This window comes from Loxodonta africana, chromosome 8, assembly GCF_030014295.1.
Source record: "Loxodonta africana isolate mLoxAfr1 chromosome 8, mLoxAfr1.hap2, whole genome shotgun sequence".
NCBI classification, from domain to species: domain Eukaryota; kingdom Metazoa; phylum Chordata; class Mammalia; order Proboscidea; family Elephantidae; genus Loxodonta; species Loxodonta africana.
This window is the reverse complement of record NC_087349.1, coordinates 30,513,290-30,585,378: the sequence shown is the minus strand read 5'-3', so window position 1 is coordinate 30,585,378 and position 72,089 is coordinate 30,513,290.

Sequence of the window (72,089 nt, the reverse complement as noted above, 5' to 3'; positions counted from 1 at the left end):
TCTGTCACCAATATTATTTTTATTTTTGCATAGTTCCTATCAATTAGCTTCATTTTATAACCTAATTTTTCATTATTTCTAGTTTTGTTGGATTTCATGCTCAGGTAGATTTTTCTAGAAAGGACTTATTTGTCTGTTGTCCTTATATTTGAACAATAAATTGAATGATTGTAATATTCTTGGCTAACGATTTCTTCCCTTCAGACTGTTGTTGACTTGGCTCTATTGCAATCTGGCATTGAATTTTGCGGAGAAGTCTGAGGCCAAACTGATCAATTCCTTTATTCTAGATGGTTTGCTTTTTCTCTCAGGTTACTTGGAAGGCTCTTTTTTTTTTTTTTTTTTTATCCTTGAAATTCAATAACTTAACCAAGAAATATCCTGACAGTGATCTATATTTAAATTTCTGGACAAAATAAGTGCCCTTTCAATCTAGAGATTTAGTTCTTCCTTCAGTTGCATAAAATTGGCTTTCATTATAATATTGAATCTTATAAAATTTCATTTATTAGCTTTTCATTATCAAGGACACTAATTATCTCTATAGACATATGTTCAAGCTTACTGATTCTTTCCTTGGCCACATCTAGTCCCCTGATGATCTCATCAAAGGCATTCTTCATTTTTATTACTGTGTTTTTGATTTTTAGCATTTCCTTTTGATTCTTAGAATTTTTAATTTCTCTGTTTACATTACCCATCTGTTTTTGCATGATGTCCACATTTTCTATGAGAGTCCTAAGCATGGTAATCATAATTATTTTAAACTAGTATGATAATTTCAAAATTTCTGCAGCATCTGAATCTGGTTATAATGCTTGGTCTGTCTCTTCAGACTTTTAGCATACCTTGCAATTTTTGTTGTTGTTAAAAGCCAGATATGATGTATTGGGTAAAAGGAACTTGGGTAAATAGGTTTAATTGTGTGAAAGTTTAGCTGGCTAGAGTTGCCATGTGTTTAGGATTTGCTATAACTGTAGGTGCCAGAGGCTAAAATCTCCTCTAATGCTTTTGTTTTCTATTTCTCCTGTTGTCTTTGGATTTCCCTAAAGACTGCTTCTTAGAGTCTTAACCTTGCAGTTCTTTTCAGCTGTAATCCCCTATTATTATTCAGGAGCCCTCTTGGTGTGGAGGCAATCCCTGGGTGGCACACGTGGTTCTGTGCTTGGTTACTTGCCAAAAGGCTGGTGGTTTGAACTTACCCAGTGACATCTTGGGAGACACACCTACTGATCTGCTTCCAAAAGAACACACAGCCTTGAAAATCATATGAAGCAGTTCTACTCTGCACACACATGGGGTTCCTATGAGTCAGAATTGACTGGAAGGCAATTAACAACAACAATTGATGTGGTGGTAAGGTATGGAGGGAGGGTAAACGTCCCTTATTTCTGTGATTAGCTCTCAGTCTTTTACTAGGCCTGTCCCCCTGGGATGTGGCCTTCACACTTGCTTTTCATCTTTTTTATGTTCCCTTAGGTGAGTTAGGAAGTCTAAAAGGGGCTGGAGTTGGGTATTTCCCTTCCCCTAGATTGAATAGGCTCTGGCAGAACAGTTTCACTTGAGGGCAAGCCTTTGTTAATGAGAACAGAATGCTGTGGGTGCATTTCAAAATGGTTGCATGAGGGGATCTTCACCTCCAGAACTTGGTGGGGTTCCTGGAGGTAAAACTCAAGGAGGTGTGGGCTTCACCTCTTGAGGCTGTGCCCTCAGGAGTGTTTAATCTTTGAAGCCAGGCTATCCTCAAACTCCAACAATTAATTACTCAATTACCCTTTAGTGTTCCTACCAGGCTCCAGCTGTGGCTTTTGTGCCTGATAAGCTATGAATCTCTGTATTTGCCTATCTCTCTAGTTTTCTGGGTGTAGGTTTGACTTGTGACCTCAGTTCTCTGATGGATTTAGGAAAAATTGTTGTTTTTCAGATTATTTCACTTTTGTTACAAGGGTGAGAGTAATGACTTCCAAGCTCTCTACATGTCAGATTGAAAACCAAAGTTCTAAGAATCACACATATCTGACTTCCATATTTATCATCTTCTAAGTGGATTAACTAAACCCTGGTGGCATAGTGGTTAAGTGCTACAGCTGCTAGTGGTCAGCAGTTCAAATCCACCAGGCGGTTCTTGGAAACTATGGGGCAGTTCTACTCTGTCCTGTAGGGTCTCTGTGAATCAGAATTGATTCCTCGGCAGTGGGTTTGGGTTTTTTTGGTTAAGTGGAGTAGTGGTTGAGAGCTTGGCTGCTAACCAAAAGGTTGGCAGTTCATATCTACCAGCCACTCCTTGGAAACCCTATGGGACAGCTCTACTCTGTCCTTTAGGGTTGCTATGAGTCGAACCAACTCGTGGCACCTAACAACAAGTGCTTTATGTAGGAGCCCTGGTGGTGCAGCAATTAAGTGCTTGGCTGCTAACTGGAAGGTTGGAGGCTCAAACCTAACAGCTGTTCCATGGAAGAAAGATGGGACAGTCTGCTTCCGTAAAGATTTACAGACAGAATAGAACAAGGGCAGTTCTACTCTGTCTATAGGGTCACTATGAGTCAGAATCGACTGGACAGCAACGGGTTTGGTGTGTTTTTTTAAAGTGCTTTATTATTTTCACTTTTTCTTTGCATTCAGAGCGATTATTCCCAGTCTTTCCTCGATGATATTGGTTCAAATTTCAGCATCATCTCTTTTGTAATATTTCCAAATTTATTCTCAGTTCTGTGATGGTATTATTTGGGATCCCAACTGATTTCATTAGCTCAACTACCTCCATTTTGATCTTATTTTATGATTTATAATCCCTTCTTTGAAAACTTGTTTCATAGAATCCTTAGTCTTATTAGTTTACATGCAGTTGAGCAGAATCTAGTTCTGTTGCTTTGGTTATTTTTCTTCTAAATTGCGTTCTTAGTCTATCCCCAGCATACTAAATCCCTCATTCTTTGTTTTCTATTTCTCCCTTTTTTAAACTTTTTTTTTTTTTTTTTTGGTGGTGGGAGGGGCAGTGTAAGGAATGTAGTATGATTTTATTGGTGCCATTTATTTTCATTTTATTCATTAACTAGGATGACTTTAATTAGTTCTTTTCTTTGATCTTTGATAGAATGTGGATACATTTCCTTGCTCCCCTTCCCATCCCCAATTTACTTATACCTTTGCAATATACTGCCTAAGTATAAAGTCTACAGTGTGTTTATAATTTAATTACATATAAACAACAACAACAAAAAAAACTCCTTGCCACCGAGTCGATTTCAACTCATAGGGACCTTATAAGACAGAGTAGGACTGCCCCATAGGGCTTCCAAGGAGTGGCTGATGGATTCGAACCGCTGACCTTTTGGTTAGCAGCCTAAGGCTTAACCACTGTGCCATCAAGCCTCCTATATGTAAACTGCAACATAAAAATATTTTTGTTCTTGTTTTATATGGTATAATTGCTTACTATCTTCCAGCTTCATGTCAGATTTTATACACAAGTGCATTTGTAATATTAAAAAAAATTAATTTTTACTTAAATGATTGCTATTTACTTGATGTATTTTGATTACAGCTTTTTTGAAAAAAAGTGTTTAAATGCATTTGAAATTATCTGCATTTAGTTCTTAAATTTATCTGCAAGGAACATTTTAAATGCAGTTTTCTGCTAAAACTGTTCAAAAGTGACTGTCATATGTGTACAGAAATAACAAAAGTGTTAAAGTTATTAAGATTTTTCACTTAACTATGTTAGATGGTACAGGGTTAACATGAGTTTTCTTTGGCCCACTGTTCAGTTTAGTGTCCTGAACACTTCAAGGGGGATACTCTTGTATTTAAGGAACGAACTGTACAGGTAGGTGGGAATGCACAGAGCACGTAGTCATGTTAATCAGCTATGTTGGCTAATCATGCTACAATCTTGTTTATTATGCTCAGTTCTGATGAAATCAGCAAATTTTAGTGGAGTCTTACTATGTTTAAATGAATGAGTTATGGTAGATTTAAAGGACCACCCCATTTTTGTTTACTTGCCAAAACATTTCAACTTCTCATCTTGCATTTTGTGTTTTACTAGGTAATGAGTAAACAGTATTTTAGTGCTCAACTACTATAAAAGTAAGGAAACAGATTAAAATGAAACCACTGGAACCATATAATGATATATAAAGATGGGCTATAGTTCTTTTCATGATGAAATTATAAACATTACTAAGGAACAATTAAGAAGCTTTGTCCTTCATAAAACTCACTTCTGTTGAATCAGTTCTGACTTGTGGGAACTCTGTGTATTACAGACTAGAACTGACCTCGATATGGTTTTCTTGCTTATAATGTTTAGAAAAGCAGATCACCAGGACTTTCTTCCTCGTCACCACTGGATCAGTTTGAACCTTCAACCTTTTCGTCAGTGTTGTTGTTAGGTGCTGTCGAGGAGATTCTGACTCACAGGGACCCTGTGTACAACAGAAAGAAATACTGCCCGATCCTGTGCCATCCTCACAATCATTGTTATGCTTGAGCCCATTATTGCAGCCAGTGTGTCAATCCATCTCCTTGAGGGTCTTCTTTTTCGAAGACCCTGTACTTTACCAAATATGATGTCCTTCTCCAGGGACTGGTCCCTCTTGATAACATGTCCAAAGTATGTGAGATGAAGTCTCTCCATCCTTGCTTCTAATGAGCACTCTGGCTGTATTTCTTCCAAGACAGATTTGTTCCTTCTTCTGGCAGTCCATGGTATGTTCAATATTCTTTGCCAATGCCATAATTCAAAGGTGCCAATTCTTCTTCAGTATTTGCTTAGTAGCTGAATGCAGTTAAATAATATATGTGAAAACTGTAATATAAAAGGTACTTTATTAATGTATTTTCATTCATTTGAAAAGTGAATTTTTTTTTTTTTAAAGAAGAAATTTATAAATCTAAGCTGTTGTTAAAAGAGTATTTGGTAAATTTCTAGTAATACCTACCAGCTTGTAGTTGTCAGGTATAGGAAATAAAAATTTGAAAAGAAAAGAAAGAAAGGAATTGGCTTTTGTTTTCTTGGTTGAAAGAGAATTTCTTTTTCCATTTTATAAAATGTTGGTCGTGGAAGTCTGTGCTCAGCATGGACATATTCTACATAGTCACAGTTTCATTGTGTTTGACTGGAAAATTGATATAAGATCTGCGAGCTGGGAGTTTGGACAGGCAGAGTATTCAGATGGGTTAGCAGCCATCATGGAGAAGGGAGTAGATTCACTAGACAAGGTGGTGACACCCTTCAGGAGAGGTGAGAGGAGCTGGACAGTCTTTGACACCTGGGGGAGTGTGGCCGGGGATGTCAGTGCTAAAAGAAGGATGTGAATGCAAGTTTGTAAAAGACAATGTCACTTCATAGCCACACACTGTCATATCACAGTCACACATTGTCAGATATCAATAATTTTATGGGATTTTATGGCATTTCTTGTAATGTTAACTTGAGCAATAATGGCATGTATATATTTATCCATTATACATAAACATACATGCTATATAGGTCCCTGGATGGCACAAATGGTTTGCACTCGGCTGATAACTGAGTGGTTGGTGGTTTGTATCCACCCAGTGCACCACAAAAGAAAGTCCTGATGACCTACTTCTGTACAGATTACGTCTGAGGAGACCCTGTGGTGCAGTTCTACACTGTCGTGGATTGAGTTGTGTCCCCCTCAAAATATATGCTAACTTGGTTAGGCCCTAATTCCCAGCACTGTGTGGTTGTCCTTCGTTTTGTGATCTGATGTAATTTCCTGTGTTGTAAATCCTAACCTCTATGATGTTAATGAGGCAGAATTAGAGGCAGTTACGTTAATGAGGTGGGATACAATCTACATGATTAGGTTGTATTTGAGTCAATCTCTTTTGAAATATAAAAGAGAGAAGCCAGCAGAGTGGAGAGGGACTGCATTACCACCAAGGAAGAAAAGCCGAGAACAGAGCGCATCCTTTGGACCCAGCGTCCCTGAACTGAGAAACTCCTAGGCCAGGGGAAGATTGATGACAAGGACCTTCTCCCAGAGCTGACAGAGAAAGCTTTCCCTGGAGCTGGATCCCTGAATTCAGACTTCTAGCCCCCTAAACTGTGAGAGAATGAATTTCTGTTTGTTAAAGCCACCCACTTGTGGTATTTCCGTTATAGTAGCACTAGTTAGATAACTAGGTAACTAAGACATAAGCTCTAACGCATGGAGTCTTTATGAGTCAGAATTGACATGAGGGCATGAGACAACAACAACAACATATGCAAATGCACACACACTCACACACAATATATATATATGTATATATAAAAAAAGACAAAACAAAAAAGCTTTGTTTTTTTATATATAAAATATATTACATTGAATCGGCATATTTGCTGCAAAAGACCACTTTAAAGTGTTAAAAAGCAAAGATGTCACCTTGAAGATTAAGGTGTGCCTGACCCAAGCCATGGTGTTTTCAATTGCCTCATATGCATGAGAAAGCTGGACAATGAATAAGGAAAACCGAAGAAGAATTGATGACTTTGAATTATGGTGCTGGCGAAGAATATCGAATATACCATTGACTGCCAGAAGGAACAAATCTGCCTTGGAAGAAGTACAGCCAAAATACTCCTTAGAAGCAAGAACGGTGAGACTTCATCTCACATACTTTGGGCATGTTATCAGGAGGGACCAGTCCCTGGAGAAGGACTTCATGATTGGTAAAGCAGTGGGCCAGCAAAAAAGAGGATGTCAATCCATCTCACTGAGGATCTTCCTCTTTTTCACTGACCCTCCACTTTACCACACATGATATCCTTCTCCAGGGACTGATCCTCCCTGATAGCATGCCCAAAGTGCGTGAGGCGAAGTATTGCCATCCTTGATTCTAGGGACATATTTGTTCTTTTCTGACATTCCATGGTATATTCAGTATTCTTTGCCAATGCCATGATTCAAAGGCATCAATTCTTTGGTCATCTTTACTCATTATTCAGCTCTCACTTGCATATGAGGCAATTGAAAATATCATAGCCTGGGTCAGGCTCACCTTAGTCCTCAAGGTGATATTTTTCCTTTTTCACACTTTAAAAATGTCTTATCCAGTAGATTTGCCCAATGCAATATATCCTTTGATTCTTGATTGCTGCATTCATGGGCATTGATTGTAGATCCAGGTAAAATGTGAAATCCTAGACAACTTCAATCTTATCTCCGTTTATTATGATGTTGCTCATTGGTCCAGTTGTGAGGATTTTTGTTTTCTTTATGTTAAGGTGTAATCCGTACTGAAGGCTGTAGTCTTTAATTTCATCAGTAAGTGCTTCAAGTCCTCTTCATTTTCAGTGGTCAAGGCTGTGCCATCTGCACATCTCAAGTTATTAACGAGTCTTCTTCCTTTAATCGTGATGCCACATTCTTCTTCATAGAGTCCAGCATCTCTGGTTATTTGATAAGCGTATAGATCGATTTTAAATCACACGATATCCTCTTGTTCTGTTCAAACGACTGCCTCTTGTTCTATGTACAGGTTCAGCATGAGCACAATTAAGTGTTCTGGAATTCCCATTCTCCCCAATGTTATCCATAACTTGTTATGATCCACACAGTTGGACACCTTTGTATAATCAATAAAACACAGGTAAGCATCTTTTTGGTATTCTCTCCTCTCAACCAATTTCTATCTGACATTAGCAATGATATTCTCATTCTGTGTCCTCTTCTGAATATGGCTTGAATTTCTGACAGTTCCCTGGTAGTATACTGATGCAACTGTTTTTGAATTATCTTCAGCAAAATTTTACTTGCTGGTGATAGTAATGATATTGTTTGATAATCTGTATTGCATTGGATCACCTGTCTTTGGAATGGGTTCATATATGAATCTCTTCCAGTCAGTTGTCCGGGTAGCTGTCTTCCAAATTTCTTGGCATAGATGGTGAGCACTTCCAGTGTTGCATCTGTTTGTTGAAATGTCTCACATGGTATTCCATCAATTCCTTGAGCCTTGTTTTTTGTCAATGCCTTGAGTCCAGCTTGGACTTCTTCCTTTACTACCATCGGTTCTTGATCATATGCTCTTTCCTGAAATGGTTGAACATTGACTAATTCATTTTGGTACAGTGACTTTGTGTGTTCCTTTCTTCTCTTGATGCTTTCTGTTGTTCAATATTTTGCCCATAGCATCCTGGACCTGATTTTTTCTTTAGTTCTTTCATCTTGAGAAATGTTGAGCATGTTCTTCTCTCTTGGTTTTCTGTCTCCAGGTCTTTGCACATTTAATTATAATACTTTGCTTTGTCTTCTCGAGCTGTCCTTTGAAATCTTTTGCTCAGCTCTTTTACTTTGTCATTTCTTCCTGCTACCCTATATTCAGGAGCAAGTTTCAGAGTCTCTTCTGACCTCCATTTTGGTCTTTTCTTTCTTTCCTGTCTTTTCAAGGATCTTTTGCTTTCTTCATGTATGATGTCCTTGGTGTCATTCCATAGCTTGTCTGTTCTTTGGTTATTAGTGTTCAACGCATCAAATCTATTCTTGAGAGAGTATTTAAATTGGATGTAGTCAAGGTTGTACTTTGGCTCTTGTGGACTTCTTTTAATTTTCTTCAGCTTCAACTTGAACTTACATATAAGCAATTGATGATCTGTTCCGAAGTAGGCCCCTGGCCTTGTTACAAATGATGATATTGATGTAGCTGTTTGATTCTTGTGTATTCCATTCAGTGAGGTATACGTGTATAGTTGCCATTTATGTTGTTGAAAAAAGGCATTCACAATGAATAAGTCATCTTTCAAAATTCTGTCATGCGATCTCTGGTGTAGTTTCCATCACCAAAGCCATATTTTCCAACTACCCATCCTTTTCATTTGTTTCCACCTTTCACATCCCAATCACTAGTGATTATCAGTGCATCTTGATTGCATGTTTGTTCAATTTCAGCATGTAAATGTTGGTAAATATCTTCAATATCTTTGGCATTAGTGGTTAGTGTTTAAATTTGAGTAATAGTCATATTAACTGGTCTTCCTTGGAGTCGTATGGATGTTATCCTTTCACTGACAGTGTCATACTTCAGGATATGTCTTGGAATTTTTTTTTTTTTTTTTGACAATAAATGTGGTGCCACCCCTCTTCAGTTTATCATTTAGGCATAGTAGACCCTGTGATTGTCTGATTCAAAATGGCCAATGCCAGTCCATTTCAGTTCACTAATGCCTAGGATATTGATCTTTATGCATTTCATTTTTGACAACTTCCGATTTTCCTAGATTCATATACTTTATTCATTACATGTTCTGGTTATTAATGGATGTTTGCAGCCGTTTCTTCTCATTTTGAGTCATGTTACATCAGAAAAAGAAGATCCCAAAAGCTTTACTCTATCCCCATTATTAAGATTGCCTCTACTTTTAGAAGACAGCTCTTCCTCAGTGGTATTTTAAGTACATTCCAACCTGAGAGGCTCATCTTCTGGCGCTATATCAGACAACAGTCTGCTGCTATTCATAAGGCTTTCACTGGCCGATTATTTTAGAAGTAGATCTCAGGGACCTTCTTCCTAGTCCATTATAGTCTGGAAGCTCCTCTGAAGCCTGTCCACCAGGTAACCCTGCTCATATTTGAAATGCCAGTGGCATAGCTTCCAGCAGCACAGCAACATGAAAGCCACTACAGTATGAAAAACTGACAGATGAGTGGTTGAATTCATGAGACTTACAGAAGTATGCCTCAACCACTTTGATATTTCATTTTGCTTTTAATATTATCAATAAATTTTAATCAAATACATTTTAAATTATTTAAAACTGTGTAGATTTTAAAAATAAGTAAGCAATACTAAGTTACATACCAAAGGAGATACATAGCTCTCCCAGTTTGCTATGACTTCCAGCACTAACTGTTCTAAAAATGCTTAGAACATTTTACCTAAATGTAGATTTTTATTAGTGTGATTCTTCCTTAGTTGAAATCATAAGTATAGTTCCTGTGGTAATAATTAACTGGCCAAATCAAACTAAATCCTCTGAATTTAGATTGAGCATGATCTTTGTGTCTATTCTGAAATAGTTCACCCACAAACAGAACACTAGTTCATCACAAAGTTCATCAATATTCAATTCCATGCCCCAGATGAAGTGGGACTCGCTCTCTCTCTGTGTTTAAAAGCAGAGGAGGGTAATGTCATGGTCTCCTGCTTTTTTATTTATGAAAACATGGTTCTTATCTTTTCAGATTGGGATCATACTGTGGAAACATTTACTGTTTATTTATACGTGGAAAATAATTTCTACAAGCAAATTTACACAACAGGAAAATATGCTTAGATAGTTTGTATAGAAAAATCACGGTCCTCGTATTATATTTCTGTTTATCCGCACTGCTGAGCTCAGCATATCCTATCAGCAATGGGAGTTGTCTAATAAATCTTCAGCCCTGCTAAATATTGAGAAAAGCACAGTTATGTAGCAAACACATCAGCAGTGGGATTAGGTGTGCATATAAAATCATCTAGTATGAGGATAGTATAATTTTATTGGCATTAGTGGCAACGTACGTTTGAGAACATCCAAGAGATCAAAATAATTGTTGTTTACATTCCCTAATAATCTGGATGTCAATCTGCAGACCCAGCAATAGGGACAGAGTTTTTAGGGAAGTGTAAATTTTACATACAGTTGAGTGATTGATATTGGACTTATACTGAACCCGCAACACAGAGAAATGTGTACTAGTGAATTGAAAGGGCTATAATTCTTAGAGGCCCGGGAGATCATTGCTAAAACAGCACTACAGTAGTGGTTGTGGTGCTGGGGCCAGAGAAAGGAGGCTGCTGTAGTGAGAAGGGCCTCTCTACAGGACTGTCCTAGCCCAGGCTGTGAATTGCCAGCTTGTGCCAGTCAGTGCAAGAGCTAACTACCAAAATACCTTGTATCTCAAGCAACAGGGCCCCACTCCTTAAATCTATTTAATGTAACATTGAAAGTACATTCTCCTTAATGTTTTTATCATGGAAAAATATATATAACAATATATTTGCCATTTCAACCATTTTTACCTATTTAATTCAGTGGCATTAATTATGTTTACCATGTTGTACAACCATCACTAATATCTGTTTCCAAATTTTTTCATCACCCTTTAACAGAAACTCAATGCCGCTTAAGCAATAACACACCCTTTCCCCTCCCACTCACCCCTGGTAATTACTAATAAAATTTGGTCTCTGTGCATTTGTCTGTTCTAGATATTTTATATGTGGAAGCATACAATATTTGTCTTAGAGCATCTGACTTATTTTACTGAGCATGTTTTCAAGGTTCATCCATGTTGTAGCATGTATTAGAACTTCATTTCTCATTATGACTGGATGATATTCCATTGTATGTATATATGACATTATGTTCATCCATTTATCAGTTGGTGGATATTTGGGTTGCTTCCACTTTGGTCTGTTGGGAATAGTGCTGCAATGAATGTTGGTGTACAAGTATCTGCATCCAGCTTTCATGCCATTTGGGTGTCGTGATTGTTAAGGTTGTGTGTCAATTTGGCTGGGCTCTGATTCTCAGTAGTTTGGCAGTCCTATGATGATGTGATTACTTCTGCGATGAGATCTGATATAATGTGATCACCTCCATGATAGGATCAACCGTGAGTAGGCAATCAGTTGAAAGGGTGTTTCCTAGGGAGTGTGGCCTGCATCAGCTGTAAGTGGACTTTCTGGCAAGGCTTTTGCTCCCTTTGGATCCTGTAGCTGGCTCCTGTTCATCAGACATCTGGTTCTTGGGACTTCAGCTAGCAGGTTACCTGCTGTCTTGCCTGCCAGTCTTGGGATTCATTGGTCCTCACAGCCTGTGAGCAAGAGCCCTGCTGTCAGACCTGCAGTCTTAGGTTCACCAGCCCCTGTGACTATGTGAATTTAGGAGAAGCCTCCAGCCTGACCCACATATTTGGGACATTCCAACCTCTCCGATTACATGAGCCATTTCTTTTCTACAAATATCTCTATAGACATTTACACACTTTACTGGTTTTTCTTCTCTAGAAAACCAGCTGTGATGGTTAAGATTGTATGTCAACTTGGCTGGGCCATGATTCTCAGTGTTTTGGCAGTCGCATAATGTTGTGATCACTTTCCTATTGAAATTTGATAAGTGATCACCCCCATGATGGCATTTGCTGTGAGTAGCCAATCAGTTGAAAGGGAGTTTCCTTGGGCTTGTGGCCTGCATCTAAATGTAATAGGACACTCTGGCAAGGGACCAGGGCTTTTGTTTGTTCTGGATCTTGCAGCTGGCTCCTGTTCCTCTGATCTCCAGTTCTTGGGACTTGAGCTAGCAGCTTACCTGGGGTCTTGCCTGCCAGTCTTGGGGTTCTTCAATCTTCGCAGACTATGAATAATAGCCTTGCTCTCCCACCTGCCAGTCTTGGGTTTGCCAGCCTCTGCAGCTATGTGAATCAGGAGAAGTCTTGTGGTCTTGCCTGCCACTGTTGAGATTTGTCATTCTTCACAGCCTTTGAGCAAGAGCCCTGCTCTCTGACCTGCCGCTGTTGGGGTCGCCAGTCCCTGTGGCTATGTGAATCAGGAGAAGCCTCTATCCTGACCCATGGATGGAGGACATTCCAGCTTATACAACTGTGTGAGCTATTGATACAAATCTCTTTCTATATGTATATTTATATGCTTTACTGGTTTTACTTTTCTAGAGAACCTAGCCTAAGGCTCCAGCCTAAGGCGGTTATATACCTGAGTGGAGTTGCTGGGTCACATGGTAATTCTATGTTTAATTTTTTAGGAACTGCCAAACTTTTTCACAATGGCTGCACCATTTAATGATCTCACCAGCTATGGATGAGGGTTGCAATTTCTCCACATTCTCACAAACGCTTGTCATTTTCCATTTTTCTGCTAATAGCCATCCTGGTGGGTATGAAGTGGTATCTCATTATAAGTTTGATTTGCATTCTTTTTTTAATGACTAATGATGTTGAATATCTTTTTATGTGCTTATCGGTCATTTTTGCATCTTTGGTGAAATGTCTATTTTTAATTGGGTTGTCTTTTTGTTTTTGAGTTTTCTTCATTCTAAGAGCAATAATTTCCAGCTTTACTAGCCAAAGCCACAACACACTCACATGATTTTGAGTATAGTGTGTTCCCACCTTTACTGAAAACTGTTTCCATGGTTATGGCATCAAAGGGGATGGAATATCCCTTTGGGGTCTCATCATCACTATTTTGGAACAGTAAAATTAGTTCTGATTTGTTAACACAGACACACAATTTTTTTTTTTTAACAAAGGCTGACCTTCCAATAGCTAAAAGCGTCAGTAGTTGGAGCACCAAGAATTTTATATTGGTGTGATCATGTATGCATTTACCAATTGGTAAAGCTTACACACTGAAAATAAATCACAGACTATGTTAAAATAACCATTCATTAACATATTAATTTGAATATATATACTAGTTTGTGTCCTCCAAGAAGCAGACAGAAAAATGGGATTTAGAGTGCAATGATTTTATTAAGGGAAATGTCTGTGAGACAAACATGAGGAATAAAGCACTCAATGCTGGGAAGGAGTGCCATCAAACTGACATGCATATCTAACCCGGAATGAAAGAGAAAGGTAAGTACAGTTGGGTGGAGGTTTCCTAGACTGCCATGCAATCTAAGGAAGGTTCAGCAAAACCATCTGAAAGTCCTTAAGCCAAAGTTGACTGTCAGAGGAGTCCTAGGTCTCCTAGAGATGGGCCTGCCTTAGTATTCCCCCTGTGCTGACTGCCCGCTAAGAGCAGTCCATGGAAAGTGTGATCTCTGCGTAGTTCCATCAATGAATTTCAGAGTGCAGCAGCTAGGGCCCGTGGTCAACTACTTTCTATAGTTGGAGATACGCAAAGTATATTCTCAACGCTGCCTCTGTTCTCATGCTATAGTTTTCCTTTCTTCCCAATACAAGCAGGCAGTCAGAGTTGGCATTGCCTTGTCTCAGGGACTTGGGGAAGGTTAAAAGCATTCAACTGTAGCCACAAAGCACTGTGCCCTCCAACACAACGCAGGCCCCTATGGTGTCAATCCCCTCTCCCCATCCCACCCCTTGCTCTGTCTAGAAGAGGGATCATGAACCCTTGGAGTACCTTTTGAATTGCTTGTAATGTCTAGTGAATTCGAGTGCCTTGCAATGTCTCTGTTGTCTGCCTCGTTCAGCATTTTGTGTTTGTTGCAGTGAGTAGGCATCCTACCGTGCTGACCTCTTAGTTTCTACAGAGTTCTTAGGAAGGTGACACAGAAAGGTGCCCTCTTTGGGTAGATGCAAGTCTCAGGATGGTCCTTAGTCTTTCTGGACCGAGCTCTGCAGTAGGTTATACTGCTGGGAGGGTGGAACCCTGGCTGAGTTTCTTCTCCCGTTTACCCCTTTAGCAGAGAGTCTTTATCCAGTGCCCAAACCCCACAGTCCTATATAGCTGCCTGTGTGCTACTCCTTCAGTGAGAACAGTCAAATCCTGACTTGAGTATGAGCAGTAGCCCACAAGCATTCCTGTTTATCTTTCTTGTTGTAGTGTCAGCTCAGTTATGTTCTGTCTCCATCACACAAGGAAGGCGTACTTATATTTTTGGTAAACAACATGACTCAACATGACTGTTTTGTCAGGCTGGGAAGCCCACAAACTGAAGTGAGCCTGGCGAGGTTTATAATGGTCACTATCATCACAATTTCACTCTGAGATCATGAGGTATATTATCATCATCATCAGTTGCTTTATTTTCTATATTTAATGGATTCCTTTTTTTTTTCCTTTGGAATTTGACCTTCTTACTCCAGAAGAAGCTGACATATAACTAACAGTAAAATTTCTTTTTTAGATCTATTTTTAATATGCATGATGCATCTTGAGAGTTTTGTATTGTTTGTGTTGTTCTCTTATTTATTGCAGTTTCTCTTATTTTTATGAAAAGTCATTTAGCTTTGGAAAAATGCACTGGTGGTGCTCTGTATTACAGCAATTTCTTCTCTGCAGATATGAACCTCAGGGGATGATCTTTTAAAGGGGCAACTCGTTAGATTAAAGAGAAATGCATACAAATGTAGCTCATATATTTTCTATGTGAATATGCTCATGTATAAATTTACTGTTTTATTATATTCTGAAAACAGAATGTCAAATAAATCAAGGCAGCTTAGTTTAAGGAATAATACTAGAGAGATGACATCCCAATTTTTCAGTACCAGAGAATGGATACAATTGTAGGAAAATTTAATATGTCATTATTTTGGATTAGTTTCTCTTACATAAGTGAAATCAGATTTTCCCAAAAGGTAAAAATTTTAAAGATGTACTCAAACAGGATTTTTCTGGATTTTAAGACAATGAAATTTCTAATTAACAAAATTAATTTGCCAATAAAGATTATTCGTTCTTAAAAAAACCCTAAAAACAGACACTATAAAAGTGCTTAGTTATTTCTCAAAAGGCTTTATTTCAAAAGATAGGTAATTTTTTATGACTATGTCTACTAAGCTGCTTTTTGCTATGAAAACAGCATCTGATACGAAGCAGTGAAAATTAAATCTGTGCTTTGAATGCCAAATCTTCACAGGGTTTCTTATCATTTTGCTTCTCTCTAGTTTCTTGGCCCTTAAAATTCAGGCTATCTTCAGTGTTCCTTGAGGCCTCAATAATCTTGTTTTGGGTCAAGTCTGATCTTCACTTTGGCATTTATCCAGCTTTTATATTTATTCTTAGGCACATGTTTAGTCTGATACAAAGAATTCCATCATAGCTGGAAGTGGAAATCTGATTCTATTACTTTTTAGATATTATTAAATTTAAAGTCATTATAGGAAAGAAAAACTCTACTAATGACTTTAATATCATCATCTTCAACCTCTCTAGAGCTACTCTTCATAATACACTTCAGCATATCTAAAGCTTAGAATGCAGTTTAGCCACCTTCTTATTATAAGTGGTCAGGATTTGTATATACTTGGTATTTTTTTTTCTAGTTTTTTATACATAATAAAAAGTGATACCTGTCACAGGATCCTGTTTAGTAGAAATACACCCATTCTTTGGAATGTTATCCATAATTTGTTATGATCCACATAGTCAAATGCCTTTGCATAGTCAATAAAACACAGGTTGACATTTTTCTGGTATTCTCTGATTTCAGCCAAGATCCTTCTGATATCAGCAGTGATACCCCTCGTTCCATTCCTCGTTCTCTTCTGAACCCAGCTCGAATTTCTGGCAGTTCCCTGTCTATGTACTGCAGCAACAGCTTTTGAATGATCTTCAGCAAAATTTTACTTGCGTGTTATATTAATAATATTGTTTGATAATTTCTGCCTTCCCTTGGATCATCTTTCTTTGGAATAGTCATGCTTATGGATCTCTTTCAGTCAGTTGGTTAGGTTGCTCTCTTCCAGGTTTCTTGGCATAGATGAGTAAATGTTTCCAGTGTTGCATCTGTTTGTTGAAACATCTCAGTTGGTATTCCATCAATTCCGAGAGCCTTGATTTTGCCAATGTCTTCAGTGCATCTTGGACCTCTTCAGTACCATCTGTTCTTGCTCATATGCTACCTTCTGAAATGGTTGAATGTCGACCAATTCTTTTTGGTACAGTGACTCTGTGTATCCCTCCCATCTTTTCTTGATGTTCTTGCATCATTCAATATTTTGCCAATAGAATCCTTCAATATTACAATGAGAGGCTTGAATATTTTCTTCAGTTCTTTCAGTTTGAGAGATAACGAGCATGTTTGTTCAATGCATCAAATCAATTCTTAAGATAGTCTTTAAATTCAAGTGGAATATAGTCAAAGTTGAACTCTGGCTCTTGTGGACTTGTTTTAATTTTCTGTGGCTTCAACTGGAACTTGCATGTCAGCAACTGATGGTTTGTTCCACCGTCAGCCCTGGCCTTGTTCTGACTGATGATATTGAACTTCTGTATCTTCTCGTTGCACCAAAACCAAATCCATTGCCATCAAATTGATTCTGATTCATAGCAACCCTATGAATCAGAATAGAATCAGGACAGAGTAGAATTGCCCTATAGGGTTTCAGAGGAGCAGCTGGTGGATTTGAACTGTCGAGCTTTTGGTTAGCAGCTAAGCTCTTAACTACTGTGCCACCAAGGCTCCATCTCTTTGCACAGATGTAGTCAATTTGACTCCTGTGTATTTTATCTGGTGAGCTCCACATGTATAGTCTGATATAGTGTTTTGAGATGATCCCCTAAGTTTGGAAGGTGCTCAAAATGTGACTGAGGAAGTGCTGCCTCTTCAAAGTAGAGTCAACCTTAATGTTACAAATGGAATAAAGCTTTCAGGACCTACACTTGCTAATGTGGCATAACTCAAAATGAGAAGAAACAGCTGCAAACATCCATTAATAATCAGAATGTGGAATGTTCAAAATATGAATCAAGGAAAATTAGAAGTTGTCAAAAATGAAATAGAATGCTTGAAGATTGAAATGCTAGGCATTGGTGAGCTGAAATGGACTGGTATTGGCCATTTTGAATCAGACAATCATGGTCTGCTATGCTGGGAATGAAAAATTGAAGTGGAATGGTGTCACATTCGTCGTCAAAAAGAACTTTTCAAGACCTATCCTGAAATACAACGCTGTGAGTGATAGGATAGTATACATATGCCTACAAGGAAGATCTGTTAATATGATGATTATTCACCATATGTATATAGTGTCATATGGCAGTTCCAAATATCTTTTAGGACTCATTCTATTGTGTCTATTATTTCCAGCATGAATAGGATGAGAAAAACAATTACCTTAAATTAATATTCTTCTATATGTTTCTTTGTTGGCTTTGTAGTACAATTAACCTGGATTTCTTAAATCCATTAGTAGCAGACCTGCCATTATGTTAAAGACATCTGCAGTTGAGGATTTTTTTGAACAGTATTCATCGCATCACAATTCTAAAACATTCTAAAAGTGATTAAGCACAATTTAGCAAAGTAGTTGTTAAATAAATATTTGAATAATAGCTTCTCTTGAAAGTACTATTTTCTTTAAAAATTATTTCTTTAGGGCATATTGTTAGTGAGCACAGCAACTTCAATAGTAGTTTCAACATTATAGAAGTGGAAAATCTCTTGTTTCCACTAGTAAAATTCTTAAGTTTAAACTAATGTTAGTAAATTTTCAAACCTATTACCTCAAAAAAGTATAGATCGTGAATGCTGGTAACACAGCTGCTTTTAATAAACCCACAATCCTTGAGAAAACTGTAATACTTCTACTAACAATCAATCTAAAACCTAAAATAAAGCTGATTTTATTATAAACCAAATAACTAGTTAAAGAAGGATGTACACTAAAGTTTAAATTTAAGGTTTATTTTTAATTAAATTTGATAAATTCAAGTAAAGTCCATTTAAACCATGGAATATACGAAATGTGGAAGTGTCCAAGTCCCAGAGCTTGTTATGGCAAAATTGAGTCTGTGACTCGGGTTCCTTGACTGAATCTGTGTTCTTTCAAATTTATACGTTGCTTCTTCTCCTTCATATGTATAACCCTTGGGAATTTAATAACCCATTTGGGTGTTTAATTTGTATAAAAATTCTAGTTCTTCATAGGAACGCATTGAAAAAGAATTGGGTTATTCTGACAATCTCTAGAGACTTAAGGTATGGAAAAATGTAGACATGTTTCTAAAAAATAATATCAGAACTCTAGTACAATACTGAAAATGGGCTTGAAAACAGACTTAGTAATAGTGTTTCCTTCTCCTCAAGGCTTTCCTCAGATGGAATATCAGGAGAAAGAAGACATCCAGTTGATATTTTCTCTCATTCCTATGCTGCTTGTGGTTAGCATTGACTCTGCAGATCATTCCTAATGATCTTAGGAATGATCTTAGAAAAGAGTCCTTTGATTTAGCTTTTCTAAGATAGGACTGTGTATTTTTCTTAATTAGTTAGGCAACTGGCTAAATAGCCAGCTTGTCTTAAACAGCACTAGGATCTGAAATGCAAAAAGAAAAAAAAAAAAAAAAGGCACAGTAGTTTGAATCACTCCCATAGAGCATGGAAATCAACTTCATGGGAATTGTTGATGGCAGGAGGAAAGTCACTCTTCACACATTTCCAGCTTTGTTCTGGCTAGCACAACCAGGGCAGGGCAGAACAAAGAATCTGGTCAGAAGTTGTAAGAAATAAAGAAACCTAAAGGAGAGGCAGTGAGTAGGCTATGACAAGTATATCAAAGCCTGTTTTCTTCTACTTCTTTCCTTTGGCTTCTTGTAGTCACGGTGCTTGTCTGTTTCAAGTTCCTGCGTACTCATTTAAAGGAAATAACATTTCCAAAAAGTTACCTGGCTTATTCATGACACAAGCATATCTGATATAAAATTAACATGGATTTCTTAATTTAATACAATTGCCAAGCATTATTTTAAGCAAGTAGCAAACATTGTTGGTTGTTTAGTGGTAGAATTCTCACCTTCCGTATGGGAGAACTGGTTTGACCCCTGACCAATGTACCTCAAGTGCAGCCCCCACCAATCTGTCAGCGGTGGCTTGTTGCTATGATGATGAATAGGTTTCAGAGGAGCTTCCAGACTAAGATGGACTAGGAAGAAGGGTCTGTTCATCTACGTCCCAAAAGTCAGCTGATGAAAACTGTACAGATCACAACGGCTTGAACTGGAACCCGTCATGGGGATGGCTCAGGACAGGGCATTTGGTTGTGTTGTGCATGGAGTCACCATGAACTGAGGGCTGACTAGCTGATAGCCGATAACTTCAAGGTGCTTTTGTAATCACATATGAGCCTCTAGGATGACCAAAATGTTGTGGTTGAGATCTCAGTTTCACCACAAGATGTGGACCCTCTTGTGGTGAAACTCATGTGAAATTGTTCACTACAGATTAATAAGTAAGCATAAGTAAGCCTGTGCTTACCTTGCTTATTGGGTAATCCACCCCTGTTCAGGACTGTAAATTTGACAAGAGGCTTTGATTCTGTACGAAGGATCTGTGAGGTTGGGAGAAAGACAGATGCCATACCTAGAAGCAGAATCTTTGATATGGTGAAAAAATGTGAAATTGTTCACTACAGATAATCTGGTAAGCAAGGTAAACACGGCCCCTTTCCTCAAGGTGCTTATATTCTAGGAAATCTGACAGGTATACACATAGTCATGAGAAAAGGGGCAAGATACCCACACTAAAAGATTTCAGAAAAGATTGTAAATGGAGCCCAGAGAAGGGAGGAATGACTTCTGCCTGGCATTTGGAGAGGCTTTCTGAATCCTCACAGTAGTAACAAAAAACACACCAACAATAATGGTGTTACTAGTCATCACTCTATCCTTTAGAGGGCATCCCTTAAGTCCCTGGCACCCTGCTTAGTGTTTTACATATAGTATTTCATTTAATCTTCATCAACACATCAACAATGTGTTGATATAAATATTATTATCTATTTTTACAGATAAGGAAATAAGTCTTAGGAAAGTGATGTAGGAAAGGGAATGCTCAAAGCACAGACATGAAAAGCTTTAGGGGGCAGAAGAGTTTACTTTGACTAGAGTATAGGATGGAAATAGTGAAAAACACACAGTGGAGTATGTTGGGGCCAGATGGTGAAGCATCTTTAGTGTCTTACCTTTCCACGTTCTTTCTCTTAATGTTTACTATTTTAAAATATAAACTGAGGGACTATTAAAGGTTTCAGATGAGGGAAATCCCAAAATAATGAGTATAACCCTTTAGAAGAAGGAATAAATTTGAAACAAAACTTTAGAGAAAGTTGCATTCCTACTTTAGAATAAACCTCCATGATTGAATGGCAACAGCTATTTTCTTTGCATATAAGACTATTTAGCATTCTGAATGATATCAGCCTTAAAAATTAATTTCAGGCAGTTCCTGGGTTATGAAAATCTCACTTACAGACAACCCTACTTGCCCTTTAATGTTATGTAAATTTACCCTCACTTTTTTTAAAACAATTAAACCAACCCCTACTCGCAACAAATCAACAAATTCTTCATCACAATCACCTTCACTTTTAAATCCTTGAAAAGGCTTTGAGACTTTTCTAGTACTAAAAAAAAAACAAAAAAAAAACCCAAACCCATTGCTATGGAGTCCATTCCAACTCATAGTTACCCTATATAGAACAGAGTAGAACTGCCCTATAGGGTTTTCAAGAAGCAGGTGGTGGCTTTGAACTGCTGACCTTTTCCTTAGCAGCCGTATCTCTTAACCAGTAGAGTTAGATATTTGCAGGTGTTCCAATTCTAACAAGGTAAAAATAGAATAAAGCATTATAGCCTCTGTGAGGAAGAAATGTTCATTTGATGGTTTATGGAGCCTAGTACTACACAGGGTTTTACTTTTTCTAAGGAAATTTTACTGATGGTACATAATTATGAATTAAACTAAAATATTGTAAATAAAATAAGTACATTCAAAACATACATTCTGATTTTAGAGTCTACAAAATAATAACTAAAAAGTCTACAGGAAATAAAACAAATCAGATAGCCAACATAACTATGCATAACAATCATACCATTTTTACAAGAAATGTTATATTGTACATACCATAAATTGTTATAAAAATGACTCTTCAAAGTTGACAGAAATAATAGATATAAAACAAATTTCATAGCCAGGTAGCCTGCTTAAAATTATACTGTTTGAGAAATATTTCAATATAGAAAGGATAAACACAATTACATAACTCCACTATTAACACCCATCTTGTGCCTTCAAAATCATGGTTACTCTTTTTTCTGAAGTTTGTAATGTCAAAATCTGGCACTCATTTTTCAAAATCATATCCTAAAACTTTTTACCCTCTAGCTATAATCATCATTTTTGACAGGAAGAGTATAGCCATGTCAAGATCCAAATATAGAAAAAAAAATTAAAGCGGAGACTAATTTTCTGGAAAGTCCGCTGCTTGTCACACCTGAAAAAAGACTATATTTTCTCGTGTGGATAATATATTAATTAATATTTAATCTGTTCTTATATAATACTTAAGAAATTTAATTTTTGGAGGGATAAATTTTTTTATGAAGTAAAAAATATGATTTAAAGAATCTTTAAAAATAAACACGTTTTTGTTGCTTTTCAGCTCATAGGGCACCATCAATTGTTAAAATGAGTCTGGGTAGAAATTTCACTGGGTTCGATTTAACAAACAGATAAAATGCATTTGTAAATATTTTCAACTACTTTGGTTTAAATATTAAGACTTTCTAAGCCCAAAAAGTTTAATTTCCTTAAAAATTCTGAACTAGATTTAGAGTTTTAGAGCTAAACTTGTCTTTGAAGATCATGTGACAGTTGGGGAAGAAGACTCTTGATCGATTTGTTCAACATACTCATTCTTTATAGAAATGGGTACATTTCAGTCTAGCAAATGTATATTTCTGTATAACTCAAGTTGATTTACTAAACATCCAAAATTATGTGGTATTATTCAAGATTCAAATATGGCAAAGTATGATTTACTTAAGTGCTATGTTTTTTTTTTTCTAATATTTTAATTCTTGACAAGGAAAAATCACTATATAAAAGAAGAATAATTTAATAGTGGTTAAAGATAATTTAAGAGTAGCAAAAAATTATTTTTCAATTAAAGTAAAAATTTATTATTTACCCCTTGTTTTTATATATCTTTATTTTGTCATGAAAAAAAGACATTTTTTTTTTACTATTAAAATCTTGTTAAGAGCTCATAGAAGTCTTTGAAGTTTTTCAGTTTTTTCATTTGAAGGCATAATTCTGTCCTTTAAGGATTTTTACTCATGAGGTACTCAACATGCTATGAAGAACTATAAAAATCAGTTTGGTTTTTAGTATTTTTATGCTGTTTAGTGTGGTTATTAGTCAACCAAAACTTGCTTAACTGAATTCCAAATTAAAGCAATTTGTAAATTATAGTTACAGATTTACTCTAATGAACAATGTTACTTAGTATATTCGTTATCAAGCCCATCATCTATATTTTTGATGCTCTTGGCTAGAAATTCTGCTACTTCTCTTTTAAATATTTAAGCTAAAATATAATTACTGGCCAATGCCTGAGTTTTCCAAAATAGTTTTAAGTTTAATAACCACTACTTTTATATTCTAGGTGCCCTCATTATGACACTAACACTAGTTAAATGAATAAACAGTTTGGACATTGTACAGGTAGTCCCTGACTTAGGACAGGGTTCCATATAGAGGACTCCGTGGTAAGCCGGTTCTGATATAAGTTCAACACCTCATTTTTTTTTTAAGTTTTTATTATTATTGTCTTTTATAATCAGTATCTTTACAAATCTGATCTTTATTTGCCTTTGAGGGTTGGATATATTTTAATATATACATATATAAAAAAATACACAAATCATGAAGATTTACTCCACCAATGAAGAAGAGTTGGATAATGTTGTCATTTTGTAAGTTGCAGTAATAACTCCATTTGTGGAAGGTTCTGGATCATCTGGATTATCTCGGGAAATGAAGATGGTATTTCTAATCAGAAAATTACTGAGAGTTGTCCATATGGTCCTTTTCTTTTTTCTTCATATATTTCATGCTCCACATTTCTCAAGATGAAAGAACTGAAGAAAAAATTCAAGCCTTGAATTGCAATAGTGAAGGATTCCATGGGCAAATTACTGAATGATGCAGGAAGCTTCAAAAAAAAGATGGAAGGAATACAAAGAGTCACTGTACCAAAAAGAACTGGTCAAGGTTCAACCATTTCAGGACATAGCATATGATCAAGAACCAATGGTACCGAAGGAAGAAGTCCAAACTGCACTGAAGGAATTGGCAAAAAACAATGCTCTAGGAATTGATGGACTACCAATTAAGATGTTTCAACAAATGGATACAGGGCTGGAAGTGCTCACTTGTCTATGCCAAAAAATTTGGGAGAGAGCTACCTGGCCAACTGACTGGAAGAGATCCATATTTATGCCTATTCCAAAAAAAGGTGAACCAACCAAATGGAGAAATTATTGAAAAATATCATCAATATCACACCCAAGTAAAATTTTGCTGAAGATCATTGAAAAGTAGCTGCAGCAGTACATTGACAGGGAGTTGCCAGAAATTCAAGCCGGATTCAGAAGAGGACATGGAACCAGGGATATCATTCCTGATGTCAGATGGATCCTGGCTGAAAGCAGAGAATACCATAAAAATGTTTACCTCTGTTTTATTGACTGTGCAAAGGCATTCAGCTGTGTGGATCATAACAAATTATGGATAACCTTGTGAAGAATGTGAATTCCAGAACACTTAATTATGCTCAGGAGGAACCTGTACTTAGATTAGGAGGCAGTCATTTGAACAGAACAAGAGAATGAATACTGGGTGGTTTAAAGTCAGGAAAGGTGTGAGTCAGGGTTGTATCCTTTCGCCATACCTATTCAATCTGTATGCTGAGCAAATAATCTGAGACGCTGGACTATATGAAGAACAGGGCATCAGGATTGGAGGAAGACTCATTAACAACCTGCATTATGCAGATGGCACAACTTTGCTTGCTGAAAGTGAAGAGGACTTGAAGCTGTTACTAATGAAGATCAAACGCCACAGCCTGTAGTATGAATTACACCTCAACAAAAAGAAAACAAAAATCTGCATAACTGGACCAATAAGCAATATCATGATAAATGGAGAAAAGTTTGAAGTTGTCAAGTATTTCATTTTACTTGAATCCACAGTCAATGCCCATGGAAGCAGCAGTCACGAAATCAAACGAAGCATTGCATTGGGCAAATCTGCTGCAAATATCTCTTTAAAGTGTTAAAAAGCAAAGATGTCATTTTAAGGACCAAGGTGCGCCTAACCCAAGCCACAGTATTTTCAATTGCCTCATATGCATGCAAAAGCTGGGCAATGAATAAGGAAGTAGAAGGATTGACGCCTTTGAATTTGTGCTGGAAAGGATATTGAATATACCATGAGCTGCCAAAAGAACGAACAAATCGGTCTTGGAAGAAGTACAGCCAGAATGCTCCTTAGAAGTGAGGGTTGCGTATACTTTGTACATGTTATCAAGAAGGACTAGTGCCTGGAGAAGAGCATCATGCTTGGTAAAGTAGAGGGTCAGCAAAGAAGAGAAAGACCTTCAATGAGATGTGTTGACACAGTGGCTGCAACAATGGGCTCAAGCATAACAAGGATCATGAGGATGGCATAGGACTGGGCAGTGTTCCTATGAGTCAGAAGTGACTTGATGGTGCCTAACAACAACAGCATTTCATGGTAACATCTCACTGCTTCTGAATCTGCCTATGGACTTCAGCAAAGTGATTAGCTTTTGTGTCTATGTTTTCAAGAAACTGAAGCACCTGTTTTAGTTCAGAAAAAACTCTACAGCTGATCCTTTTGCTGTAAAAATTTTTGACAGCTTCTCTCTTTCCTCTTCCTCATTATTTCTTGCTTCTTCAGCATTTCTTTCCTCTTCAAAATCCATTAAATCCTGATCTGTGGATTCAATTTTTTCGTGATCTAAGAGCTGTGGTCTCTTATTAGCTTTTCAGTTGATCCTCTTAATTTTCTCAGGTTAGTAATAATAGCATTAGAAATGATTATGATTTTATCTCCCATCTCCCAATATCTGTTATCTTATTCTTTTTGAAAAATATCTTACTGCTATGATTAGAACTTTTAGACCAATGTAAGCACATCTTTTATAGATTAAAAAGTTATATTAAATTTCACCAAATGTGTTTAGGAATCTATATAGATTTTTTTTTTTTATATAGAGTTTTTGTATTTCTTTCACATACTTTGAGTTAATTTGTATTATACTTTCACTTAATATGTACACAATAAACATGGAACTATAAATACCAGAAAATATAAAATGAGCAGTGTTTTTTCTGTTTAAAGTTCAGAATAAGGACCATAAATATTTATATTCCCTCAAAAGGCAGAAAAAATGATTTGGCATAGAATTCTAAATCTTTCAAAAATATTTCACTTATAATGTACATTGTGCTCAGGATTAAGATATAGCATAAATACTTGATTTAGAAAAGTATAGTAGTTCATATTTTCATTACCTACCTTTGATAAATATTTTGCCTCCTCAAAATATTTGGTTCTCACACATAAAATTCTTACATACTGTACGTTATATAGCATATTGAAAAACATAAAGACCAACCTAACTTAGATATTAGTCACCATTTGTATATTTAATGACTCAGTTGTTCAAATACATGGCCTTTTTTTATCGTTGTAGTAATATTTATTATTAGTATTTGCTTTTTTAAAATTAACTATCACTTTAAAACTATTTTTTTCCAGATTGATTTCATCACAAGTATAAGTAAATAAATGTAAATTAAATGAACTAGTTCAACACCAGAAACTTGGGTTTTAACTGATGCCCAGGTGATTAAACAGAAGTGTGTTTAAAAAGGAAGTAACAATCATAAGAAAAGCCAACAAAATAAGGGACAATTAACTTTTTTTCTTAAAGCACTGAATTTATTGATGCAGAACATAAAAGACCATCGGGAGATCTTATATTATTATAATCAATTCTCAGTGACATTTGTAGTAGTCATTGGGTTTTTATGAGTAATATAGAATCTGATCAGCATTGTATAATTTGGTCTTTTCCATTACCGCACCTGAACCAGGCACCAGAATATGGAAGATTGTTGTTATCCATTATAGACTCTGAGACTCCTTGATGCCATTCTATAACCACGTATCATTCTTGTGGGAAATTGATGGGATTACAAATTTATGAATTCATTGCTCTGTTGTTCTTAATCAAGTTTCATAATTAAAATATTTATTCCCTTTGTGGTAGAAAAAATTCTAAAATCCATCTTCCTCTTCCCTGAAAGATTTTCCACCCAGGACTGTGAATAAAATAAAGTATTATGCCCATGGTTATGCTATATGACATGGGAAATGGGGTTTTGAATATGTAATTAAAGTTACTACTCAATTTATTTTAGTTAATCAGGCAGAGATTATCCAGATGGGCCTAATCTAATTATGTGCACCTTTTAAAAGCAGAGAGTTTTCTCTGGCTGGTAGCAAAAGAGGAAGCCAGAGAGACTCTTAAGATGCACTGCAGCTGGCTTGAAGGTGGAGTGGCTGCGTGGTGACCTCTAGAAGGTAAGAAGGTAATGAGGATCTCTACCTGATTGTGGCAGAGATGCTGAAGTACTTGTCTAGTACAACAGTTGCTTCCAATAGCCCCTAAGGGTGAGGCTGACATTGAAGTAAGCAGTATTCTGATTTCCAGAAAAAAAATATGGAATTCTGTGAGAGAAACTGCTTTATATCTATGTTTAATATCAAACAACACCCTAGACCATTAGCTGCTTTTAAACTGTGTTTAAAATAATTAAGTTCTTTAAAGTAACGGTGGTTAAGCACTTGGCTGCTAACCAAAAGGTTAGCAGTTTGAACCCACCAGTTGCTCCATGGGAGATAGATGTGGGAGTCTGCTTCCATAAAGACTACAGCCTTTTTACCAGCCCAAGAGACAGAAAGAGCCACATAAACCAGGACTACCTCAGCCTGAGACCAGAAGAACTAGATGGTTCCTGACTACAACCGATGATTGCCCTGACAGGGAACACAACAGAGAACCCCTGAGGGAGCAGGAGGGCAGTGGGACATAGACCCCGAATTCTCATAAAAAGGGCAGACTTAATGGTCTGACTGAGACTAGAAGGACCCTGGTGGTCATGGCCCCCAGACCTTCTGTTAGCCCAGGACAGGAACCATTCCCAAAACCAACTCTTGAGACAGGGATTGGACTGGACAATGAGATAGAAAAAGATGCTGGTGAAGAATAAGCTTCTTGGAAGAAACAATCCTACACTCACAAGGAACTGAATTCCGCCAACAACCAAATTAGTTTGGAAATACATTCTTTGCCAGAGCCTTTAGGTAAGAGCCCAGCCTGTCTGATATCTTGTTGTCAACCATGGGACCCAGCCAAACTCACCATGGCATCTTACCTATAGAAATATGAGTTAATAAATGGGTATTACATTGCGAAGAACGAGTATTCCAGAACACTTAATTGTGCTCATGAGGAACCTGTACATGGATCAAGAGACAGTTGTTCGGACAGAACAAGGGGATCCTGCATGGTTTAAAGTCAGGAAAGGTGTGCATCATGGTTGTATCTTTTCATCATACCTATTCAATCTGTATGCTTAGCAAATAATCTGAGAAACTGGACTGTATGAAGAAGAACAGGGCATCAGGATTGGAGAAAGACTCATTAACAACCTGCGTTACGCAGATGACACAACCTTCCTTGATGAAAGTGAAGAGGACTTAAAGCACGTACTTATGCAGATCAAAGACCACAGCCTTCAGTATAGATTACACCTCAACGTGAAGAAAACAAAAATCCTCACATCTGGACCAGTAAGCAACATCGTGATAAATGGGAAAAAAGATTGAAATTGTCAGGGATTTCATTTTACTTGGATTCACAGTCAACACTCATGGAAGCAGCAGCCAAGAAATCAAAAGATGCATTGCCTTGAGGAAATCTGCTGCAAAGGACCTCTTTAAAGGGTTGAAAAGCAAAAATGTCACCTTGAAGACTAGGTGTGCCTGACCCAAGCCATGATATTTTCAATTGCATTGTATGCATGTGAAAGCTGGACAATGAATAAGAAAGACCAAAGAGGACCTTTGAATTGTGGTGTTGGCAAAAAATATTGAATACACCACAGACTGTCAAAAGAACAATCAAATCTGTCTTGGAAGAAGTACAACCAGAAAGCTCCTTAGAAACAAGGATGGAGAGACTGCATCTTACATACTTTGGTCATGTGGTCAGGAGGGATCAGTTCCTGGAGAAGGACGTCATGCTTGGTAAACTATAGGGTCAGCGGAAAAGAGGAAAACCCTCAATGAGATGGACTGACACAGTGGCTCCAACAATGGGCTCAAGCATAACCATGATTGTGAGCATGGCGCAGGACCCGGCAGTGTTTCGTTCTGTGGTACATAGGATTGCTAGGAGTTGGAACTGACTGGATGGCACCTAACGACAACAACAAATGGGTATTTTCTTAAGCAGCTAAATTTGGGGTAATTTGCTACATAGAAACACAAAACTAACACACCGCTATTTCAGAAGTTAGGGAGAACATATTCTCTTTAAAAGAAAAAAGCTAAGTTTATAATTATGCTTACTGAGTGTTTTATACTTTCATCAGTGAATAGAAAGAAAGGTGACCCTCAGTGTCTTCAAAGAGTCAAGAGAACTATGGCAGGATTCTGATAAGAACCCCCAATGTTTGCCCTGGGGATACATAGAAAAGGTAACAGTACCTTTTTCCTAGAGCCATCACCTGGTCATGACTGGCTGTTTCATTGTGAGCTGCAGGCAAAATCTCTCTGCGTCTTACTTCACTCGGCATAATGTTCTCAAGTTTCATCCATGTTGTAGCATATGAAATATCTAGAATAGCCAAATGTACAGTGACTAAAGTTTCTTAATGGTTATCAGGGATGGGAAGGAGAGGGCAAGAGGAAGCCATTGCCTAGGGGGCACTGAGTTTCTGTAAGGGGTGATGGAAACATTTGGAAATGGATTGTGGTGATGGTTGCACATTATGAATATAATTAATGTCATTGTAGTTGTAAAAATGGTTGAAATAGCAAATATGTTGTTATGTATATACTTACCACAATTAGAGGGAGAAAGATAGCAGAAGGTTAAGGCTAGCTTATGTACGCTTTGAAAGTCATGATATGAAGATTGACATTTACTTTGAGTGAAATGGGAATGTTTTGGAAGGTTCAGAGGAGAAGCATTTTAAATGAATCATTCAGCTCATGGAATGCAGTTGGAATATCCATGGAGGATGGAAGATTGGACTGGAATGTTATTGGAATACAGAAGGAAAGACATAATTAAGAGAATAGTAGAAAAATAAAACATATCAAGTGTCATGGATTGAATTGTGTCCCCCCCAAAATATCTGTCAACTTGGCTAGGTTGTGATTCCTGGTATTGTATGATTTTCCACCATTTTGTCATCTGATGTGATTTCCCCATGATGATGAAATGGAATTAGCGACAGTTATGTAAACTCAATCTGCAAGATTAATCTACAATTTAAGCCAATCTCTTTTGAGTTATAAAAGAGAGAAGCAAGCAGAGAGTTGGAGGGTGAGGGTGGAGTTGGGGAGCACGGGACCTCATACCACCAAAAAAGCAGTGCTGAGGGCAGAGCCTGTCCTTTGGACCTGAGGTTCCTGCGTGGAGAAGCTCCTAGACTAGGGGAAGGTTGATGACTAGGACCTTCCTCCAGAGTTGACAGAGAGAGAGAGAAAGCCTTCCCTTGAAGCTGGCACCCTTAATTTGGACTTCTAGCCTACTGCACTGTGAGAGAATAAACGTCTGTTTGTTAAAGTCATCCACTTGTGGTATTTCTGTTATAGTAAAAGTAGCACTGGATAACTAAGACATCAAGAAAAAATTAAAAAAAAAATCCATCCACTACCACCAACCAAGTCATGTCCTGCCATCTTGAGATCTAGAACATTTAGAAACATTGCAGAGTCCCACCTCAAAAGAGAGTTGAAGAGATGATAAGTAATACTTGAGCATTGTTTGGCATTTTACTGGGGGAATAAAAGGACAGTTAAACCATTTTAGCTGGTTACTGAAATTTTCATCTCATTATGATTTAAAAAATTAAAATAGTGGCCTCTGATTTTTCCAGGGTCTAAAACGTCCAGGAACAGTTTTGTCATTCTTGTATCCTCCTCAGAACAGGAAAGTAGCTTGGCTCAATTTTACGAACGTTATACATAATAGCAGTATTTGCAATTATGTACATTCTTAATATGAGGCAGTATTATTTTAAACCTTATAAAAATTGATTTATGAATTATGCTAGAAAGTGTTTGCCCTCAAATGAGAAAAAGAGTGTTTGGTAAATTTAATGGTAATATTGTGAAGCCTGCTAGGATTCCATTTGTTATGAAATGAAATAATATAACTTTATAATGTGGCTAAAACAGCAATGCAGACTAGATTATGGTAGACGTAGACGTATAAAAAATGAAAAAGGAGTAAGATGTTTAAGTAATGCAAAATTGTAACAGGGGAAGAAAAAAGTCATTATATTTATAGGGCAGATGAACACATTTAGACTGTGAGAGCTTTTGAGCATGAGCCATGGCATTTGGAGAGCTTTAGATGTGGGCAGCCTGGTCACAGAAGTGATCAGTCAAAATGCCATTATTCGCAAAATATGTGGGGAGGAGGGACAAATGTTTTCCTTGTCCTAATGCTGAACATACTGATAGGGACTTGAGAAGGAAATGGAACGTTGTCCAGAATTAAACCATAAATCTCATGGAGCTTCTGTTGAGAGATTATATTAAGGACAATGAGAAGCAACCATAAAAACCACCCAAAGGACAGAGCATAAAAGGGCATGTATAATGGAGGCTGGGAAGAAATGACAGCTAGTTGGTAAAACAAAACAGAGTGTGTGGCAGATTGTAGCTGTGGGTGTTTTTAGAGATGCCAGTTCCATTTCTGAGTGTTCCTCTAAAGATAAACAAATATGCTTAAAGGACAGTGGCATATATGCATGTAAAATGACAGTAGACAAATGCAGGTATCTTCCATGCATATATACTGCATTCAGAAGGAACTGTTTCCATTTTCCTAAATGTAGACTCAAATCTAGGTATCATCCTCCTTTTCAAAATGTTTTCTGAAATTAAATTTTATAGGTTTTCATATTCTGAGAACCATGATGTGAAATAGTGTGTCCCAAAGACGGCAACACTCTCTCCTTAAATTATTCTCTGTTATAATTTCTGAAGCTGTATATTTAGCATCAACTATCTAAAAAAAAAGATAATGTAATCTTTATAATCAAAGTTGTCCTGGGTCTTCAGATTTGGGAAAGGAAAAACTTAATACGTCACTTACAAATGAGTCTTTCTGAGATCCTGTGAAGCTTGCTAGGCAGGATTGCCTTAGACCCCGGATGAAGCTGAATCTGAAAGTCATTGCCTTGAATACCTGCAGCCAAGTGGAGCCGGTGTGGCTTCTGGGGACATTGTCCCTTCTGTGATCTGTGCAGGGTAATGGCTGCAGAGATCCTGGAAGTTGCTGACTGCTTCAGTGCCTCAACTTGGCTATGGGCTTCTTCATCTAATGGAAAGGTTATGGACTTTTTGGATAGGAGACACGGGTTCATCTTGAGAGCTATTTCATTTTCAGAGTGCAATTTTTGATACTAGGAGAAAAAAAAAAAACCTTTATAGAATAGTAATGAGGATTAAAGTACAACATAAATTAATAACTCATCACAAGACTCAGCACTTATTAAGTTATTCCTAATTAGCTTCTCCCATTTGCCCTTCTGTGTCCCCACAATGCCAAGCACAGAGGTTCTCAATCCTAGATGCACATTAGAATGGCCTGCAAAGCTTTAAAAAACATGCATATGACAAAGTATACCCCACACCAAATCTGGCCCAGGGCCTTGGCATCGATATAATATTAAAAGATTCCCATAAAAGATTCAAATGCACAGTCAAGGTTAAACACACCTGGCCCCCCACAATGCTGAGGGCTTGATACATTAAACGTTGGTTAATTGATTGTGTAGGAATGAATAAGGAGGCATGCGGAGGTATCTTGCAAACACAGATTGCATATGACTGGGAAGATGATTCAGCATATTGAGTCTTAGGTATTATGCCTGATATAAGAATTTGATATTTTCTAAAATCATTCACATTATTAGCATGCTTATAGACCAGCTGCCAGAAATTTCAGTGTAGAAAACGTCTTTGCAGTCTTGCAAACTAATAATCAGAGATGGAAACCAGGTGTTTTGCAACAAGAAGGGAAATTTTAGAAGTTAGTTCTCTGCACTCTAGCTTTTGTGCTCTTCGCTCTAGCTTCTGATGACCACACTTCATGAGAAATAATCTATGAAGGTGTAAAACCTTATCAAATGTTTAATATTGAAATTAAATAAAACTTAAAAGTTAATCTGACACAAATGTAATGGTATGCTATAACTTCATGCAAAGGAAAAATAGTTATTTACATAAAATGTTGAGTACTGTTTTGACATCACGTCGTTATGTTTACATAATTAAACCAAGCCTTCCTAGGATCAGCTTGGGGAAGAGGTGGTCCGAGGGTAGGCAAGGGTGAGATTTCTAGAATACCCTTTCATGGATGGATTTCCTTAGTGCCAAGTTCTGGTACTTTGACCATTAACAGTTGTGCCTTAAAAATGTGTGCAGATAATGAGTTGAGTTGAGTGGAAATAAAGGGCTCTGAAAAAATAATGATGAGCTGGCCAGCTGAAAGGAATAGTCTGAGCCAGGCAGCACTGGCTTTTATAAGATGTCAGCGCTTCCTGCTGCTGCTGCTGCTGGACAGCCGCCCAGAGGAAAGAGAAGGAACTAGCGGGGTCTGAGCCAAAACAGTGTGCTAGGTTCTGGGAAGTCACTTTCTCAAATGCTATCTCCTTTCAACTCATCTAAAGGTCAGCAGTTCGAATCCACCAGGAGCTCCTTGGAAACCATATGAGGCAGTTCTACTCTGTCCTATAAGGTCACTATGAGTCGGAATCGATTGATGACAGTGGTTTGGTTTTTTTGGTTTAAATAGCACTGGTTGTAGTATTTCCATTTTACTGGAGAGAAAATTGAACATCCAGCCCTTTAACATAATGAAGGCCACACTGCTAGGATGTCACGCAGCCAGAATCTGGATCAGGCTGAAATCTGAACCCTGGTACATTTCATGACCACAGTTTACTGAGTCCTGCTCAGGAAGTCAGTGTTCCAGAGAGGAACTACTGGGATTGTAGCTGTGGCTCCCAATAGGAGCAGTAGATAGAGGATCTGACCAGGAAACCTGGCTGCTTAAGGTTGATGCCATTCCAGTGTGAGGAAGCCTTGAGGGAGAAAGAAGTAGTCCCCAGTGTGCCTTAGCATTGTTTACCTCAGGATGGACAAACTACACGTGCCGACTAAATTAGGCCCAGGGCCTGTATTGTACAACTGTGAAGCTAAGAATGGTATTTTACATATTTAAAGGGCTGAAAAAACAAAGAAACAGAACCAAGAAAATATGACAGAGAATGTATATAGTCTGCAGGGCTTAAAATGTTATTATCTAGCCCTCTGCAGAAAATGTTTGCTGACCCCTGGCCTACCTAAACCTTCTATATCTTTCACTGAGGGGGGAAGAGAATAATTTTCTTTAGGATATCGGATGAACTTGAAGTTCTCATGTCTAGTTGACAGCTGGAGTCATTTTTGCTACTCTGAATAATGAGTTGACCTTCAGGTTATATTTACAAGTTCATTTATCTGTTTATTCATTTTCTGATGTTCTTTATTTCAAAAAAACTATTTAAGGTGGCTAATATATGCATGGAGCCCTGGTGGTGCAGTGGTTAAAGTTTGGCTGCTAACCAAAAAGTCGGCAGTTTGAATCCACCAGCTGCTTCTTGGGAACCATATGGGGCAGTTCTACTCTCTCTTATAGGGTTGCTGTGAGTTGTGTTGTATATGCGTATATTCAGACCAAACCAAACCCATTGACCAGGGGCTATAAGGGCAGAACAATAATTTGAAAAACGAAATCCAAGAAAAAAGTGTAATATATCATTAACGGTGTTCACCTTCCCTCAAGTCTGTTAGTATAATAAGGTTCCCTTCCAGATACTGATTCCAATCATAGAACATTGAATCGTCTATATAAATGTTTTGGAAGGTATTAATGGCTGCCCAGTAGCCTATATCGTCTAGAAAGACATATTATAGAGAGTTTGTTTTTGAAAATAATGAAACCTAGGTATAATTTTTTTCTGATATGAGCCTTCGTTACATTCTGGGTTTTACATATTTAAAAGGGCAATATCTTCATTGACATCAACATGAAATGTTGAATTTTGTTTCTCCCTTTCAAATTTTCTGGTTGCATGTTACTGTGATTTCCTATATTGGGTTACATTTTGTTATGTGAACTAACAAATGGGGACTGAGACTGCCACATGTCAAAGGTCCCTGAAGGAGATCACCTAGTAAATAAAAAAAATCATGCTATTGGCAGAGATTAGATTTGCTCTCTAGAGAGGGACTTTTAAGTGGTTCCAACTACTCTTTGACACCTTTGAACAGACATGGAACATAATTAATTTTACTATGAAATCCTTTGCTTTTGAAAGGAAATGGCTCCAAATTAATTCTTATGACAAAGATTTTATAGTGAATAAAATATAATGCTAAATTATCACGTTACTAGAAATAATAAAAATGGTAATCAAACCATAAGGATTTTCAGCAAAAGTAGTTCATATGCATGAACTCACCCCCTTGAATACAAGAGAACTATGACTGCATGCTTCCCTGTGGATGTGTTTGCTAGTGTTGAGTAGAAGAAAAGTATGTACTAAAATTTAGTGGAAAGGCGTAGCCCAGTGAGGAAACTACGAATGGCAGATAACAGAATGAAGCTACATATACAATGAACGAGAAGAAAATGGACCACACGACGTTAAGTAGACCTTGTAAAATAAAACCTGTGAAGAATGAGAGAAAGAAGGAGTATCATTATTCATGATGAGTTGTTGCCAGACTAATGTTTACATATATTGTGATTACTTGTCAAATCAAGTGCCAACAGCTTGTTGAACCTTCCCTGTGCTATTTGATAAAAAAGTGATATAACTCTACAGATTAAAAAAAAAAAAAATGCCGTTGAGTCAATTCTGACTCATAGGGACCCTATAGGACAGAGCAGAACTGCCCCGAGAGGTTTTCCGGGGAGCGGCTGGTAGATTTGAACTGCCAACCTTTTGGTTATCAGCTGAGCTCTTAATCACTATGCCACTAAGGATCCATAAGACAGAGTAAAATTGTGGCATAGTTACCAGTACTGTAATCTTTATGGAAGCAGACTGTCACATCTTTCTCTAATGGAGCAGCTGCTGAGTTTGAACTGCAGACCTTTTGGTTAGCAACCGAGATCTTAACCACTGTACCACAAGGGCTCCTTATACAGACAGCACACGGTAAAGCTGTAACAAGACATTTTAGGAAGAAAATCAAACAATTATTTTCAAATTTGAATGAAAACTTCAGTTTAAACGGATTAGGAGTAATTTTTGGTTTCTGGTCTGGTGGCTGGAAAGACTAGGGTAATGGTGCAATAGGTTTGCATTGGAAGAGTGTCTCAGAGCTACTCCCCTTCCATGCTTTCTGGTGACTTCGTTTCATGGTTGACCTTGCCAATATCAAAATATGTGAGTATTTGAGAATGTCAGCCCAGACCCTTTTTAAAATTTAAATCCTAGCAGGCATCCAACTTGATGTATACCTTTTCAGAAACCTGGATATTTTCAACAGTATTCTCACTTTCACCCTTAGAGAGAAGATAATGTACCCTGAAGACAGTTTTTAGAAATAATGCAAAATGTTCCTCTTCTTACCAAGGTGTTCATTTCATAAATGTGTTTAGTGTCCTGAAAGTTCTCCAACCTAGTCTTCTGTTATTTAAATTCATACCCAAAGAACTTAAGTGTTGCTCATAATCTCATTAAATGGTTCACTCTCAAAAAGTATGGTTTTCAGACTTCTCTGAAAACTGATAAAAATGGACCTAGGGATTGCCTCCATCCAGATTCTCCCAAGCAAAGTAAACTCGCTTTCAGCTTCTGGAAATTAATTTTTTTATGATGTAGGAAATACTAAAATACCTCTATGTATCTAGTAATGTCAACTCTATGGGCACATTTCTTGTAACTAGTGGCCATTTTGTTGTAACAGAAGATTTATTAGAGTGAATAAAGCAGGGTTACACCAATCTTAGAAGTCCTTGGGTGGCTCAAAATGTTAAGTTCTTGACTACTAACCAAAAGGTTGGCACTTAGAACCCACCCAGAGACGCTTTGGAAGAAATGCCTGATGAAAGGTCACAGCCGTGAAAACCCTACAGTTTGTCAGTTCTGCTTTGCAACATGTGGGGTCACCATGAGTTGGAATCTATTGTATGGCAACAGGTTTGATTTTTTCGCCCTAAACTTTTTCCACCAGTTCTCCTTAGTGTCATAATTGCAGGAGACTTTATCACTTAAAAAAAGCTAAAACAGACATTTCGTGACTTTAAGAACATTTAATTTCTATATTTAAAACATACAACCAACTCATTATCAAAAATTAGATCTGATTATGCCTCCATATATCCATCAAGAACTAATTGTGTCAAGGGTAAGGAAATGATGGGGTGTGGGAGAGGGAACAAGAGTTAAGAAAATATTTTTTTCCAAATCAAGTTTTCAGTTCCCTGTGACCTTGGCACAGTGGTAAAGAGCTTGGCTGCTAACCCAAAGGTCTGCAGTTTTGAATCCACCAGCCGTTCCATAGAAACCCTATGGCGCAGTTCTGCTCTATCCTACAGGGTCGTTATGAGTCAGAATCAGCTCTACACACAACCGGTTTGGTTTTTTGTGTGTGTGTGTGACCTATGGGTATAACTGTTCACTTAAAACATTTTTATTGCTATGGATTTTCAGTCTTTATTTGTGACATGAAAGTAGAAAACAGTGAATACAAATAAAACATATCTCTTTGGAAATAAAGTCCCAGGCTTTTTTGAAAATAAAGTTTGTGTAATAATAATACTCATGGGATACTTTTTAATGATACTGTCAGTATGTAAAATGCAGTTAGTAGCATACATTTAATTTTCTCTGCGGAGACTTTACTACCGTCTGTTACCATAATACACCTGTGTCCCTGGTTAATAATTTTTATTTGTTTGATGAACTCCTACAATACGGTTGGGACTTGGAGAACAACAGTCTTTGTCAGCAGAAGTACATATTCAACTAGGAAAAAAATCATTCACAGTATCATACTAATTGAATTATTTGCTTATGATTTAACAAACATTTTAGAAGAACTACTAAATGCCCAGAATTGGGCAAGGAATTTTCACATATTTTGCTAATTGTATCATCACAATACCTCTCAGAGATGGATACTCTGTTCATTCTTGTGAAGAAACCCAGACTCAGACAGGTAACTTTGCCCACCTAGTATTTGGCATTTACAAATCTTCAAGTCTAGTGCTCTTGCCACGATTTTATAGTAATCCACAATAAATTGAGAAAATAAATTATTGCAGTTGCTGTAAGCTACATGTGTTTAGAGGAACAGTAAATGATTAAATTACCCAGAAAGAGAAGAGCTTCTCTCTTGATTGCCCAAGAGAGAAAAGGAGAGACGGACAGAGAAAGAGAGAAAATAAGGAGATATTTATTTCATGACCTGATGAATAATTCACTGGAGAAAATTTTTCAGGTAGTAGAGAGTCAACCCAAATAAGACCAAATGAGGCTCCTGAGAGCCGGAGATGAGGGAATACAGTCAAAGAGGACAAGGTAAAATGGCAGACTGTCAGCTGCCCACTGAGGATGTCTCCATCAGGGGAGGTGAGAGGTTGAGTTGTAGTACATCATGTTACAAAATGGGCATTTTTTACAAAACAGTGATCATTGCCCAGACATAGCCAACCCAGGGTACCCTTACCCTTGGCAGATAATTAGTAGCTGCAGGTGACAGACTTGCACCTTGCTTTCCCCAAGCTGGGGAACTAGTTGCACTGGCACTAGTTCTCAGTTAAATAGCCCTTGTGACATTAGCTCATGGTGCATCAGAGCAATTTGAACAAATAGTTAATTACAGATGCAGCCGCATGTCTCTAAGAATATAAGAAAGGAGTGATTTTCCAGGGAGGCTGAGTGGTGTGTAAACTACATACATCAAGTTTTTTAGGTTTCCCAGTTCAGGGACCTTCCTCTTGCTTCTCAGGCATCAACCATAGTCTCTTGGGAAGATTCCCACCTGAACTCTCTCTGCTGAAATATGTTTGTAGCTCTAATGGACTTGCTCAATTCCCTGTTGGAAAGAAACTGAAAAGCTGATGAAAACTATATCATTTTCAATTTTTAAAATGGCTTTTAGGTCCATGCTAATAAATTTTGGATCTATAGTTCGTAAGTTTTGGTTTAAGAACATAATTCTTATTTTGTTTATAGTCTCAAGAGTCTTAGCATAAAATGCTACTTTCATCACTCTATATCCTTAAGAAAAATTACCTGCCAGCTTGAATTAATGGTAATTTCTTTTTTAAATATTTTAAGAAAAGCTTCTCTTGTTCAGAAGTATTAAACAAGCCCTAAACCTTTTGTTCACATATTTTAAAGAGTACACAGAAGGATTAAAAAAAAAAAAAGCAATGACAAGTTATAGGTTCCTACTTATTCATTACTCCATGTGTTAATATGTGAAGAATTTTATTTGTTATAAATAGACCTATAGGTAAAGGTCATGGAAAATACTTCTAAGAGTAGTATGTTACAGTGAAATGTGTAATACTTGGATAATTAGACTCATTTTATTACTCCTTGTCTATGGCCCTGAAACTGTGATTTAATCTGAGTCTTATTTTTCTCATTTATAAAAATGGGACTAATAATAACACTCCCCCCTCCTAATTATTTACTGATTAAGTTATGCCCCACTTACTTCCCCCCAAAAGGTGTAGGGATTTCATAATGCTATTCACACAGCAACTTAGTTCTGGTTATTAACTGATTAATACCACTGCTAGTGAAAGTGGCAATTTAATTGAGTAGTGAAAAGGACTTTGGTTGCTAATAAGCTCATTAAGAGTCAGTCCTGTGGTCATGCATTAACAGAGGTGAGAGAAGGATGTGACTCCTCTATCCTGTGCTGGGCAGACCTCACCTGAAGTACTGGGTTCTGTTCTGGAAAGCTCATTTTAGATGGTCATTTAAGCAAACTGAAGAGTGTTCAAGAGCAAGTAGTGAGTACAGTTCTAGGTCCAGTCTGGAAATCATGACATATGAATGAACCGAGGATGTTTTATTTGGAAAAGGAAAGAATTAGGAACTTGATAGCTGTTTTTCATTATTTGAAGAACTGTCATGTGTAGGAAGATTTGAATTGATTTCGTGAAGTTCTGGAGGACAAGACTAAGACGAACAGGTGAAAGTTATAATGAGGAAAATTTTGACTTAACATAAAAATTTCCCAAAACTAAATGATATCTGAAAATAGATTGAGCTACTTTCTGAGGGAATGAATTCCTCAGTCTAATATGTGCAATCAGAGCCAGCAAGACACTTCAAGAAACTTTTGCAAAGATTATCTCTTAATTGCTGAAGTCCCTTCTTGCATTCATATTTTAAATTTTATTGTTTATCACCACATATAATTATTTGGTTACTAATAATTATCATAATAAAATTGTTTTAATATATATACAAATATTCATAAGAGTCTAAGCTTATTTCTAGAAAAGTGCATGTGGGAACTGAATACATTTGCATCATTTAGTGTTCTAGTTCATCATGTTTCCTGTGATAAACCCTAATCCCATGAGTTTTCAAAAGTAGCTCTGGTAGCACAGTGGTTAAGTACTTGGCTGCTAACTGAAAGGTTGGTGGTTCTAACCTACCAGCTGCTTTTTGAGAGAAAGATGTGGCAGTCTACTTCTGTAAAGATTACAGGCTTGGAAACCCTATGGGCTTGTTCTTCTCTGTCCTACAGGATTGCTATTAGTAGGAATTGTCTCGATGGCAGTGGGTTTGGTTTTTTGGTTTTAGTAGTTACCTACCTTATACTTGAACATATCAAAGGGCAAAACAAACAAAAAACCTTAGGTTTTAGACTGTCCCTGGCATTTTTGGTTGAGTCTTATTTCTTTTTCTTATTTCTAGCCAATCCTTCCTTTATATTGAGCTGAAATCTTTCTTCTGATCATTTGGTCTAATTCTAGTCACTTGGTGCCACCCGAAACAAATCTAATCCCTTGGCCACATAAATGAGTCTCTAGATCCGTCTCTGTGACTCCTGCTGGGTTCTGAGTGTCATCATGATCCCGGCAACTTCCCTCTCAATAATCTGACTGTACACATTCTCTTTTAAAGTATGCTGTTCCTAGAACTGGACACAATCCTGCTGCAGTTGTGGTCTGGCTATTGAGAGAAGAACAGGGCTGTCTCCTCCCTTATTCTATTGCTTGTAATTCTATTAATGCATCCTGGGCTCTGAATGTTTTGTTTTTCAGCAGCTAGAACATAAAGTCCACTCATTCATTCACTCATTCATTCAACAATATTTACTGAAGACCTACTCAGTACATGGCTCTGTTGCAGGCAAACAGTGAGCAATGCAGCTTTTATACCATAGTGAAGTGCATTTAAGAAACCTACTTCATTTTTTTTTTTTTAACATGAGCTCTCATTAATCATAGTTTTCACATGGAAATTATAAAGTTTTTTTTTTAACCATGTGTAGGACTTTACATTAAAAAAAGTCTTATCTTGTCTGATTTTGTTTGATTTGATATTCTCTCCATAAATTTTGCATGCTACTTCAGCATTTGAGGAAACTCTGTCTTAAACTCCATCATATTTCAGGTGCTGTGTAGCCATCTAGGCATCTTCTAGCTTGAGGGAAATCCTTAAGCTACAATTGAATTGGGAGTGGTAAAGCTTATTTGGAACCTTAATAAACCCTCTGAAGTACTAACTAAGGCTGCCCTATGGTAGTGATTTCTGTTCTAGATGCAAAGTAAAATAAAAATAAAGGTAAACAATGATAAATATAAGCTAAAAATGAAAAGATAAAATGAGAAAATACAAAAGGGTTCAATTAACATCTATCTATAGACCAGAGAAGCTATGCACTCAAGATTGTATCAGATGTTATAATAAAATGATAACTACAAACAGATATAGTCTCTACCCTCTTGAAGCTTATTGTCCAGTGGGTAAGGCAGACAAGAATCAAATAATTCAAATAATCACAGAAAAATATTTAAAATTGTAGCTGTGATATGCTTTCAGAAAGCATACTATATTTCAGAGATACTGAATTCTTTCAGATGAAATGGGAATTTTGTCTCAAAATACTTCAGATGGGGCCTGGGTGGGGACATAGTGAAATGAAACTGCCATGAATTGCTAGTTGTTGAATCTGGGTGATGGGTCCATGAGGCTGCATATCATTCTCCCTACTTAGGTATATGTCTGATATGCTCTGTAATAAAAAGTTATAGACATGAGAAAAATCCAACGGTGACAAATGGTACAGAGCAGAGGTACCTAGCATGTAAGAGGTGGATTTGATATAGTCAAGGAAGCCAAAAATGTCTTCTGATAGAAAGTGATGATTGACATTAGACTGAAATGATAAATAGGAGTCATGTGATGAAGAAAACCAGGAACAGCATATGCAAAGCCCTACTGCAGAGAGGGCAATACCATGTCTGAAAGACAAAGAGAGTCAATGTGGCTGCAGAGGGTGGAGGTGGCCCCAGGGAGCAGGGCAGTAGATTGCAGTCAGAGAGTGAGGCAAGGCCAGATGAGGGATGATCTTTCTGTTCTAATAGCAGTGGAAAACCACTGAAGGTTGTAAGCCTGTAACAAAATCATGTTTGCTTTTTGAAAAGATTGCTTTTGCTGCTGTGTGAAGACTGATTGAAGGGGGCTAGAATGATGCAGGTGGACTAGTTAGATGCTCCCCAATTTCCCCAGAAAATGTCCTTGTTACATTTAGCATCCTAAAGTTTTAGCCTCCTTTAGCTTAGACAAATAGCCTTCCCTGTTGATTTTATTACTTCAGTATCTTATAATTCCATCCACTTCTTTCAGCTTTTCCACTATATTCTTAGTGCAAGTATCCTTCATTTCCTGTTTGGAATAGGTAACGGTCTCACTTTCCAGTTGCATCTGCTACCCAGAAGCATTCTTTGCCCATACTACTCAGCCTACAACTCATCCTTTTAAAAATGTATATCCCTTGAAGAATTCTGGGCGTAGAACCTTTCTGGTTCCTATATTTTAACTTAAGTTGTGTCTCACAATTTGTAAATGCAGATGGTAGGGTTGCCAAATAAAATACAAGATATCCAATTATATCTGAATTTCAGGTAAAATACAAATGCTTTTTTAGTCTAGCTCAAATATCTGGGATATAATTATACTAAAAGCAGGAAATGCACTATTTAGACCATACTTCTACTAAGAGGTTATTTTGTTATTTACCAGAAATTAAAATTTAACTGGTTCTCCTGTATTTTAATTTCCTAAAACTGGCAACTCTAAAGGATGGAAAGCAAGTAAAATGCTAATCCAAACCTTGAGCCTGAGTGACTACATCATCCAGCTCATGAATCTTGGAGAAACTATGGCATACACATATCTCCAAACCCATTGCCATTAAGTCGATTCCGACTCATAGTGACAGAGTAAAACTGCCTCATAGGGTTTCCAAGGAGTGGCTGGTAGATTTGAACTGCTGACCTTTTGGTTAGCAGCCAAGCTGTTAACCACTGTACCATCAGGGCTCCATTTCCAAATATAGTAAGTTAAAATCGAACATCACATTTACTGCATATGACAAAACCATTATTTTGAACATAAAGCAAGAGGTACACATTCTTAGTAAGTGGAATATCGGTTTTCTCCCTGTCCCATTAACAAAGATTGAAAAAAATATTTGAAGAATATTGGTTTGGAGGGAAGCCTACCCAGAATCTCACATCTTGTCCAGTCCAGATTTGCCTTCGATAAAATTCTTCACTCAGTCCGTGTCTTATCTTAGTCCATGCCCATGGTTCTCTCGTTCTGTTATTGTGAACAGAGAATGACACTCTCCCGTGATGAAAAAGGGGCCCCAAAATAGTTCTCCAGGTGGGAAAAAGTCTCTATACAAAATTCCCAGGAAGAGTTAACTGTAAAGTTACATAAAACTAATTACATCTACTGCTTGCTGCCTCACTTCCTCTTTTCTGCTATTATTCCACTTTTGTGTTTCTAATATGAGCTGGCAGCGTACCACCTTGAGAACTGAACAGAAGTTGTACACTTTAAAAAAATCCAGAGAACATTCAATGCCTTATTTTTATATACTGTATTTTTGTGCAAATAAAGCATACCTTCTATGTTTGTTTGTCAACTGTACCCTTCCCCTAGGAGATATTTTCATGAACACGCTATGCTAATTTTTTGTTACAGCAACATATAAAAAATTGGTATAGGGATGCTTATAAAAATACTTTGCAGGGGAGGGTATGGTTGGCAAACAAAAGTAGAACCCAAAACCAAACCCTTTGCTTTCAAGTCAATTCCTACAACAGGACAGAGTAGAACTGCCCCATAGGGTTTCCAAGGTTGTAATCTTTACAGGAGCTATTGCAGCATAAGATGCACATGACTTGTGTAAAAATACAGGATATGCTATAAAATATTTTTAATAAAAACATTTTATTTAAGTTGAACACAAAATTTTATCAATGTAGGACATTTTTTAAGGACAATCTCTTAAAACTATCAACAGTAAAGCACACGAATGCCAGTTCAGTTTGAATAATTCTGAGAAAGAGGTCTTGCAATGTTCTAGAATTTTTTTTTTCTAATTTCTTCTATAAACAGTGGCTCTGATTACTTCAGTTTGATACAGAAGTTATCTATGCTGCTTTAGTGATAGGCATAGTGATTTCAAGTACGCCAGAATGCATAACATTAAAATTACTGCATATCGGTTCTATGCTTCAACATATTTAAAGTTATCTGTGTAATGTCTATATTTATTGATGACATATAGTTTAGGTAAAGATGCAGGATTATTTTTTAAGTATAGAGGCACATTATGAAAATCATGTTCTATAATATTACCTCTTTGATTTGAAGATCATAGTTGTGATATGAAAAGACCTTACACACATTATAGGTTTTTTTACAGATATTGAAGAGCCATTATAGCTTTAATCACTTTGATTTTCTTTTGTGACACAATTGAAATCTTAGGGAAAATATAACAACACATAAATGAAAATTAGAGAACCCAAATGATATGTTTTGATTGATATAGTATATTTAGGTTTATTAAGCAGCTGCCTTAATTCAGTCCCATAGTTTTTTGTTTTTTAAGGCTATTGGGTATAGTATGTCTATGATCAATGTCAGTGATGAGGATATAAAGATGGATATATCTAACCACGCAAATGGCTGAAATAAAATATTATGTGCAATGAAGATCCAGCAGGATTTCCACTGAATAAATAAATAGGCCATTAAGAAGCAAATATTCAGCAAACTGGGAAGTGGAAAATGGATTAGGAGGAAATTTTCAATGTTAAAAACAAACAAATTTTACTACTTTAAATAAATAACTCTATGCCTAGTAGATGGGCCTGCCCACTTGATAGAAAATAGAGTTACAAGATTTCCCTGAAGGCCTGGAAATGTTGGTAATGAGGTAGAAACTGGACAGAAATGAATATTAAAAAAGTAAACTGATCCCAATGAGGATTCTATTTGAGACAAAGTGTAATGGGGACCAGACAGGGGGACAGATATCTGTGTAAACTAAGCATGGTTGGGCATCAGCCAGTTTCCAATGAAGTCTGGCTGCCGTCCCTTCAGATGAGCCAGGCTTGTACTGGGCTCTAGATCAGTCAGCAGAAATCCAATTCACCCAACGAATGACCAGTTGACCAAATGAACTTGTTTATTTTAAATGTATCAGTTGCAGTTGACCAGTTTTCATTTTGTCTTCATAAAAACGTCTTAGGTATTTAATGTGCTCCTGCTTCAGAGCAGTGCTGCTGCTCGGACCAGGGCCACAATAGATGAATCTTGACAGAATGGGAGGAAAATGTGAAACAGAACTCAAATACTTCAAGTCCAGAGAGAGGGGGAGATTGATGGCCAGAGCAACATGATTTTGAATGTAGACAATTTTTTACCGATATAACCTCCATGGATATATTGAATATACTTTTTATTCAGACATTCTTTATGTATATATTTAGCTAAAAGAAAAAAATGGATTTACACTAAGCAAGATTTATCTTTAGGAGAATAGATTATTATGAAAATATTCTTAGGAATGAGTTATATAATTATGTAACTAAGTAATATGGTCATAAGTATTACTTAAAAACATGGTCTTGTGAATATTTTAGAGTATTAACAATTTCGTATCTGTCATTCTAATGAGCCCAACCCTTCTAAGAGATGCCTGCTCTCGTTTATCTTACACCAAGCAGAATAAGCTGCTGCACATTCTTCTGAAATTGCCCTTGACAAGATATCCACGGAATGGGACATAGATGGCCTCAACCCGCTTCGAGGTGGAGACTTAACATGCTAATGAAGAAGAATCGACCTCTTCCTCCATCCTGGAGAATCGGACCCCTGTCTCAAGAAAATGCCTAGTATCCCCAAGCTCTGAGCACCTGTGTGAAGGTCAGTCCTGAATGGTCATGATGAATTTGCATTTCCTTTTCTGCTCCTCTGTAAAAGCCCACCGCCCCAAGCTGCCTACTAGCAGTCTTGAAGGCAACAGTCCCGACTGTTCCTTTCATTGTGCGAAGAAATAGAGGTGTCTTTCTGATCTCTCACTTCGGCCTCTTGTTTATCGGCTGTAATAAGTCGCGGCAAGCAGAACATGGGGTTTCCACCCAGTAACATTAATTTTATTCTTATGCCTCTCACTTTCACTTTCCCTTCGTACCACGGTTCCTCTTCTTTCTTCCTCTCAGTCTCTAGCTTCTTAAAATGCTGTCATGAAGACAAAATGTGAATCAGTATATAGAGTTATAAGGAACAAAATAGGTGAATTGGTGACTGGCAGCTTCTGTGAAACCGAAAACTGGTTGAAGCTACCTTACTTTTGTTTCTCTTGTTGCCTAAAGGAAATATAAAGAAGTTACGAAATAAGCTTATAATAAGAGCAGAATGCATTAAATTGCCTGGGTATTGTCTTGGAACTAGCATTTTATACCCCTTTAAGTCATGCCTATACTGGTTAAGTCTTTGTGAGGATTTGATTTTAATGTGAGATTGATGTAGGGTCTATATTATTATTAGGAAGATTTGTAATCCTGCAATGAATTTACTGCTTCACTCTGCGTTGAAAAGAGAAAAAAAAAATCTTATAATTAAGATCTTTCCTAGTGTTTGCGTATGCATATGTGTGTTGTGCTGCTGTGAGGTGCCGGCCAGTCAGTTCCAACTCATAGCTACCCTGTGTACAACAGAATGAAACACTGCCTGGTGCTGCACCATCTTCATGGTCATTGCTATGTTTGAGCCCATTGTTGCAGCCACTGTATCAGTCCATCTCCTTGAGGGTCTTCCTCTTTCTTGCTGACCCTCTACTTTACCAAGCACGATGTTCTTCTCCAAGGACTTGTTCCTCCTGATAACATGTCCAAAGTATGTGAGACAAAGTTTTACCCTCTCACTTCTAAGGAGCATTCTGGCTGTGCTTATTCCAAGACAGATTTATTCCTTCTCTGGAAGTACATGGTAGATTAACTATTCTTTGCTAACACCATAATGTATGTGTATACAACCAACATTCCCATAGTGTGGTGGGATAAAATAAGCTAAAAGAATGAAGAAAAATGCATATAAAATTATAAAGAATATATAACTAGATATTCATAGTTCATGTATGCCATTTACGGGTTTTCATATAATTACATTAAGTATAGGGTCGCTGTGAGTCAGAATCGACTCAACGGTAATGGGTTAATGGGTTAAGCATATGCTAAGATTTGAAGAGATAATGTGAATTTTTTTAGATTATTTTCTTTGAGAGATTTAAGCAAATGTACAGTACATGCATATACAAGCATTTTTTTTTTTTTTTAAGCATCAACATGTTCCCAAATACTTTGAATATTATGGCCTCACCAGAGTGCCCCATCCCGTCAGGTGACACATGGTACACTGTTGGTCACAGCTTTGTCTGGTCACCCCGGTATGCCGTACAAATATGATTATTTTACATGAGTGCCATGATGTGAGGAAGGCGGGAAGTACTAGCCAGATGGCACTAATAATAAAAAGGCAATTTTACTTCAGACTTTGGGGGACTGTGTGATCACCGCTCTTATGCTGATGGCCCCTAACCCTTTGCCATCAAGTCAACTCTGTCTCATGGTGACCCCATGAGTCAATGGCTCCTAGGAAAATCATAAAAAGACAAGCCAATGAACCATTTTTCCTTTGACCTTCTAAAGGGAATCAAAAAGAGCTCCTTGGTAACACTTTTTTATTCTAAGCAAATTCACAGAGAAGGGACTGTGTTCAGAGAAAGTGACTGAACACCACCAAGGAAAAGCCCCTCCACTTCCGTCATATCAACTTAGGTGTAACAAGTAGAAAACTTGAGTGCCATGAGCAGAAGCTGTTATTCATAGAGACTGATTTGGTAATTTAATGAGAGTAATTAATAATGATGGCTTTTTGTGATGACTAAATCAGAAATGAAGTCTCAGAAAGTCAAATACCAAAAAGAAAAAAAGAAAAAACAAACTCAGTGCCGTCGAGTGGATTCTGACTCACAAGGACGCTATAGGACAGAATAGAACTGCCCCACAGAGTTTCCAAGGAGCGCCTGGCAGATTCGAACTGCCAACCCTTTGGTTAGCAGCCGTAGCACTTAACCACTATGCCACCAGGGTTTAGAAAGTCAAATAGGTGATAAAAATTAGTAATTATTCAGATTGTTGTTGTTGTTAGGTGCTGTCAAGTTGGTTCCAACTCCCAGTGACCCTATGAACAACAGAAGGAAACATTGCTCCTTCCTGTACCATTCTCACAATCATTGTTATGCTTGAACCCATTGTTGCAGCCACTGTGTCAATCCATTTCGTTGAAGGTCTTCCTATTTTCACTGACTGGCTACTTTAGCAAGCATGATGTCCTTCTCCAGGGACTGATCCCTCCTGATAGCATGTCCAATGTATGTGAGATGAAGTCTTGCTGTCCTAGCTTCTAAGGAGTATTCTGGCTGTACTTCTTCAAGACAGATTTGTTACTTTTTCTGGCTGTCCATAATATAGCCTATATTCTTTGTCAACACCTTAATTCAAAGGTATCCATTCTTTTTCCATCTTCTGTCTCCATCGTCCAGTTTTTGCATGCATATGAGGTGGTTGAAATTATCAGGACTTTGGTCAGGTGCACCTTAGTCTTCAAAGTGACATATTTGCTTTTTAACACTTTAAAGAGGTCTTCTGCAGCAGATTTGCCCAATGCAATGCAGTTTTATTTCTTGTCTGCTGCTTCCGTGGGCATTGATTGTGGATCCAAGTAAAACAAAATCCTTGACAACTTCAATCTTGTCTCCATTTATCACCTGCATATAGATCACCCAAGCCCATTGCCAATGAGTTGATTCCCAAAGTAGAACTGCCCCACACGGTTTTCAAGGATCCACTGGTGGATTTGAACTGCCACCCTTTTGGTTAGCAGCCAAACACTTAAACCACTGTGCCACCAGGGCTCCAAAAGTTGTTTCTGCCCCTTTCACATGTTAGGCGACTGTGGTAACCACTACTCTATGGAAACATCAGTCATCTGCATACCCAAAACCAAAACCAAACCCACTGCCGTTGAGTGAATTCTGACTCATAGTTACCCTATAGGACAGAGTAGAACTGCCTGGTAGAATTTCCAAGGAGCACCTGGCGGATTCGAACTGCCGACCTCTTGGTTAAGAGCCGTAGCACTTAACCACTGCACCACCAGGGTTTCCCATGTGCATACAGTAGGTTCTTAATGTCTTCCTCCAATCTTGATGCCACACTCTTCTATGTATAGTCCACCTTCTCAGATTATTTGCTCAGCACACAGATTCAATAAGTATGATGAAAGGATACAACTCTGGCATACACCTGTCCTGACTTTAAATCATGCAGTATCTCCTTGCTCTGTTCAAACGAATGCCTCTTGGTATATGCACACCTGAGCACAATTCAGTGTTCTGGAATTTCCATACTTTGCATCATTATCGATAATTTGTTATGATCCACACAGTCGAACATCTTTGCATAGACAATAAAACACAGGTGATTATCTTTCTGGTATTCTTTTCTTTCAGCCAAGATCCATCTGACATCAGCAGTGATATCCCTAATTCCATGTCCTCTTCTGAATCCAGCCTGAATTTTTGGCGGTTCCCTGTTGATGTACTGCTCCAATCACTTTTGAATGATCTTTAGCAAAATTTTACTTGTGTGTGATGTTAATGACTTTTTTTCGATAATTTCTGCATCCTGTTGGATCACCTTTCTTTAGAAAGTGCACAAATTTGGATCTCTTCTAGTTGGTTGGCCAGGTAGCTATCTTCCAAACTTCTTGGCATAGTCGAGTGAGCTTATTCAGATTAAATTAATAAAATATGCTGTATTAATTGTTCTTAGTAAAGGATTAATTCATGAAGCAGTCATGTATACCACTACGGCTATTTAAAAAAAAAAAAATTTTTTTTTTTTAGGCACTATTTAATCATTATATTTAACCTCCAGCATATAAAATCATATTTCGATTTCCTCTGATGTACATTTTGAAATCTACGATACCCTTATAATATTTGGAACTTTTTTTATTAAGGAAGAAAATTTGATATTTTACATTTCTATTACTAATTTCTTAGTGACTCTGTATGACTGGATTGGCAGGTGTAAACCTTAGATCATTCTTTTTAATTCACCACAGATTCAAAATTTGTAAAGTTAGAAAAAATGACCCCTTATGATATTAGCATAATAATGCTCAGTATTCAGTTATAGAGGGTCATCTATAATAATGACTTAACATTTATTTTTGATGATATTAATCAGACAAAGGAATATGGCAAAAAAAAATGGCAAACATGTATTATATTCAGGAATGTTCTCTTAAGCAGTTTATGGATGTTATTTGTTCAAAGGGATGTATGTTACCATAATAACATTCTTTGCCAAAACATTTTCTTGCCAGTCGTGGCTGGTGGAGAAACAAACCAATAGGCAGGGTTGGCAGGTATAAAATTGGTTTTCCCCGTGTCTCCAGGTCATCTAAGTTATTCAGGTCACCCTATCTTTTAAAATCCAAATGGAATGTATTGACATCCATTCTACTTGCCTGGGGAAATCCACTAGTGCCCTTCCTATTATCTTTGATGATTTCTGGGTGAGAAACCATTTTAATTCTTCTGGAATCCAGATTTCGGGTCCATGGAGTTGGATTGAAAACCCAGGCCATTTTCCTTTAGGCATTCTTTTGAACTTTGAGCCCTGAGGCAACTGGTTTCTAAAAAGTCACGTTTGTGTCAAAACATGATATAGATAAACTAGTTAAACCGTTTTGGCTTGGGCATTGTGCTTTTTTGAAGAATTCAGTCAGTTTCTGGAAACAGAGACTGCAAAGGTCAGATTGGGAGCTATGTTTTAGGGCAAATGAGCAATTATTTTAATTGTTCTTCAAGGCAATGTTGTATGAAATTCTTCCTGACCACAAATTTCTCAGTTCTGTTCTGGCCATTTTGCCATGGTAATTCAATAAGATGTAGTATAAGAATTTTGGAAGTTCTTCTCATCTTCGGAACATTTTTGACTCTGTAGTCTAAATGTAACCCCAATTTGCAAATTGTATATTAAATAAACTTCAATCAATTTCTATTATAATCAAAAGATTTTATTTTGTTATGGACTAACTTTGTCTATACCAAAAGGCTGTCAGGGCCTCTGTACCCATGGATAATTTTCTCCCAATATACTCTCATTTTTCACAGTTTCTCCCCATGGTTATTATGTCTGAAAGTCTTTTATTGAAATTTCATCAGAAAAGAGAGCCAGGAAACAACCTTAAAATCAGTATTTTCCCACCATTCTTGGAAACGTGTATTACCCAACACAGAGTATTTTTTATTTGCCATGCCTCACAGAATATTCTTTAGTCATTGACCTATTTAGATTTCTCTGAACTTGTTATCACCTTGGGCTATTCTAAGAAATTCAAACTTCCCCCTTCCTCTTAATTAGGCAGAGCATTTAATTTTCTCTTTGCTTTACCCTCTCTTTCAAATTATAGCCTGGACCATAGTGGAGGTAATACACTATAGCCTCCATACTTGCAAGTCCATACAGGAATTTTCCTAAACAAAAAAGAAAGAGAAAGCATCACTTCATATTTGTATTGGCAGTTCCCTAAAAACCAAAGCCACTGTATTCAGTAAACCTTGAATTTACCTTCAGAGCCTTCTCTTTATTGATAATGCCTTTTGGGCAACCTCAGGACAAAGGGTTCTTCCTAAGCATGAACACATAGGGAGTGTTCTGAGATGCCTCCCTGTATTTTTTTTTTTTTTTTAAGCATGATAAATGAAGATTGAAGTTGTCAAGGATTTCATTTTACTTGTATCCACAGTCAATGCCCATGGAAGCAGCAGTCAACGCATTGGGCAAACTGAACAACGCATTGGGCAAATCCACCGCAAAAGACCTTTTTAAAGTGTTAAAAAGCAAAGATGTCACTTCGAAGACTAAGGTGTACCTGACCCAAGCCATGGTATTTTCAATCACCTTGTATGCATATAAAAGCTGGACAATGAAAAAGCAAGGCTGTTGTACATAGAGTTGCCATGAATTGGTACCGGTTTGATGGCACCTAACAATGACAACAACAGCATGATTAGAATATGGAAATGTACATTATAAATTGTTGGAATAAAATGGACCATTGATGTTAAAACAAGGATTTTGAGAGAGATGTGCTATTTCCCAAATGACAGGAACCATGCAGATACTTTTGGTTCTTAAGTGCTGCCTCCATTGGGAGCTATCCTTTTAATTACGTGACTTTAAGAAAGACTTTGTCTTGTCTACTTTCTTGATTAGCAATTTAGGTAGAATTTACCTGGTTAAAAAAAAAAAAAAAAGAACACCTGATAAAAATACAAGGATTCTTCATACCTCGTATGAAGGTAAGGCATTCTTATCCATATTTTACAAATAATTAAACCAGAATACAAATAAAGGAAATGATTTTCAATATACACATTATATAAGTGGAACAGTTGAAAAATATGGTTAATGCATCCTGGTTTTTCATCTCTGGGTAAAGTTTATTCCTTCAGAAAGGCAAGTAACGATAATACCAAAACATAGGGTGTAATCATGAAAGAGCTATTTTTATCACAGCAAAGAAAATGAGGAAGTAAGGGAAAATGAATATAGGTTTCAAGTTACATTTAAAATACGCACAGCTAAACAATTACATTTAAATGGCTGAGGATGAGAGTCTTCTGATGTCACAAGCAGGTTATAGATCTGAATCAGTTAACTGATGGATGGGCTATCTCTGTGTTTATATGTGCTCAGCATAGCAAACTGTACATTTGTTATTCGCTAAATCCCTACCCTTGCTTTGGATGTATTTAGGCTATCATTTCTTATCAGCCAAATGTAAAATAGTCAGGAATACATAAACAATAAGTTAGTTTAGATTGAACTAACTGGTCATGAATTCAGAGTAATTAAATTACTTAGTTTTGCATCATCTTGCCAAAACCATGGGGAGTAATGCAGTTAAACACAGCAAGAGAATAAGCTGTGATTGAAATGGATGATAAGTACGATTGTCTATCACCAAGGATATTGTCTACAGCAGTTATGACCTAAAGTGTCTCTTACCCCATAATCTGCTGCAGAACAGCATCTCTCAGTTTGAGGGGATGAGAGAAGTCGCCTTCTCATAGTTTCATATAAGCACCCTTAAAGGTGATTTTATAGTAATGCACTTTGCACAATTTCTGGTATTTAATAAGAGAGAAAGAAACTTTAGTTTTTTATTACCATGGTTTATGAAAATTTTAAATGGTTAACTATATCTCTTTTATATGAGAACTATGGAAAAATTATAAAGGAAAATTATTGTTGCCTGTGGAAGCCAAGTTATTTATAGACTTTTAGATTTTTTTTTTCTAAATTAATTGGCTGTACTGTGTGTTTGGTGCTCGTTAATGTGAGGTATCTACTGAGTTAGTATTTTTACCTTTTGAACACAATTATAGGTGACATTTAGAATTTGGCTTGTATTTACTCAAGAAATATTTTATGCAAGAATTTCTGAAATGGCTGGGGCAGAAAAATTAAAAGTCCATTTCCTGGGAGTGTGTGACTCTTAAAGGATAGAGCATAAAGTGCTGACAGCTGGACTAAGTATTCCAGTGTTAAACATTTTCTTCAATGACGCTGACATTTTTTCTTCTTTTCTACCTGACCTTGACACTTCAGTTCCTCTGTGTAACCTTGTTCCTGTTCTACCCAGATATTTGATTATACATTGTCTTAGTTATCTAGTGCTATAACAGAAATACCACAAGTGAATGGCTTTAACAAATGGATTTATTCTCTCAAAGTCTACGAGACTAGAAGTCTGAATTTGGGCCAGGAGCTCCCAGGGATTCCTTTCTATCTCTGTTGGCTCTGGGGGAAGGTCCTTGTCATCAGTCTTCCTCTGCTCTAGGAGCTTCTCAGAGCAGGGATCCAGGGTTCAAAGGATGCTTTCTACTCCTTGTGGTTCTTCGTGGTATGAGGTCCCTCTCCTCTCTACTCAATTCTCTCTTTTGTATCTTAAAAGAAATTGACTCAAGATATAACCTAATCCTGTAGATTGAGTCCTGCCTTATTAACATAACTGCCTCTAATCCTGCCTCATTAACATCATAGAGTTAGGATTTACAATACATAAGATAATCACATCAGACCACAAAATGGTGGTGAACCACACAATACCGGGAATTAGGACCTAGCCAAGTCAACACACATTTTTAGGGGCACAATTCAATCTATACACTTACCCTGACCTTCTTTTTTCCCTGGTATTGATCCAGTGCTCAGTGTTTTCTCCTGATTTTTAGTGGTTACAGGTAGCTCTTATCTACTTGCTTTCTTCTGTTCCACATTCACTCTGAATCCAATTTTAATGGCTTTTAGGCTCTGAAATCTGGCTCTCTCCACCGACTTCTTTTCATAGAACTCTCTACAAGGCATGTGCTCAAAACACAGTTCTTGATCTGATCTCCTGACTCTTCAAGTTGTTAATTCTTGCCCTTTTTCTACTGCAGCTTTTGGGATTTGATGATTGCCTCTGTTTGTCCTTTTAATATACCAACAGCCAAAACAGGAAAAGCATAACTAATTCCCAGTGAGTGACTGTACACCGATATCAGACTAAGTGTATTCCTTGATGATTATTTACTCTGCTTGGACTTGGGGTAGTGACAATGTTGTAAATAGATCATGGAACTTTTACCCTCTGTACCCTAGAAGATAACATCCTAGCTCGGGAATAAAAAATTAGCCCATCAGCTAGATGGGCATTTTTCTTATATGCCGTATATCCTTGAGGTTTTCCAATATATTGATGCTTTGAAGTCAAGTAATAGAAATGTTACCTGTTTCATTAGCCATGCAGGAATATTAAACTAGCAGATATCTTATTTGTTGTGGCTATTATCCAATCCTTAGTGGAGGAAGTACATATAGAGAATAGAAATAATAACACAAGATGTAGATAAATATATACATTTAAAATTATTTACTCATCTACAATTAAATAATTTTGGAACTTCCAGCCAACGTGGTCACACGGACAGAAGCACCATGCTGTCCCTCCACGGCAAAGACCCAAAAAACTAAGTAAAACAGAGACAAACATCATTCCTGCAGCCTGAAGTGCCAAATGAAGAGACAGAGAACTCAGCCAAGCACCGAATGGAATGAGAAACTGACAAAGGATGGAAAGCAAGGAAAGACACATGTGGAGGGCCCCATCACCTAATACACCTTGGATCCGCCATCTTGGACTCCAGTCAGGGATAGGCAGACAGGGAGCATGGGAAAGCAACTTTGTGGAACTCCCAGCAGGAAACAGAGGACCTGGTAACCAGCAATACACACTTTCCCACCCCCCATTCTCTCCCAGCTGCTCTACCTCTGAGTTTCCTGGCTGGCTGCTGTGGCTCAGCTGGCCAGAAAGTGTAGTGTCTGTGCTGCTTGGATTTGCCCCACCCACGTCGGATCGGCAGAGAGGGAGTACAGGAACGCAGCTTCACAAAGTCCCCAGCAAGAGACAGAACACCTGGTAATGAGCGATATATGCTTTCCTAGTCCCCTCCTTCTTCCCCTCCTTTTGGCCTCCTCTGCTTCCCATCAGCCACAGTCTCTTGGCTGGGAGGCAACTGCTTTGGCCTCAGGCTGCTTGGATTCACCCTGCCCACACTGGCCGGGCCCAAGAGCTGGTGTTGGCTCTTTCTGTCTCTTTTGGCCTCTCCCTCCTTTCTCTGGAACACCTGGCTCCATGTGCCATCTTTCCTTCTTCTTGAAAGGCTGTGAAGCCATGCTCAACTGGGAACCATTCCCCCAGCCTGCAACACCACACTGGTGGGATCCATGGGTCTTTTTTTTTTTTTTTCCCCTTGTTTTGCTTCGTTGTGTTCGTTTTCTTTCTTTTTTTTTTTTTTTTGCAGTTTGGGGACCCCTTCTAGCTGGGCTCCACTGCATGGCTTAGGAGCCACTCCACCAATCTGCACAGCCTCCTACGTGGGATCCCTGGGGGCATTTCTTTTTTTCTTCTTTCTTTCTTTTTTCTCTCTCTCTTTCTTTTTCAGTCTGTCTTCATTTCTCAGTTCTTGTCTCTCTATACTCATCTTCTTTTCCTGTCTCCTGAGTACCTGGTGCTGTGTAACATCTATACTCCCTAGCCAGGCTATATTGCGCAGCCTGGGAGCCACTTCCCTGGTCTTAGCAGCCCCACCGGTGGACTCTGGGACTCCTGGGGGCTTTTCTTTTCCAAATTTTTATCTAGTTAATTTTTCTTTCTTTTCCCATTTTTCTTTTCTCCATTTCTTGATTTCTCATCTCTCCACTGCAATGGCGAGCTCCCTTAGCACTCTTTTATTTTTCTCTTTCCTTGTTTGTTTTTGGCTCCTGTTTTTCTCTCCTCTTTTCCACATCCTTATTAGCTCCACACATCACAACCCCCCCTTTCCCGCCTACCTGCACCATGCACTGAACATCACACCCCCGAGCAGCAAAGGCATGACCTACTGGAACCTACCCAGCATGGATTCCTGTCCCACCCTGTCAGCCCTAGTACATGCCACAAACAACTCATCCCAGCCCCTCCCCTTCATCTCGACCTGCCCTGCTGTACCACAGCTGAATGACTGGCCTTGCCTATTGGACAAGGAGGTGAAAAGTATCGTGACTACAGAGGAGCAAACAACAAAGAATGCACAGCCCGCCTGCTCAGACATAACCAAAAAAAAAAAAAAAAAAAGCAGGACAAAACAAACAGATCTACAATCAAGAAACGAAGTAAATAACTACTGAATGTCCTGAAGACAGCAGACAATATTAAAACATATTACAAAAAACAGGATAGGATGGGTCAAGTAGGAGTCTAAATTAAAACACCAGATGACTTTCCAGTAGAAGAAAAGGCACTAGAACTACCTGACAGGGAATTAAAATCTCTAATATTCAGAGCAATCCAAGAGTTGAAGCAAAAAGCAGACAAAAATGAGGAAAAAAATAGACAAATTTTAGTAAAAGGCAAATTCATGGAAAATACAGACAAAAACATGAAACAATTCAGGAAAGTAATACAGGAACAGCATGCCAAAATAAATTCACAACTAGAAATCATTCAAAAACATCACTTAGAAATCCAAAAGATAAACAACAAGATTTCAGAAATGGACAGGGTCATAGAAGGGCTGAGGAGTAGGTTTGAAACAATGGAAGACAGAATCAGCGAAACTGAAGACAAACACTTGGATACAACTCTGTTTGAGGAAAGATCAGAAAAAAGAACAAAGAAAAGTGAAGAAACCCTGAGAGTATGTGGGATACAATCAAAAGCAAAAATTTGCAAGTGATTGGAGTTCCAGAACAGGGAGAGAAAACAGAAAACACAGACAGCATCATTGAAGAATTGCTGACAGAAAACTTCCCTAATATGAATGATGAAAAGCTGACCATCTGAAAAGCTCAACAAATCCCACATAGGATAGACCTCAAAAGAAAAACATCAAAGCATACCATAATCACACTCGCTAAAGCCAAAGATGAAGAAAAAATCCTGCGAGCAGCTTGAGAAAAACAAAACGTCACATATAGAGGAAAAACAACAAGACTAAACCCTGATTATTTGGCAGAAACCATGCAGGCAAGAAGCCAATGGGATGACATATATAAAACCTTGAAAGAAAAAAACTGCTAACTAAGAATAATATATCCTGCAAAACTTTTGTTCAAGTATGATGGTGAAATTAGGACATTTCTAGATATACAGAAATTAAGGGAATATGTAAAAACCAAACCAAACTTAGGAGAATTATTAAAGGGAGTCCTTTGGTCTGAGAACAAACAACATCAAACCACAGCCTGAATCTAGGATGCAAGATTGTACCAGCCAGATACCAACTTAGGAAATGAACTCTCAAGGACTATCCAAAACCAAAACAGTTGCAACAGGGAGCCAGAGAGGTTAATCTGTAAGTGACAATAACGTCAGAACAATAAAAGAGGGAATAAACAGTATAGGTGTAGAACTTTCTAATAGAAAGGAAGGCAAAATGATACCAAGTAATAATAGACTAGCTAAAACCTAGGAAGATAAGGATAAATTTCAAGGTAGCCACAAATGAAGTTAACAAACCTACTCATCAAAATAAAGAAGAAAAACATAAAGTCTCAATAAAAACAAAATCTACAAAAACAAAAGAAATGAGAAAGAAATCTGCAAACAAAAGGAACTCAGCACAGGACATTATGCTGAGTGGAATAAGTCAATCACAAAAGGACAAATATTGTATGAACCCACTACTGTAAAAACTCATGAAAAGTTTTACAGAAAGAAACAATATTTGATGGTTACAAAGGCGGGTTGGGAGTAGGGATGGAAAAACACTTAATAGGCAAAAGATAAGTGGTAACTTTGGTAAGGGTGAGACGGTACACAGTACTGGGGGAGCCAGCACAACCTGTACAAGGCAAGGCCATGGTAGCTCCATAGACATATCTAAACTCCCTGAGGGACCGAATTGCTGGGCTGAGGGCTATGGGGACCATGGTCTCAGGGAACATCTAGCTCAATTGGCATAACAGGGTTTATAAAGAAAATGTACATTCTACTTTGGTGAGTAGCATCTGGGGTCTTAAAAGCCTGTGAGCAGCCATCTAGGATACTCCACTCGTCTCACCCCTTCAGGAGCAAGGAAGAATGAAGAAAACTAAAGACACAAGTTAAAGATTAGTCCAAAGGACTAATGGACCATATCTACCATGGCCTCCACCAGACTGAGCCCAGTACAACATGGTGCCCAGCTACCACCACTGACTGCTCTGACAGGGATCACAATACAGGGCCCCAGGCAGAGCTAGAGAAAAATGTAGAATGAAATTCGAACTCAAAAAGAAAGACTAGACTTGCTGGCACCCTTTCAGCTCAGTGATGAGGTCACTCCTGAGGTTCACCCTTTAGCCAAAGATTGAACAGGCCCATGAAACAAAATAAGACTAAAGGGGTGCACCAGCCCTGGGGCAGGGACTAGAAGGCAGGAGGAAACAGGAATGCTGGTAATAGGGAACCCAGGGTTGAGAAGGGAGAGTGTTGACATGTTGTGGGTTGTTAACCAATGTCATACAACAATGTGTGTATTAACTGTTTGATGAGAAACTAGTTCTGTAAACCTTCATCTGAAGTTCAATAAAAAATAAAATTAAATAATTTTGATAATTTTTCTATTAAAAATAGTTTCAAGCCTAGATAAACAACCTGTAGTTTATTCAGACCTTCCCTTAGCAAATTACATATCTAAAAATAAACAACTGAAAATAATGTCACTCAAATAAAGAAAATACGCTTAGCTAACTAAGCTGGCAATTTTCAAGATGAAACTAATTGGAAACATCAATTTGATGTTGATTTTGCGTCCTTTGCTTGGTAAGGGAAACAATGCTGTCATAAGTGGAAGAAAACAAATATGTGTACAAAAAGGTAACTTCTTTCAAGAGAAACTGAATATGCCTTAATGTCTAAGCAGATTTAGAATTTCAACGATAAAGGCGTACTCTCTAGCTGCAACGTTTAGTGTTATAATTTGAAAGCTTTGCTTTAGAGGATTAAACAAGCCCCCATCTGCCTTACCCCATTTTCCAAATAACTTTTAAGATACAACTTGAAGGATCCAAGAAAAAGAAAAAGAGGTGGTAAATATAAATATTTAATATACATAACTGTGTACAATACTAGCATTTATGAAGAACGTTAACTTTCCAGTCACATTTTTAATGTGGTTAGTCATTCACCCAGCATCCTTATGCATATAAAGTTCTTGCCTTGTTTCTTGCAGAGGAGGCAGGAACTAACCCTGAGATAACTGGGCATTGAGCATCTGGGCTTTTATTTTCTCCATGGTCTTGAAATATGATGGAAGAGAAATTGTGTATCTTCTGTTTGAAAGAAATAGCAAATCCCTATAGTGGGTTTCTACCACAGTCTGTCAGTCTGTTGTTATGATGCTGGAAGCTATGCCACTGATATTTCAAATACCAGCCTGGCCTGGGTTTTGATTTGCAATCTGCCCTTAACTATCTGGGTAACCTTAACCTCCCTAAGCTTCCCATTACTCGTCTGTAAGCTGAGGTTATTTATGATAACAATAGTACTTATTGCATAGAGGAATCATTGAGTTAATGCAGGCAAAGCACTTTAGCATTGTGCCTTGAACACCTTAAGCATTAAATAAATACCAGCATTACCATTATTGTTATCATTATTACAGCATCCTCTGCATTACTGTGGTATTAAGTCTCCTATACGTCTGTCACGCTACTAGATTGTCTGCTCCTGTAAGGCAGGGGTCATCGCTTATTCCTTTGATTCCTCAGGACTGCGCACTGGGTCTGGTTCACAATAGGACAGAAATGAATGTTACAGGTTTACCAGACTTGCCAGCTTAAAATACAGTAGGAAAGTAATATTCATATGATATTAACAACATATTGTGCTCATTGTGTAGAATGGCACAGTAATGCATTTTCCTCCACACAGGACAATGAGTTCTCCATCTCCCAAGGTAACCCCTAGTGGGTCTTCTTGTGCTTCCCTGAGCCACTTGCAAGCCCTGGAAGGAAAATAGCATGTGATGGTTTTACTGGTCAGTCGTGTGCCTATGATCATTTTTTGAACATTCAATTCTAAGCAAGAGGCAAAATGTGCTTTTTAATGAATTTTCACATTCTAGTATCTCAAGGTTTATGCATTTTTCACTTATCCAATAACACCATTATTCAATAGAATGAATAATTTCTTTTGAATATGACTCTAAGTGTCTTATCTTTACCATTACTGTATTTCTCTAGCCAACTCGAAAGTGGAGCTGAATGACAATAAGACTTAGTTATGTTGGCATAAACTCAGGGTTTAAATTTAAAATCTGAATTAGATATAACCAATACGGATGGAAATTTACTATAAAAATTATACTAGACTCTGGAACATTGATATATTCTTGTTTTTTTAAAATAACTCTGCCTTTTCTTGCCATTTTTGCAATATTTAATATTCCCTTTTTCTTACATTTTTCTTTGGAAAGAGCATTCAGCATATAATATTAGAATGCTCAACTTTATGATGCATACCTACAACATTTCATTTTTCATAAGGTGATAAGTGATTAATTTTAAAGGGCCTGCCATTCTTCTCTAATGCACTATTCAACGTGTAGACGGTTTGGTACTTTTTTGTTACTAAAAGAGATGCTTATGAGAGGGCATCTAACAACAACAGGATAATAGGATGTTCTAGAACAAGGAGATAATGCCATGCCTTTTTCTAAGAGTTAGAGAACCCTACCCAGACTGTCACATAGAACCCTCTCCAGTTATTCTGTGTACTTGTTCTCTCCAGAGTGTTAATAGTTTGTTACTTCCAGGTATGCATTTACTCCATTGGACATATAGCTACTTAGAAAGTTTACATGCCATAAATCTTTTCTTTAAGGAGGAGATGCTTAAATTATATATCAAGTTACATAATATATTCCAGCAAAGCGATACTGTAATTAAAAAAAAAAGAGGACTGTAAAGAATCTAGTAAGTATAGACAGAAATTAATAGAAGTTCCAGGATAATGCAGACTCACTAAGAGAACAGAAGTTTGGAAAATATAAGGGTATTGAATAGAATATATATTTATATAGTATGGTGGACAGCTTCATACATCCAAAATATAGTAAAACTACTTAGTGGAATGAAAAATAAAGAATTCATTTGAACTTTATATTCAGATTATTCACTTTGTGGATCACAGGTATCATATCAGAATTTGTAGAGTAGGTAGTACACTACTTGTTTTGTTGAGAATAATATAAAAAATAACCATGATGTAAATACTATATATTGGTTTTGAAATTTTAGAATGAACATACACCCTGATTAAAAAGCACTTAACGGAAATGTGATAAAACATACATCTTCGGACAAATGTCCTCATTTCAAAACAGTCAGCCAATATATACTGGCTATGATCTATGGGATAAGAGATGCAGGTTTAAAAGCTCTCTTCTAAAATTGTTTGAATTTGAGAAGCTGAACAATTAAATTAATGAGAAAATAATATTATCACACTGAGGTGTAAGGCATATAATTTTTATCTACTTTATAATAAAGTCAATGGATAATCTCTAGAGTTGAAGAACCATAAAATATTGGTACAGGGTATTATTTGTATATACGGCGATAATCATCCAAACAAAACAAAATGAAACATCAAGTCGATTCTGACTTATAGTGATCCTAAAGGACAGAGTAGAACTGTCCCATAGGGTTTCCTAGGAGCGGCTAGTGGATTCAAAGTGTCAACCTTTTGGTGAGCAGCCGAACGCTTACCCACTGAGCCGCCACCCAGGGCTCCATCATTTGATGAGGCTGCAGTTCATTTAATGAGGTAATCGTCAAATGAACTAAATGAGGTCACAAGCTGTTGACTTTGATAGGGAAAGAGCTGAGGTCAGATTGAGGAGAAAAGAGTAAGATTGAGGCAGGGCTTTTTTGCTCTTCATCATAAATATTTCTATATTATTTGACTCTGTAACCACCTATTGACATGTAACACTTTGATTTTTTTTTTTAAATAAGCTACTTTTGCTAGAACATAATGGGTTGCTAGAAACTAGTTTTGTGTGTGTGTATTTGTGTGTTTATTTTTTAGTCTAGTCTACGAATGTAGTTGATAACCCTTTAGAGTCATAAATCTATGATCAAAACAAAACAACAGAAAAAGTATTATATAATTTCTACATTATATATCAAATAAAAAGTAAAATCACCTGGAAGGACTCCTAGTAACAGATTCAGGGATTCCGTCAGGGATTCTGGTGGGAATCAGTTTTAAGCTAATTATTTGAACAAAATATTTTTCTAAACTGAAGGCCCCGAACTAGCATTACATTATATTTGGTTATACTGAAAATCACACGGCTTCCATGTCTAGGACTCATTTGAACATAACCAGACAAATTCATTCAGTTAATAGTCCCTGGGAAACACACATTTGATTGAACCTCCTAAGTACATAATTGAAAATGAATTCAGTTGAGTGATTCAATTGAGTAAAAGTTTTGGAGCAATTTGACATCAGAACCCAGAGTATGATTCTGTATGTATGCAAATATTCTCTAATAAAAGCTGTCTTAAGACATCATAGAGTGCATTGTATGGCTTGAGTGGTTAAATGAATTAATTCACATCGTGGGATGGCATAAGTGAGTCAGAAAGAAACTGTTATCTGGAAAAGATTGAGGTAAAAAAGACAAAAAAAAAAAAGTTCGGATATCGCTCAGTGGCTCTGCATAATGACATTCCAAGGAAAAAATTCATTGATGTCACGAACTGAAGTTGGATGCTATTTAATAAGTTTTAACTGAACTGTGGATGCCAGATCCTGACAAATATATTGGCTAACAGTAAGAAAAGAATTTGGTACTAAAATAAATCCCATTAAGTTCTATTGAGCATTAAATGAGTCCACATAAATTACCTGACTAGGAAGCCCAGCTGTTGCTGTCTCTAATATTTATCTAGAGGGACTCCTGGCCAGATGTCTACCTTTCTCTGACTTTCGGACCATCCACTAGACTTCTGGTAGGTACCATACGCTCTCTTGCACTGCTGGCCTGTTCTGAAGCAGTATTTTTAAGCCTGGTAAATTTTGTGTCCGCCACTGTAGTTATATGATTAACCCAAATTAATAAAATTCAGTATAAAGTATGTTTAAGAGAATAAAAAATAAAGTTAGAAATTAACTAAACCCTAAACGCTACCAACCAAACCAAAACTATTGCCGTCAAGTTGATTCTGACTCATAACAATCCCAAAGAACAGAGAAGAACTGCCCCATAGGGTTTCCAAGGAGCGCCTGGTGGATTTGAACTGCTGACCTTTTGGCCAGCAGCCAAACTCTTAACCAATGAGGGCTCCCTAAAAAGCTATAGCCAGATTAAAAATGGAGCTCAAAAGTGACTTTAAAATTTCTGGATACGCAATAGCTAAAACCGAAGCTGGGATTAGGTACACCACTATGCTTAGCCCCAAACTTAAACACTTTATAAAACAAAATTATGCATCAAAGTACCACTAGCAACAGCCCCAAACTGAAAGTATTTTATACTTCGCTAAATGAACTTGGTACTTGGCATTTTGGTGGTACTTTATATTTCCCGAAAGAAGCTTATTCATGCTCCTGAGGTGATGACCTTCAGCAATTCCTTTCAACACACTGCTGATACTGCCCTGGCTTCACCAGTCATTGCTGTGGGTCAGAGACACTTGTCTTCCAGCAGCCTGCCTGCAGGAACAGAAATGGACAGCACTGTCTTCCTGGACTGGAGAATTTATGGATATGCTCAGCCACTCCCCACCATTTGTATCTTTCTGGGCCCATTTGCCCCTTTCTTTCAAGAGGCACTTGAGACAGATGTTCAAATCCCAACTCCATTACTTACTAATTCTGCCTTTAGGAAAATGGTTCACCTCTTGGAGGCTCGGTGTCTCATCAGTAGATTGTGAATAGTAATTACATAAATGCATAGGGTTCTTGTAAAGCCCAAATGAGGGTATGCACATATAATGTCTGGTGAATAATGCTGGGCACGTGGTGGGCACAATATAAATTTTACTTACTATCATTTTACTTTTTCTCCTTCCCAATCTTGTCAAGAGTACCTACAGACATTTTTTAGCTTTTAACAGGGAAATTACAAATACCTCTAAGAATACAGATAACCAGTTCCTAAAAAGTATATCTCAAATGAATCATCAGGTTTAAACAGATTACTGTTCCTCTCTAAATGTTAAAGGGAAAAAAAAAGAGAGACTTTACCTTAGAGGCAGTTTACATTGCTGGTAATAAAATATGTGTTTGAAATATACACTTGCAAAATGCCCATTTTAGTATGGATTGACATTTTACTGATGTAATCATGTGAAAAGGTAGAAAATACTAATAGTAGTAAGTTTCTGGATTTTATCCTGCCTCCCTGTTTCAGCCAAAATTCCTTTCTAAATTTTGAAAAGGAGCAAAACTCAATCTCTCATCTGCCACTGAACCAGAACAAACTCCTAACCAGTGTCCAGATTGTTAAATTGTTTTAGAAAACTGCGATAATTATGTCTAGACTCTATTTCGTACTTTTTTCCCCCCTGCAAGTGATTTTTGACCAAAGCTGCTCTCACTATTCACTTTTGTGGCAACTAAAGTGCTGTCACAGTGTTCCCAAGATGCTGTCAATGCAACTTTGTAGTAAATAACATTATAACGTCAATGCATGACTAAGGAAGTGACATGATGTCAAGGATGTACTCAGTGTGGTTGTATCATAAATTCAACGAGAAATGCATATTTACGGAGACCTTCTTAGGATGTCAAAGGAGAGTAATGCCGATATTATATTACTAAGAGAAAAGAAATCAAGTCAGAGGAACTTCGTTAAAGATGATGTAAATTCTACTGAGTAAAGGGAATTTCAAGTCATGGCAGTCAAGGTGCCTTCAGATTGTAAGATGCTATCATATCTCTCTTGACAACTCTGTGCAGAACTGGCCTCCTAGCTGCCAAAGCCTGATACACTGGGTCCAGAGGGGGTCGATGGACGTAGATCACAGCATCTCCCACCGTTGGACTACTGATAAACCAGTTGCTGTCAAGTCAACACCGACTCATGGTGACCCCATGTGTGACAGAGTAGAACTGTACTCCATAGGGTTTTCAATAGCTGATGTTGTGGAAAATAGACCACCAGCCCTTTCTTTTGAAGTGCCTCTGGGTGCACTTGAACCTCCAACCTTTCTGTCAGCAGCCAAGTGCTTAACCATTTGCACCACCCAGGGACTCCTGTACTACTGATAAAACAAAACAAAACAAAACAAAAATACTCACCGCTGTTGAGTCGATTCCAACTCACAGCTACCCTATAGGACAGGGTAGAACTTCCCTGTATGGTTTCCAAGGCTTTAAATCTTTACAGAATCAGACTGCTACATCTTTCTTCCCCAGAGCGACTGGTGCATTCAAACTACTGATCTTTCCGTGAGCAGCCAAGCGCTTAACAACTTCGCCACCATGGCTCCTGTAAATAGTGCTAGATAATTTCTTCCTTTACGAATGAAGTGAGATACTTAAACTGCTCTAATTTTCAAGGCCTGCCTCTTGTGAGGACTGTTTTCTTTCCACTTTGTTCTGTTTTGGAACTAGAAAAATGGAATTGAAGTCTTAAACAGTCAAGGTTAGTTAGCTCCAGGTGGAGAAGGGAGAGGTGTATCTATGTGTACATAGCTATTGTTTGCATTTCTTTTGTTAGAGAATAGGTCATTTAGTTTAAAATTTAAAGTATTAGTGATGCAAATTAGAATACCAAACTAAACTTCATATTCTATCGTCCTCCTTTCCCACCTGCATCCCTTCTCAACGTTCCCTTAAACCATGACTACTAGAACAGTTTTCTTTCTCCTTACTTCTCCTTCAACTCCCGTTTTCTCTTCTTTTCTCATTAATGTGAGTTAAGTTGGGATATCATGATTCCTGTTCTTTTTCCTCAGGTTTGTGAAGGTAGAGGGAGTTGGGCTTTATCTTTTAAATGGAATAATTTTTCATTCATTCATTAAACAATTATTTTAGCCCCTAGGCACTGAGAATACAAATATGAATGGGATACTACCTACCCTTATAGGGCTGTGAATTGTCTCTTGGGAAAGACTGGAATGTAAACTAACAATTGCAAGCAAGTATTATTACAGCCCTGGTGGCACAGTGGTTAAGAACTTGGCTGCTAACCAAAAGTTCAGGAGTTCAAATCTACCAGCCACTTCTGGGAAATCCTATGGGGCACTTCTCCTCTGTCCTATAGTATCGCTATAAGTTGGAATTGACTTCATGGCGAGAGCAAAACTGATGTAGATGCTCATGGTACCCAGAAATTCTCTTCTTTATTACCATCTTTTTGTAAATTTCTTTTAGTTGCAAAGAAAGAGAAATTTTGCCCAAGAGAGCTCAAAGAACCTCTGTGAGGATATAGAGAAATAGAACCCATGGGTAGCAAGTGCATCTGGATTTTTTAAAGCTGATAGCTACATGGAAACCCAAAAGGTTGGCGGTTCAAATCTACCAGGCGCTCCTTGGAAACTCCTACTCTGTCCTTTAGGGTTGCTAGGAGTCAGAATCCACTCTATGGCAACAGGTTTTTTTTTTTGTTTGGATAGTTACACATTGTCATTCATCTCAACTGATCTCTCTGTATCTGTTCCTTTTTCCTCTCTCACCGTCTTCCTTTGCTATCACTTCTGGTATAAGGTTTGACAAGAATATCTTCTCTCCTTCCACATTACTACCACTCAGCATTACAGCCTACCATGGACTGCGGGGCACTTTGTAATTCTGAGTTTAGATTTCTGATGCTTACAGAAAATAATTCTGATCCTCACAGTTTTTTTTTTTTTTTTTTTGAGGTTACAACTCTACAAGTCCTAGTTTATTGGCTAGGCTTTTTTTTTTTTTAAGTTTTATTGTGCTTTAGGTGAAAGTTTACAGCACAATAAGAAAGTTTACAGCAAATTAGATTCTCATTCAAAAATTTGTACACAAATTGTTTTGTGACATGGGTTGCAATACTCACAATTTTTCAGCATTTTCCCTCTTTCCCTCTACTCCCTTGATTCCCTGTGTCTATTCCTCCAATTTGTCTGTTCCTTCCTGCCTTCTCATCTTTGCTTTTGGGCAGGTGTTGTCCATTTGGTCTCATATACTTGATTGAACTAAGCAGCACATTCCTCACATGTATTACTGTTTGTTTTATAGGCCTGTCTAATCTTTTTGGCTAGAAGGTGGGCTTTATGAGTGGCATCAGTTCTGAGTTAGCAGAGCACCTGGAGGCCATAGTCTCAGGGGTTCCTCCAGTCTTTGTCAGACCAGTAAGTCTGTTTTTTTTTTTTTTTTGTGAATTTGATTTTTGTTCCACATTTTTCTCCTGCTCTCTCTGGGACCCTCTATTATGATCCCTGTCAGAGTGATAGGTGGTGGTAGCTGGGTGCTATCTGGTTCTTCTGGGCTCAGGCTCATGGGGGCTGTGGTTTATGTGGTCCATTAGTTCTTAGGACTAATATTTTCTTTGTGTGTTTGGTTTTCTTCATTTTCCTTTGGTCTGGATAGGATGGGACCAATAGATGTATCTTAGCTGGCCACTCACAAGCTTTTAAGACCTCAGATGCTGCTCACCAAAGTAGGATGTAGAACATTTTCTTTATGAAATATGTTATGCCAGTTGACCTGGATGTCCCCCGAGACCATGGTCCCCAGCCCTCAGCCCCAGTAACTCAATCCCTCAAGGTGTTTGGCCGTGTCTAGGAAGCTTCTATGACTTTGCCTTGGTCAAGTTGTACTGACTTCCCCTATATTGTGTATTGTCTTTCCCTTCACCAAAGTTAACCCTTGTCTACTATTTAGTAATTTTCACCTCCCCATCCCTCTCCTCTCTAGTATCCACCAAAGATTATTTTTTCTATGTGTAAACTTTTTCTTGGATTTTTATAATTGTGGCCTCATATAATACTTGTCCTTTTGTGACTGATTTTTTCCACTCGGCGTAATGCCCTCCAGATTCATCCATGTTGTGAGATGTTTCACTGATTCATCATTGTTCTTTATAGTTGCATAGTATCCCATCATGTTATTGGCTAGTATTTTAACTGATGTGGTCAGATCATTTACTTTTTTATAATTATTGATATGTTTGAATTTTGCTGTAGTGCTTTATTGTTTTCTCCCTCTATTTTCTATTCCTCTGTCTCTCTTTTCTTCTTTCTTTTGGGTTATTTGAACATTATTTTTGGTACTCCATTTAAATTTATCTATAGTGATTTTGACCATATTTCTTTGTATATTTTTTAGTGTTTTCTCTTGGAATTACAGAGTTCACACTTTATTGTTCACAGTCTAATTAGAATCAATAAATTTACCATGGCTATCAGAACGGTGAATTCTAATCATCATACAAAAACAAACAAAAAAGAACAAACCCGTTGCCATTGAGTCAATTCCGACTCACAGTGACCCTATAGGCCAGAGTAGAAGTGCTGCATAGGGTCTCCAAGTCGTGGCTGGCGGATTCGAACTGCCAACCTTTTGGTTAGCAGCCTGAGCTCTTAACCACTGTACCACCAGGCCTCCATAACCTCTGTATGTGCCCTTTAAGCCCCTGCCCTATGCTATAATTGTCTTATATGTAACATGTACGTACAATAAGAACCGCATGAGGCAATTTTATAATGTTTGCTTTCAGTTAATCAACATATTTTGAAGAACTCAAAATGAGAAAAATATTCTATTTATCTGTATTATTATGAATTCCATTGAACTTCCTTAATTCCTAATGTTCTCAGTTTCTTTCTGGTGTCATTTCCTTCCTGTCTGAACAACTTACTTTATCAATTATTTAAGAGCAGGCCCACTGGATATGGATTACTTGAGACTAGACAGTAAACAGGCACTTCGATTACTTAAAAAAAAAAAAAAAAGAATGAGAAATATATGAAAAAATATTTTGGCACATACTTTAGTGTTCAATAGCTTAATTTCAGTTGAAAACAGCAACTTTTATATGATAACACTTTTAAATTGATTGGATCTATGCTGAATCAGTTTGTTGTTGTTAGGCGCCTTCTCTACCTTACGTATAACAGAACAAAACGGTGCCCTAACCTGCACCATCTTCACAATCATTACTATATTTGAGCTTATTGTTGCAGCCATTGTGTCAATCTCATTGAAGGTTTTCCTCTTTTTCTCTGACCCTCTGCTTTACCAAGCATGGTGTCTTTCTTCAGCAATTGGTCTCTATTGGTAACATGCACAAAGTAAGCTAGATGAAGTCTCGCCATCCTTGCTTCTAAGAAACATTCTGGCTGAACTTGAATTAGCTTACATTCTAATTTGTTGACACAAATAGATGATGATACCAATAGAAAAATTAAGAACAACAAAAACACACACACACACGTAAACAAATACACCTACAGCATACTTTAGCATAGCATTCTTAGCCTTTAAAAATTATAACACCTTGTATAATTCTTTAAAAATTATAACACTTTGTATAATTTTTCTTTCAATATAATTCTAAAATAAAAGCTGGTAGATAATTACAAAATTGCCCGTTGCCGTTGAGTCAATTCTGACTCATAGCGACTCTGTAGGACAGAGTAGATCTGCCCCCAGAGGTTTTCCAAGTAATGGCTGTCGAATTCAAACTGCCAACCTTTTGGTTAGCAGCCGAGCTGTTAACTACTGCACCACCAGGGCTCTATTAGTTTACTCAATAAACATTGATGCTGTATGTATCATAGAAAAATTGCCCAAATTTATCCAGATTGTGATTTGTAGGAATATATCCCATCTAAGTTTTTTACGTATTTTATTTGGCATATATCTAGTCTAATTTTTTTTTTTTTTTAGAACAGGGGTCAGACTAAAGCTTTGGAAAACAGTCCTTCCTGCATTAATGTAGAAATGACAGAATTAACTAGAGCTCCTTCACCCTACCAAGAAAGCTCCCCAGGTGAGTGTTGTTTCCCAGGTAACTGGAAGGAAAGAACTGATCAACTACTTGTTTCTAAGGGATAAAAAAGCAGCCTGGGATGGAATTTCAGGAGGCAGACCAAAAAAGTGCCAAGAGCCTCCACCTTTAAATCCGATACGCTGTATGCAATAAATATTGTATAAATATCTTATTTATCTTCTTACAGAACTAACAGTTGTCAATTTCTTTTCTTGGAAGGTTATTCTTAAAAACATATACCTCAAACTTGAGAAAAAATATGCCATGAATGTATTGAATTAGTTCTTAATCACTGAAAAGGCATTAAATAAAATTACCTAACATAATCAGCATCTCACTTTCCTCATTCACCCAATGGATAAATAATATTTCTTGATGGTGCTATTATGAGGATCAAATAAGTTATTACATGACTTTTCCTGACAATATTACTATTATTGTTTGTATAATTTTTTTTTTATGTATCATGGATTGTCAATAGTTTTAAGGTATATTTGAGGTGATATTTATGATTTTATATTTTGTTAGAAGAAATTGATTCACAGAAAAAGGGTCAAACACACTGTAATTTCAATATAATTAGAATAGAGTCGAGTCTGCCTCGTAGTGACCCTGTAGGACAGAGTAGAACTGCCCCATAGGGTTTTCAAGGCTGTAATCTTTACAGAAGCAGGCTGCCACATCTTTCTTCTGCAGAGAGGCTGGTGGGTTACAACTGCCAACCTTTCAGTTAGCAACCACGCACTTAACTGCTGTGCCACCAGGACTTCTTCCTGATTAGGTAACCCCTCTCCCCCATAAAAAAGTTTCATAATTTACTGGTGAGGCTGTGTGACATGTAAACACATGCACACACACAAAGTCATACAATGGTGTATACAGCCTTCACCTTACTTTAAGTATTACTTAGACAAAGTGTTAAACCCCATTTAGAAATCAGCAATTAATAAGTGGCAATTTGCCCACTTAAAATCTCTTCATTAGTAGTGAAGCTAATTTAATCACATCCACAGAGCTAAAACTAGGCCTGAGGATAATAGAATGTTCTAGAACAAGGAGCTAATGTCAT